This window comes from Molothrus ater, chromosome 5 (genome assembly GCF_012460135.2).
Source record: "Molothrus ater isolate BHLD 08-10-18 breed brown headed cowbird chromosome 5, BPBGC_Mater_1.1, whole genome shotgun sequence".
NCBI classification, from domain to species: domain Eukaryota; kingdom Metazoa; phylum Chordata; class Aves; order Passeriformes; family Icteridae; genus Molothrus; species Molothrus ater.
In genome coordinates this window covers 49,312,445-49,384,533 of record NC_050482.2, presented here as the reverse complement: position 1 = coordinate 49,384,533, position 72,089 = coordinate 49,312,445, and the positions used below count along the sequence as shown (strand labels likewise).

The window sequence follows — 72,089 nt, the reverse complement described above, 5'->3', positions numbered from 1 at the left end:
TTAAACAGCTATCAAATTGTATGTCTAACGTTTATCCAGCAGTGCTGAACCTTGAAACCTCAAAGGCAAACTGAAGTCAGAGAAACTAGAAAGGAAAAACAGAAGGGAGAGTAATATTATGAGCTAGTGATTGTAGAAGGGTGTTAGTCTTGTTACCTTGATAAGGAATAAAAATTTTTTTGAGAGCTAACTTGTTAAAGTCACTCCTTTAAAGCTGCCTTTGGCATTATTCTTTCCAGCTCAACTATTGCCCCATCACTATTTAAAAGTTTGTTTAAAATATTTCAAGGAAATTACCCCTTCCCAGTTGTTTGGTAGCTCCCATCAGTAACAGGCCAGTCATTTCTGTCATGCTCTGGATCTCATAGCTCTATCAGAAACTTTCAGACAGCATGCTAAATTTATAGTCTCCTGGGAACACAAAGTCTCATAACACAAATCTAGCCAAGACAGACTGGTTGTTTTTGTTCTAACAACCATTCCCCTTACTCTCACACAAGAGAAAACAGCAAGTCTCACTGGAATGTGTGTGAAGGACAGATCAGAGAAAGCTATATATTTCCTGTCTTGGTCCTTTTGCTACAATACAGACTAATCTTCTTCACATCTAAGTTCTGGATGAGGCAGTAACCACCACTTGGTAATTAAAGCTAACTGTGAGTCTCCAGAAGGCAGATATACACTAGGGAAAAAAACCCAACAAACAAAAAACTCCACTAGGACTCAAAAACTGAGAAAATTTCAGAATACTCTCATCTCTTTAAAGCCCTTTCTCGGGAAAAAAATACCATCCTTGTTTATCAGTAATCATGCCTAGCTTCTCAAATGAGTTCATAAGTCACATAATTTACTTTTTTAAATGACAGTTTATGACATGATTTTAAGAAAACATTATTTTTGTGTTTAAAGTCAGAATAACAGGAAGACAGTAATAAAATTTGCAAACCCCTTATAAAAAGTTATATTTGAAATATTTGAATCTAACTGTATTCAGTATAATGACAATTCAAAATGGGAAGGAGATAGCAGAGTTGGGAGAGAGGAATGTATAGTCTTATAAAAGATTATAGGAGAAAATCACCTACACAATTATTTAAAATAAAATAAGGTGCCTTAATACTCATGTATTTTAATAGCAAATGGGCATAAGAACAAAGACACTAAATTAGGTCTTTAGAACCATTTAAAAAGTTAAACTCTGCAATTTCTGAGTATAATCACCAACAGCTTACACAGCAACTATTTATCCCATGCTTTGTACAGCACTAACAGGAGTACCTTCCCATACCTAAAGCACATGCTTTTTATATGGCCTGAGTCATACTGAAATTCCACACATTCCAACAAGAATCTCTTCCCCTAACACATATGGTACTTTGTAGAAGGCAAGCATCCCAGATCAAGTAAACCCCAAATACCGGCAAGCTGGTGCAAGTTCCCTCCAAACCAGTAATCATAAAATGCAACAGTTCATTGGAAAGAATGTTACCTCATCTTTAACAACCCCACAGGGAGAAGAAACCAGGAGTGTCCAAGGATTCTAACACAATGCTTTTCATAACCCCTGGACCAAGATAACTATGAATTCATCTGGGGAAAACAGGTCAAGAGAGAGGGTCAATAAGTTAGTGGAGCAATTATTGTAATTTCAAAAGAAAGTTAAGGAGAAGAGGACTTTTTTTAAGAAAATATCGAACTACCTAAGATATATATATATTTATCACCTGGAGTTTTTCTTTTTTTTTTTTCTTTTTTTTTTTTTCTCTTTTTTTAAATGCATTCATGGGGACCTGCTCTAACCCTGCCCTAAGGGCTGGGATAAGTTATCTTAGCATCTTAGTACAGGTGACTGACAAAAATCAAGATGTACTGAAGAGCTTCAGATGACTCCATAATGGCCTTTTTCTGGCTTGTGTGGCAACAAATGAGTCAGTCACAGGTAATCTCTCATAGTTAAAGAAAGTTGATGCCTTGATGAACATGGGTAGAAAAGCAGAAGGAATGCAAATCTGGGTAGAAAACTCACTCTGAAGCACAAATTAAATAACTATACCTTAAATGTCACATTAAGCTTGATGCCTGAACAGAACATAATAATTGTGTCAAAATAGTTTACTAAAACCTTACCACATAAGGTTTCCTTCCACCAAAGTGACAAAAAATTGTTTCCTAGTCATCTGTTCAAATGCTTCATACTGGAATTTTATATCCTTAATATCTTTTACTGTGCTTTAATTGTGTAACTTAACAGCGGCTTTTCAGTCAAGTTGTTCATGGTCTTTACACCCATGTGTCCAGGTGTATCTATCCTTCCAGAACATGTAGCTGTGATAAGGGAGAATATGAAGAGAAGTCTGGATCTGAAACAAACCAAAACCAACAAGAAAACTCCCAGAAACTGCATCTGGCTGCTCTTCAATTCTAAGAGAAGGAAAAAAAAAATTTAAAGGAATCTGCTGTCCTAGGGCATATGGCAACATGTGCATACAGGACTGCCCTCCCAGTTTTCCCATGGGATACATAATTCCATGATGCTTCACAAGCCAAAGACATTTCTATTTTAACTCAGCTGATAGTTTATGTTCCAGAACTACAGTCTGTCGCAACAAACACGGTACAAACCCATGTAATACTTTTCTACAGATACCTACAGATAAGCCAAGTCTGTTTAGCAAAAGCTACAGAAAGAGTTAATCTGCTAGAAACTCTCAGCATAAGTAGTTAGTTCAGCTGTGAGTCAGCAGTGCCTGTCCAGAACTGCAAACAGGAGACCCTTTGACACAGATAGGCAGCTTCCAGCAAGTCTCTTACTTACCATCTCCTCCCCTCCCACTGCCACTCAGTTTGAATCTTCCTCATACCTGGAATTTGGCAAGTTGTCACAGAAGCAGTTTCACTGCACGAGATACATTCTACAACCACTTTGGATTGCTCAAAAGTTTAAGCAAACTTTTTTAACATGTTTGAAACTGAGGACAACAACAACAAAGATACACCATATTTAAGAAAGGAGATTTAACAAGCTCAACAGCTTTCAACAGCTGTGCAACCTCCACCCCAAGATAACTGAGAAGTTCCCATTTGAAGGAAGACATTTATTAACTCAAAATGCATGAGCTAAATTTCTTAACAGCTCACTAAATTTCTTAGCAGCCCACTAAACCAAGTTTTCTTTTATTCCATGACAGTTTGCACATAACTGTATTTCAACAGCACTTTTCATTCGCATAATACTTTAATGAATGTACACACAAACAACACATAACAAAATATTGCAGCCTAGGACAAGAGAGCATTGTGTACCTCCTGTGTACCTCCAAAGATAAGGAATATTCAGATAATCTAGCTCAGGGACTTTGGACTTTATGCCTCGCCTGAAAAACTGCCCCTCCAGCAGTAAAATTCCCACTATTGTGCTAAGCCCTGATAAAGAATCAGCTCTGAAGAGGCCCACCTAATGAGTCATTTCCGGGAACATCCTAATTTTCTTTGGCAAATGATATGGGCAGAGGTGTTCCTTTTCAAATACTTTGAAAGTACAACTCTATTTTACCTGTTCCAGTCAAGTAGATTTGCAGCCCACAATGATACCACTTCAAAGCTCAGTCCATAAAAATAACATTACTCAGATAGAGGAAAAATATCTATTTCTGTTAAATATTCCTGAAATACCAATTTTTAAACTTATCCAAACAACTGAATCCTGTAAAGACTTTCATTCCTCTGCCAGAATATCCTTTCCTCTGACCATAATACCATTCAAAGTGCTGCCACAAGTTTCATTTTTCTTATCTGTTCCCAGCACTAGTATCCTTTTCCCAGTGGCATCAAAAATAAACTGCTTCCTCCCACTTCAGGATCCTTGATCATGCCTTATTGGTTAAGAAGAACCCTGTCCACACAAATCACAATGTCACCTTCATGTCACCAGCTGTCAGGTGCTGGAAACAAAGGCTCATACACTTTTCCCATGTTCCAGCTCTCTATCAGTTTGACTGCTATCTCGATTAAATACCATTTGAAATCTCTCCTTGCTTTCATAAACATAAAATGCCCAAGTCTACCACTAGTTGAGATTTGCTGAGATCACAGTCTACCTTGTTGACCGACATTCCAATTTTCTTCTATTTACCATCACCACCTTTATCTCCATCTGTTGTATTTTATCTTAGAAGACTGCAAACATTAAGGATGAAACGTTTTTTCTTCAGTTATTGTAATTTCTATCTTCTCCATTTTTTTGTAAATATAATTGTAATCATATAATGATGGTATAACATATATGAATGAGGAAACTCTTTTCAACCTCCTAAAAACCCAACATTTTCGGTTTAAGTTAATCAATTCTTCCAAATTGCAAAACATTGATACACCATTCAGAAAAAGACATGGTCATTTTCTAGATATAAAGATCCAGCCATGTTAAGTGAGCTACCCCTTCAATCCAGATTACTGTCCTTCAATGCACATATTCTAAATCACTTAACCATAAGCATTATGTTCTGGCTATAAAGCCACTCTGAAGCTTCCCAGCATTTCTCATATGATGTGTCACGTAACTCCATAATGTCCAACACTAAAGCACACAGGACTTGACTGCGCCCAAATCCACAGTACCCTTCAGGTGACATGAATTCAGACTGCAGCAAGGCACTCATATTGCCAAGAGTTACCAAAGAAGATGGAGTGAAGGGATTTCACCAAAAAGAATTCACAAACAGAAGCCATCACTTATCAAATGGTTTCATCCCCCTCTCACAAGGATGAGGCTGAACATGCAAAGGCTTTCATGGCAGCCTGGTGATCCTGAGCTTCAGACAGTTAACAGCCTTTCAAAGCCAAGAATTCTGGTCACTGAGTAAGTAGCCTTGCATTTTGCCACTATATTGTAACCCATTATATAGTTGCCCCTAAGACACCATCAAGTTGATAAATGGGCACAGGCCATTCTCACTCTAGGATCAGAAGGCCTACTGGGACACTTCATTTTTAACTCTAGGTCTTCTTCTTCCAGGAAGTGTGAAAGAACCTTTGAGACATTTGCAGTGAGAAAGTTACTCATCCTTGGCAAGTGCAGACCAAGGTGACAAAGAAAAATCTACAGATGGCTACAGTCTGAAGGTGAGCTAACACTTCCTTTGACTGTCTCAGTTTTGCATAACCCAGTCACCACAAAGTACAGGGAAGCTTTTTCTGGTATTCACCTGTAGCCATGATATTTTATGAAAAATCATTTTGCTAGGATTTTTTCTCTTGAGAAGCTGAGAGGCCTCAGAGGGAAAAAAAACCCATAATTATCTGCTGCTGTGGAATGCAACAAGTGCATCTTTGATTAGTCCATGTTGGTTGTTTCTAATTAATAGCCAATCACAGTCAGTGGGTCGGACTCTCTGAGAGTCACAAGCTTTTGTTATCATTCCGCTCCTTCCTTTCCTTTCAAGCCTTCTGATGAAATCCTTTCTTCTATTCTTTTAGTATAGTTTTAATATAATATACATCATAAAATAATAAATCAGCCTTCTGAAACATGGAGTCGAGATTCTTGTCTCTTCCCTCGTCCTGGGACCCCTGCAAACGACCACGTTCACCTAAATAATATAAAGCATCTATCACTGGAGCTCTGTGGAACTTCCACAGGCACTAACATCAATCCTTCCAACTGAACAGTGTAAATACATTTTGTGAACTCTGGGTCATTAGGTTTTCTTACAAAAAAGCCATAGTAAAAAGCAGAGCTGTGTTCAGAACATCTACCATGACACCACCACGTGGTGAGGACACACTAGAAGAGACATGAGGATGCTCTACCACTCACCATTCTTCCTTTCACTGAGCGGGGGGAGGTTGGGGTTCCGGCCATGATGGAGGCTGAGGGTCAGCTCGGGCTGCAGGGAGAGCTCCTGCAGCTCATTGGCCACAGCCTCGCTCTGCGGGCTGGGGGCCGCCGAAAGGGACACCAGCACCGGCTCGTCGTCATTGTCGCCAGCCCCTCCTCCGTCCAGCCCATTCCCAGCAATGACGGAAGGGGGCAGGCACACCACCCCGGAGAAATCCACTTTGGCTTTCGTGATGGCAACCTGCAAAACAAAACAGCAAAAAATAGACCATAAATCTCACATGTGAGTCTTAGCCATATGTCCAGTTCATCATGGTGTCCCTCCATGGTACAGAGAAACAAGCTGAGTTTGTGTGACCATCGTCAGTTGAAATCCAATGAAACTTGCTCAACTCAGCAGTTCAAAAACTTGAAAAAACCTCCAACAGCATCACCACAGAAACCAATGATGAAACTACAGATTATTATAATTTTCTTAGAAAGTATGAGAACATTCTAAATTTTTGGTATTTTAGGAACCCAGTCTTGAGAAGAACAGATTGATTCACTCCAGTGAAGTCAGCCTATTTGGAACCTTGCTGAACTCCTGAGTACTGTCCTTTATATCAACAATAATGTTTTAACAACAGTCTATTTGAAATCCAGTCAGGGTAATCCTTCATAATAAACCTGGAAGGACAGATGAGTACAACAAATGAGGATTTTCAGATAAAAATCAACTGCATGTCAAAATATAATTCTCCGGTTCCATCTTGTCCTCCCCATTCACAATCAGTGAAAGTGAATAAAAGAAAAATATTCCACATACACAAAAAGCTTTTCTGCCTTAAACCTCAGCTACAGTAACCAAAATGTGCAACATATAAAGGGCTTTAAGAAAATAAGTAATTTTAAAATGTTTTATTATATTTCCATAATTCTTTAAATAAGTATTCAAAAGCTACTTCTATGTTCAAATTAAAATTCTTTTCTGTTCAGTAATTTAAACAGAAACAAACCAGCTGTAAGGCTCCAGTGAAATGGTTACTGTGTCAACATTTAAACAATAATGGACATTATACAAGGGCAATCATATTTCGTTTTGATTAATGGGGACGGAAGTCTCCTGCTCCTTAGCATTCTGCTGTTTCAGCTCAGAAGACTCGGCTGCACTGTTGGAATTTAGCAAGTAAAAAGTACTTGCAGATGCTAACCTTCAACTTTAAAAACATGCAGGTGAAGCAAAGTCAAAACCATCAGGATAATCCTCCAGAAACCAATCAAAAAGCATCAACTGGTAACAAGGATTTTAGCAATATAGATTTTATTAAGTATTCCCAACTTAGCACTCATAATTAACCTGGATGAGTGTGACAACATCAACACATCAATAGCTGACAAAGGAGCTCAAATAGTCATTCTCCCCACTTGCATACTTCAGTTGATAAGCACAGTTGATTTGTTCTGTAATATCCACAACAAAGTTATAAGTGGTACAAATGCAAATTTTTTTTCAGTGTATATTTAAGACAACAACATGAATTCACTGGTAATGAAGACATGTTATTTCATCCATGTTGTCATACATGCATTCCCAGGACCCTATGTCATGATCTGAAGAGAAGCAAAGAAAAGAAGGGTGGAGGAAAAAAATAGAAAACAACAAAAACCACCAACTGAAGCTGGTGCTTGTTAAAACAAAACAAATGAGACTGAGCCAAACCTTACTGCCATATGAAGTATTTGCTTTTACTTCAGTTAACATCTGGCTAGAGAAAGTGCCTACTCCTTCCTTGATATTTTTCCTGTCCAAAGCAAACATGAAATCATATCTATTTGAAAGCAAATTGTAACGGTAATCTGAAAAGAGAAAAAGTTGGTATCATGCCCTTCTCTTAATAATGGATAGAGAAAACCTGAAAACACACACCTCTAAACCACAGACTTAATAGAAGAGAGTTTGGTACAGCACAACAACCTTTGCAAAGCCTGGAAAGAGTTAAACCCCAACCAACTGGCCTCAGGCCCTGTCCCTGTAGGATGGGAGACGTGTGGAAAGGGGCTAAATGCAGAGTAATTGCCCAGTCAGGAGGCTGGCAGGTAAGGGCTGCTGTCACCAGTCAGAGCAGCCAAAGCCAATGTGCTCTACAGAAGGAGATGTACTGGAGACATTCCACCTTGCCTGGCTCCACATGGTGGTCAGCTCATGTGGAAGCACAAGTGCAGCCAGGCCTGAAATCACAAACAGGTGACAGACATATCTAACAATTACCCCACAAAGATAGGGAATGGCAGAATTCTCAACCTTCCCTCCTCAATCTACCCTGGAAAAGAAAGACTTCCTTCCTCTTCTCAAAAGTGAAGAAAAACCTGAGAAACATGTCTCAAATATGCAAGATCTGCTGCAATTAGGTAAACAGTAAAAGTCCTTAGGAACTTCGAACATACTCAATTTTCTTTTCAAGGGGAATTTATAAACTGCACGATGAACTAGGAAAATCCCATTTCAAACACCACTTTAACAACAGTGTTGTAAAATAGAATTTATTTCCCTAATCAGTATATTGACATTAGCCAGGCTACTAGAACTGTATCATTTATGGAAAAGCAGGGTACCAAGCCACAGTAAAAGCAGTCCAGCAGAGCCAGCTACAGCCCAACAAGGAGCAAGAGACCCATGCTCACACACCCTTTTGCTATGTGTCCTTGAGCAACACTACACCAAAGGGTGTTAATTGGTATTGAGATTATAAACCAGAGTTTCTCCATTAAATTGTCCATTGAAACTTCATCACAGCAGCTGGACTATCTAGAATTGCACCTGGACCTGCACATTTCCTAACTCATGCAGAAAAAGACACAGATGGAAGGTATCTTAATCCTAGCTGGCATGTCAGTCAGTGTTTGTCACCCATCAAAGGAACACAGCTTAAGCAAACCTTGGCTTGACACTCACTCTGCCACTATGTCCTGAATTGTGCTGAAAGTGCTGCTTGTAGAGCCATATTGCAAACTGTATCAGAAAGCTGATTCAGCTGAAATGGAATTTTTCATCTGGATCAATTCCTCTATACAAGGCACAGTTGAACCAGCAAATAAAAAATAAAAAAATCAACAATTTGGACAACAATTCTGTTAGTCCAAGTAGAGCTGCAGCTCAAAGGAAACAAAACTGGGATGAGCCATTATGAACAATTAAAATGCATTTGGTAAGCCTGTCTTCTCCTTCCTCCACATCACCTCCACTTCAGGCCAGCACAAGACTCTGCAATGACACACAACAAACCAGGTGTAAAAGCCAGTCTTCTGGTTCACACTCCAGCTAAGTTGGTGCAGTTCCCCATACAGCATCACCAGTCTTTGTGCCAGGGCTTCACAAGGACAGAACCAGCTGATACCATCAGTACATCCAAACATCCAGCCTCTTCCAAGAGAACTCTTTCTCAGATCAGAGTCAAGTTTTGGTATGGAACACATCCCCACAATTAAAAAAAGAAAAAAAGGCATCCAGTCCTCAAGACTACAATAAAAGCTATAATTGGATGAGTTTGATATAAGTTATGTTCAATTAAAAGTCTGATGAGGGCAGAGAGGGATTTGAAAGATGCTTTGAGGATTTATAAACATTTATGCTACAGTATTTGGAAGTCCTGTGAAAGACATGGAATCCTTTTGGCCAACCAACATAAGTCTGTTTCTAGACTTCCCAGACAGTTATACCACTCTATAACTGTCACTGTAGAATGATCAATCAGATAGTTACACACTATTGATATCTAGAACCTAATTAAAATTTTACAATGTTTGTTTTCCTGTCATTTCCAACCAGACTAGAAATTTTCCCATAAAGAAATGTGCCATGCCATGATCTTTAAGTGAGTCATCCAGAAGCTGATGGACAGTATTAAGAGCTAGTATTTCTTATGCTCTATAAGGATTTCAGATTAAGTACCTTCAAGGATTTGTATTTGTTGCCTTACCAGGCAAAAGCTTTCTATCATGGCATTTTTCTACTTTTAGGCCAGCTGCTTCTGGGACAACAGTGGCTGTGATACCACAGATGTTCTACAGCAGCAAAATCATCTTAAGCAAGGCCCTTAAGTCCTCCACTGTCCAGCTGTTCACTTCTGTCCCTACACTACCCCTTCTTTGACTGGGCAATCTATTTAGCTGAAAACTAGACTTTAGTTCCTGAGTATTCAATAAAATCAGTTCCCCAGTCCATTGCCAACTACACACCTAGCTGTGTCACCATAGTGCATGTGTCCATATCCAACATAAATGTTGGACAGATTAAATCATTTAATAATATCTTAAGATGACTGCTACCGAAGGTAGCCATCCTGATTTCTTTTTTACTTCCTTGTGCCTTATTCTCCCTCAGGATAACAAAGTTTTTGTGTGGCTGGCTGGCAAGCCAGATCAGCAACAGATGCAGATTAAAACTAGTAGCGTACATGTACGACCAGGTTGAATTGAGCAGAGAGCAGTTCCTTGATCTGGTTCAGCCTGTGCTGGCTGCCAGGAGGTGAGGAATGAGCAGGCTGGACTGCTCCTTTTGTTGGCAGTGCCAGTTTAGTGTCTAACCAGAGGATGTGGTTGTATGATACAGCTAAATTGGTCTAAGCTGGCTCTTGCCAAAAGGGAAGGTCTTGGATTCATGCCTTTGTTGCTTCCCTGTGCCAACATTGGTGCTTGTCTGCCCTTATGATGGGATGATTAATGGAGCTAAAATGACAGCAAACTAATCCTAATCCCATCTCCCACTCCCAGTTTACTTTTCACTAGTTTACTGTTGGTCAGAGAGGTTTCCATACTGTCTGTGTCTGTTTTGTTTCCCTCTCACCTCACGGGCTTTGAGCTATCCTTCAGTGATCGTGGATGAGCAGCTTTAACAGAAATTTCTCTAAGTAATTTTGTCATATGGTAAATATGTAAAGCAGAATATGTTTTTACCAATGACTAAGCTAATCAGGTTTCCTGTATGTTTACTGTGATATGGTGCTGCAATGGCAAGAGGATGCACTTAAATAGCTACTATGTAAAACAAGTTTCAGAGCAGTATAGTCTTTGTAGTTTGCAGGTTTGATAAAGGGAATAATTTTCAGAAAATTCTTTATGGCTGTGGTGCTTAATCTTATACCTTGTGCAAAACTGACTGTCTTGTTTGTCTATCTGAAACTGAAGTATTTAAACACCTTTAGAAGTTAGAAATGGACAAAGATTAGTCACTTACAAGCAATACCACTGTTTATCTTCAGCAGACCTGTTTCCTCCCAGGTGTCATGGTTCATGCTTGTATTGTTGTGACAGTGGTTTGTACTTTATAGCAACATAACTTAAAAACTTCTGGCTCATGAGAGAATGCTATTGCCCCTGCATGACTTTGGAAATATTCACATACTCATGGTATAATTAAGATCTTGACAGTCAGTATTTAAATGAAGCAAGGACTATCACCCTTTCCGTACATGAAAACTGAATAACCAGAGTAAAACATAGATGAATTTTAACTTAAAATTAAAACATAAAAGAAATTTTAAAATGAGTGAGTAAAATCAGAGAAGTACAGGAAAAAGAACACAAAGCAAAGCAATTCCCAAATCAAGAAAGGACACCTCTCTGAACACTTTCCCTTGTTTGCATTATAGGACCAAGTTGCCAGGGCAATAGAAATTTCCTACTGATTTAAGAATTGCTAAGCAACCTCCAGCACCTAACAGCAACAGCATGTGTGTGCAGCTGGGCTATTTTGAGTAGACAGGGCGTTTTTTTATTTTAAACTTATGAGCAGTCTTCTGTTAAATTATCATGCCAGCTGAGATCAGCCAGCCAAGAGGCAATCTTGGGGCAAAGTGGCTTCTAGTGGACAAATCTTTGAAATGAGTGAGAAGACTGGAAGAGAATGCCATGACATGCCCAAAATCAACTATATCCCCCAGGTCATCACAAACTAAAAGAATAACCCAGGAGAAGGGAAGTTTACAGCAGGTGGAAGCAGAGGCACATTAGCTTGAGAAGTTACAACAATCAGACTGAGAGGTATCTTTAGATATCAAAGTCACCAACAGGAAGACCTACAAAGGTGTATTAAAAAAATTATTTCATTTCCTGTCAATCAGCTTAACTTGGGCACACAACTGTTGGCAGAATTATTTCTCCATTTAATTGAGAGCCAGCATGATGACACTGGCCATAAAGAATACAAAATAGAGTCAGCAGTGAGGCAAACATGACAAGGACTGTATCCTGGAAGAAGTACAGTTTTGAGGACTTCTTCTTCAGGAACCACCTTAAGTTAAGAAACTAAACTATGCAGACCACTAAAAAGAGGCCACCTTAGATTATGAAGTTTTATTTTAACACACACATTCCACATGCATTTGACTTCTGCAAAATGAATCTGACATCAGCTTCCTTCACTTGCACAGTAATTGGGAGCAGTGATGCACAGAGGGGCAGAAGCAGCCAAAAGGTAACCAAATTCATTCTGGATTAGAAGCAGTGATTTGGAGGTGTAAATTGTCCATTTTGCCATGATCACAAGCCACTGCACTGCAAAGCCTGTATTATAAAGGCAAAGACTGCAACACATGGGAATGAAGACACTGGTAAAACACAGATGAATACAACTTTATTTGAGCTAAAGAACTGAATCCATATGTACGCTTGCCGACAGCACTGCAGTAACAGAGGATGTCTTTGAATCTTCACTCTCTCTGCTACCACCTCCAGCAAATCCAGCAGTACAAGAGTCAAAATATGCTTGGGCCAGCAAGAAACGTTATCAGACAAAAGGCATAAACAGCTGTATAGAGATGTGAGGACTTAAGGGAGAAAAGATGCACATCTAGTGCAAAGCAATCAACTGCATCATTTGTGCTGTAGGCAAACACAGCCTTGCACATGATTTTAACAATCACTCATCAATTATGGTATTTCTCAAGCCCTAAATATTTCCTTCATAAAATATTAACATTTGCTTCACTCCATCCAGCAGTGATAGAAAGTTTTTAAGAGGTCTTGGAAAATCATCAATAAACATTAATTTCTCAAAGCCACAAATAGCAAGCTAAGAAAGGCAGTTCGACATTCCAGCTATTTTTTAAGAAATATTTTTCATTCTTCAATATGTATTTGGAGGAACTTTGTGGCTTTCAAGCCCATGGAACTTTGGGTACACAGAGAACTGATAATACCAAAGCTAGTTTTGAGATTAGCAATTATATTTAGAACAAACAATCCTTGCTGGAAAATAAAAATGAACTCTCCACCAATTTCTGGCGTTCTTACTTTAGTTCAAAGCATGAATGAGGACAACATCCTTCTAATTTCAGAGGATGTTAAGCCTCAAACTGGTAAAGTTCTTTATAGACACCTAATTCTCTCATACCTCTCAGAGTGTTGAATGAATGATCTAGTTTGTGAGACTGAAGATGATAGCTACTGAAGAAATAACAGTTTATGATGAAGTTCAAAGAACAAAAGAGAAAAAACAAAAGTCATGTTCAGGTGTCATGTGTCAGTGGGTACACTAATGTATTTTAGGCCTTGGTCATGATAGAGTTCAACATCCTAACTGAAAGAAGAATTCAGCCTACTGCTATCAAGCTGTTGGTTCCTGCTGCTTTTCTTTTGTCTGATCTAATGACTGTGCCCCCACAGGGTGATTCAGGTCAGCCGAGCCAGCAGACGATTCACTCAGCGAAACATCAGAAGCCATTTTTTCCCGGATCAGTCGGCTGGCTGCACAATCACCAGCTCTGATGCAAAGGAAGAAGCAGGAGTGCTAAGCTGTGCAGAGGTTTGACCTGCCTTTGCAAGAGCAGCACACTGAAAGTTCAACTTAACTGTAATGTCAAAGAGCACACTGAAATATCTAGCAGTGGTGCCAACTTAGGCAGCCTGCTGCACATTCCCACTCTCATACCTTCCTCATTGTGAGACCAGCATAAATCTTACAGAGACAAAATGTACTGGACCAGATGAAAAATAATCTAGAGAAAAACACTTCTTTCCAGCAGGATGTGTTCCCCAGAGTGGCTCACCATGGCCACAAAAACAGCTATGCCAGCAAAACAGAGGGAGCTGAGAAAGGGAGCAAGCTGTTTGAGCCTGCACTGCTGCCAAAGAAATGCATGATGAACTGCAGTGTGTTTAGAACAGGATTGCCTGCTTTCCACTACCTTCTGACTGGCGGCTCCCTTGCAATCGCTGTCTGATGCATCTTTTAAAATTTCCTTCATGTTAAAGGCAAGGCATTCCTCCTCACCCCATAGGAGCAAGTAGTGGCAGCAATGGAATCAGCCAGCAGCAAAGGCATGTGGCAGTGGGTGCCAACAACCAACAGAACCAGGGAGGCTACAGCAAACTAGAAAAGGGAGTGCTGATGATCTGCAGCCAGATGTGAGCTTTGACTTGGAAATTCACAGCTGAAGAAGTATGAAGGAACTCTTGCTGAATATGGATTTAGAGCAGACTGGGATGAGAAAGTCATTGGACAAGAAAAGCATAGGAAGTAAGGCCTCAGACGAAAAAATACACTTTCAGACAGAAGAATTGAAATTTGGGTCTAGAACTGAATGACACAGGGCATAATAAAGTGGTGACTTAGGCAAGGCAGGAAAGACAGCTCAGAGAACAAATCTAGACTAGAATAAAAGAAAATAAATTTTTTAAATGTATAAACTTTTAACAGGAAAGGAAGAATTAAAACAAAGATAAAGTAGTTACATTTCAGTCAGTTCAGTTCCTGGCACAAGCACTCACTGCAGCACAAAGCAGCAGGCAAAACTGAAAACTTTAGAATCTTAAGGATTTTTTGGCAAGGTTTTTTGGCAACTTACTTTTGTGTGTCTGAGGAAGTAGTTTTACAATTTATCTAACTAAGTCTGATCACAGGCTGTGACTGAGATTGTATGTCCATATTGTATCACCACACCACAATTTGAAATTCTCACCTTCTCTCGCCCAAGCAGTGACTCTGCAGCCATAGAGCAAGTCAATTCAGCCTGCTGTTCTGATTGAAAGCTACACCTTGATACATGCTTGTTTTCTCATTGTGATAGCAATCTGAACCCTGCAACCATAGATTCCTCAGATCTCATTAAAAACAAACAAAAAAAAAAAAAACAAATAAAAAATCCCTAAACCAACAAAGAAAGAAAAAAAAAAGAAACAGGGAGCAAGACCCACTGAAAAATGACAGCTTTCAGTTACCTCATGTGCAGTACAGTGTGAAACCAAAGCCTGAAACAGTCTACAAGAAGTTTTCTGTCTCCAGTGACATTCTTTGACAGTATGAAACTGTCTACAAAAATTCAACCAATCTGAATTGGTTTTGTCTCTCCTCCCCGTCAATGGCTACTGGGTGTGGAATTCAAACTTCTTTGCATTTATTGGCATCTTCTAATGCAGCTACCCAGCATGACATTCATTAAGTGGAAGGCCCAGCAAGTGATTTACTAGATATTCTGTTCCCTTTTCCCCTTACATCAGCTGACTTTCCACCCTTGGAGTTCCCCACTACTGAAAACAGGTAAGAATTTTCTTCAGTGATTAATAGAGAAGCTAAAACCAATATTACTGCCTTAAGCTAACCAGTTTATTGAAAAGAAGTAGCAAGTACTCCATAACATGGAAAGCTAAACAATGTGAGTAAAGAACATGGTGTAGGCATGGGGTAATCAGAATTGGTATAGGGATGGGGCAATCAGGATTGCTGCTGCTCTTTGCCAATTCAAAGGATACCAAATTCAACTGCTTCTTTCTCTGAAAGAAGCCTTACTAATTGCTCAGCAGCATAGAAAAGTGCACGTGTGCTGTTTATACCCTTGACACTATAAAGTCCTTGCTGCACAGCTGTTACACTAACACACATTCAAAATATTTTATCTCTAAACAATACTATCCCTCCCTTTTAGTGACTACAAGCAATTTTCATGTCAAAACCTAAGAACAACAGGTGCAGACTAAAGACAGAAAAAAGGACACAACACATACCTTACTCACAGTTCCCACGGACAAACCCAGCTCACTTCCATGCCAGCAGCTCTCTCCCCAGTCACTGAAAGAGAAAACAGGACACAAATAATCAGAGATTTCAAAACAAACAACCAAACACAGCCCATTTTCTCCTTTAAGAGTAAGGTGCAAAGTCCTTTATCCATGATTCTTTTTAAATAGAATCCTTAATTCATTTGGTACACACTACAGAAGCTGGATTGAAATACCATCAAGACTGCCACGCTGGTATACACACACCATGCTACTTGCAGAACAGAACTTTTATTTTAGGACTGCTGCTTTGTCAGTTCTGAAGAATGCATTGTTTGAGATTTACTAAGGCAGAATATTCACCAAATCATATACTCAACTTTCTAGTCCCTCTACTGAAATGCTTCTTAAACATTTGGTAGTAGAACTTGGGAACTGTTTTAACTAGTTTATGACACAAGGTTATACATTCACACAAAAACAGGGAAAAGATACAAATATATTACAGATATCTGTCAAGACAGCAACTGGAATCCCATTTTGGAGGAGGGGGAAAAGAATCATCCCATGCACCTGAAAAACTCATAAATGTACTCAAGTAATACTCCATTTTCTTTGGCAATACAGTTCTAAAAGGCATACACAGCAGCACCTTACTTGAAAATAATTATTTTGGGGCTGTGGAAGACTGTTGTTTCAAATGGCAATAAAAACGGTCAGAAGTTGCCATACATTTACTCCTACTTCCTTAGCCACCTTAAAAAAAAAAAAAAAAACACATCATAAAAGTTTCTATTCCATTTCCTCCTCCGAGTTTTTTCAGACTTTAGGGCTTCCTAGACATCAGAACTACAGTCAGGATGCCATGGTATTTTGTTAAGAAGATATAATAAAAAAGAAACAGGCACCTCCCTAAATACGAACTTCAGACCAGATGGACTTTGGACATAAGTATTAACATAGTTCCACTGAAAAAGAAAAAAAACTGTTAAAAAGTAGTATAAGCTATCTTCTACTTCAACATCAGAAGGAGGAAGATCAGTTAGACTGATTAGTCTCGATGCTTGAACAATAAGCACAACACAAAGTGTGAGTTTTCTGACCCCCAACAAATAATTTTGTTCTGTTTACACTGTTTTTTTCTGTTTACACTGTTTAGAAGGAGATACAAGTAATGAATTGCGCACCTGCTTGGTCCACTCTCCTCCACTTAATTCCTCTAATTTGAAGGAGAAGAGATTTACAATAATGTTACCAAAGGAAAAAAAAATACAACAAGTAAGGACACCATTACTTCAGAAAATTCTCTTACAGAGAACGTTCCTATTTTTCCCTCAAAAAAGTGTGCCAGCACACATTAATCATGGCTCTATCACAGAATCAAGGAGTCATTCTGCCACCTCTCACAGTATTTGTCATCAAGTCAATATTTAAAATTACTTACAACTACTTAATTAATTTAATGTGAGAACTCATAATAAGTAATTATTTTTCTTTAATAAAGCAGTCAAACTGATACAACTGTAATTATAACATAATAATGATGCAAGACTACACAAAGAAGGATGTACTTACAATGTACTTTTTACAGAAGTGCAGATCCTAGATTTCCTAACAGGCAAGGCAAAAAGGCCTCAAGAAGTCAAGGAAAGTCTTCCACAAAGATAGCAAACAATTAACCACTGTTAAGAGTTTGCTATTCCAACATGATGAACAAGGTACCTGAGGATTTAACAAAACAATTTTGCTGGAACATTCTTCTTGACAGCATTAAGCACATAACATCACAATTTAGTTGTGATGATATTGGTTCTTAAATCATAAATTATAAGTGAGTGAAATTTATCCATCTATTAAATCTTGACTTGAAGATTTAATATAGGGATAAGTTTTTGGCATAGTTTGGTTTTGAGTGGGATTTTTTAGTTTGCTGTTGTTTTGGGATTTTTCTTTTTTTTTGGAGACTCAGGTATCCCTGAAACCACTTTTCACAACAGGGAAGTGTGGAAAAGTTAGAGATGCATTTCATTTGAAGACTTCTGCTGGCCAATCACTAATTTCCAGTAATCTTGGTTTGCTGAATATCATCTTCCAATTTAGGATTGCAACAGCACTGATAAAGCTGAACAATCACCATGTCGCTCCATTTAGTTTCCAGCACTTAAGATCCATGCTCTCCAGAGCCTCAGTTGAGTCAAGACAAGTCCAACAGTGAATTTTCTCTTGATCTGCCTGTCCTGGAATAGGGAATCTGCTAATTTTCTACAGAAGTGAAACCCCATAACCAGTCAAAATAATCTCTGTATTTTGACTGGTTATATATCAGTATATAATGATATATAACCAGTCAAAATACAGACTGGTTATATATCAGTTATATACTGTATATCAGTTATATATATCAGTTATATAACTGTATATCTTCAGTGCATTTTTTTCCTTGCCTTAGCTTATTTACCTCTCCTGACTTTCCAACACTTTCATTAGCCTTCTCAGGAGCTTAGAGATCCTTGTTCTCCCATTCAAATCTCATCCTCCCAGATATCAGACATTTTTCTTACTTTCTCTACTAAGAACTAAAGTTTTATTCCAGATACTCTGGCCAATAAAAGGTCAACTTTAAAACTTTTAGTTCCATCTGCCAACAAAGTTCCTGCTCAGCCTGAGACAGTTAAAGTATTGCATCCTGCAATTTACTGCTTGGTAACATGAACCTCAAACAGGAGATAACTGGCTTGCAATAGGCACAAACAGTCATCAATTTTTTTTCCAATATGTATGTGCTATTGAGGTAAGAGATGCTGCAGGTATAACATATTCCTGTCGTTATTCTGATTCACTTCATGGAATTTCAATCCAGCTTCAAGAGGAAAAAACAGAAAACCCAGACACACCCTGCCTTCAAAATTAACAAGCCAAACTTCACAAATATTTAGCAGAACAGCCTTACAACTGTAATGAAAGACAAACTCTTTACTGTTCCTTCTATGCTGCAGTGAGTGAGCAAAGATTAATCTGATAACTGAAACATTTTCTGGCAAAATTCCACAGTTAAACTGCTTTTGCTATTCTTTGCCCACAGCACAATCAAAACATTCCTCCAACACTCCTTTTTCCTCTCACTGCAGTCAATGCAGGCAGAACTCTACTGTCCTAGATTTTCTGAAGAAAAAACAGAGTCATCTCTAAGAAATGAAGAAGTTTCATCTTGCTGATAAACTCCTCCATCCAATGGAAAAGTTTGTATGTCAGTGTTTACATGTTCAAGCCAAATGGCTGCTATTCCAGTGATTACAATGGCTTATTGCCTTCACTGGTGACTTGGAGTTTCAGCATGCCTGAACAACACAGAAACTCACTGACATGACTCGTAACTCTGATCAGAACACAGCAATGCAGAATTCATATCCCACCCTTCCAACACCCAGACTGTCTCTCAGATGGAGGCATTAAAAAGATTCAGACTCAAGTGATCTGCTCCTGTAAATCCTATCCAACAAGACACATGAGAGCGAATTTAGAGACAGTTATATTAGGCCTAACATTAACATAGCCCTAATGGTCACTCAGAGAAAGCTCTCATCTGGATGCAGGTCCATCTTGCACAGTGCAATAGAAATTAAGTTACCATGTGGACTGTAATCACATAATTCTGCTGGGAAACTTCTTATCTTGCTATAAAAATCACAAGGGAGGGCAAAAATGGTATTTTTTTTAAGTCATTCAAATAGAGTCTTTCAATGGTTTTCTCCAGAAGTGTCTGCCTGAAGGAGGAGAAGCTTCCCTGTAATTGACAGAAAGTGAATCCTGTCTCATCTTTGCTCAGAGCTGTACCATCACACATATAAACAACTGCAGAGCGAAGGAGTTCGTAATAACATGGCTATGGTTGTGTGTAAAGGATGATCTCATCTGAGTCAGCCTAAACAGGGTGTCAGCCATATGGATCAGTTGTGCAATGAAGATATATCCTCAGTGCTCCACTAAACCACAGGAAGGGGAGGACTCAAGGAACCACACATCCCCTCCCTGGTGTGTCTATAGCTAGTTGTAATTGCCATATATTACAGGAAACATTCATTTGAGGTTGAAACAATCTGTGATGTAGACTGTCCCAGACCAAAATTAATTTCACAGAACTAGAATATCATTTCAGTCTCCTCTTCCCCTAACATGAAGATACTCAGAAGATGATGTATAGTCAGCACATTGATTTGCCTCACCGGAAGATGGCAAAATAGGGAAGTTTCTGCACTGCTTTATGCCAGGACCGCCTGCACTGAGGTACAAACACATTTCAATATGCATCCATGGCAAGCAGAGACAACAGCAGCAGCAACTTCTGACCCTGTCCAGGAGAAAGTTTTTCTTTCAATGCCAAAAAGGCAGCCCCCAGTGATAAGCTGTGAACAAATAACATCCTGGCACATGCAGCAGCAGCTACCATGCTTCCTTTGCTGTACTCCACAAAAACTCTGCTTTTCTGGATCAGCAGGGCTCAAACAAGCTGAAAAGGGGAGCACCAGTTAATTAAGAAGGATAAGCAGAAGTAGTCGACACTAGTTTGCAGCAGGAGAGCAAAAGCAGATGGATGGCATGAGGTTAAGGTGCAGAAAACTCCAATTAGAAGCACGGCCTTTAGTTTTCAAGATTTAAAAAGACTTGTGACTCTATGTTAAATCTCACCTTCTTGAAGAGATGTTATCAATATGGCTATGTGCCTAAATCCAAAATATTTCTTCACACAAGAATAATGATGCTGCAGACACACACACAAGAAAATGGGGGAAGGAAATGGAAAGGAATGCTGCACAAACTAAATTCATTACATCAATCTCTGAAATACAAACCAAACTAATTTAAACAATTACATTACCTCACTAAGTGACAAATTCTAAGATTTATCTGCGTGGAAAATAAGTCTTGTGAATAAGAAATAGGAAAGGATCAAAGGAAGTGAAATACTGTTAGCAGCTTTGTTTCTTCACATCTGAAAACAGAGGATGAGACTGAGGGCAGATTCCTGTACAAGCTGCATGCACTGCTCGCCCTCTGCAAGGACAACCCACATTTAACTATCTGAAGGCTCTGACTGACCAGTGTGGCACACCTGAGTCTGGTAATGAAAATTGTCCTCAGCCCAATGCCATTTGTTTCCCCTGAAGAAGCCACTCAACAGTGTTTGGACCCCAGAAAGCATTCAGAGGTTGGGAGGTAAAACATACATATTAACCACACACACAGCATCCCTGAAAAACTGAACAGAGTATCTGACAAAGAAATTCATTTCTGAATTCACACAAACTCATCCATTTCATCTAACACCCACACATAAAAGAATAATCATAGGAACAATTTTAAACTATAGTTCCTTTTAGCTGTAGCTCTTACTAATGCACTCCTCCACTCCAGCTATGCATTCCTGCAGCTCTCCCCCGTTTTTTATTTGGGAGGTCTGAGGGGGAGAGGAATAGAACACACCCAGATTAAAAACCAGGTCTCTAACCTGGCCTAGCACGCAGCTCCACAGACTCCATATCACTGCTGAGAGAGGTGACAGCACATGGTGGGGAGGGGGAAAAAAGGCAAATGGGAATAGGAGCTGTTTAAGACAGCCCCACCACTAAAAGAAATGTCTGTGTAACCACATCCTCTGTTTGCAGTCTCAGTTCAGTTCAGCAAATATGTCCAACAGGAAATAATTAAATTTGGCTTTCCCAGAGTAGGTGTCTGACAGTTTGAAACTGCTGAACAATTGCTTTTTCTGCTTCCTCTCCAACAGTTTCTCAGGAAAAGACATTGACCCTCAGGACACAACTGATAAAAAAAAAAAAAAAAAAAAAAAAAAACAAACCAAAAACACCCAACTTTTAGGGAAGAGCTTTGTATAACTGCAATATGATTTGTTAATTATTACCACTTTTTACATGGAGGAAGTAAACTGTACTCCTCAAAAGGAATCTTAATCAAATACTGAGTTATCAGTAAGTAAACAGATATTGAGATAGTCCAACTGTATTATCTACAACGCAGGAAGGACAGCTGAGTATAGAGAGGAAAGGCAGAAGAGTGTTGGAGTGGCCATAAATTGAGCTTTTGAGGTAAAAAGCATATAAGGAGACACCCTGCACATTCCAAATAAGTGCAACAATTATTCTTGTGATAATGTTTTGATACATCATAAGAATTCATCTGCTTTCTGCTCCATCATCCAAACCTTTTTTGTTCTGATATTTCTCTATCTAGTACAGCTGCTGTTTTCACCACCAAATACCATACAGGAATTTATTCACGGCCCAATAGTGAAGGAAATTCAGTAGGGATTGCTATTATTATTATTACTATTATCATCATATTAAATTAAGGGGTACTTTTATTGCCTGAATGTACATTTCACCTGGAGGTTCAAGGATGAAAGTCTGTGAAAAATGCTGCTGTTTTGCCATGCCAGTAGAAGTCAGCATTACAAAAAACAAAAACACAAGCAAGCACTCCTCCTCAAAACTAAGAGTTTCCCATTATTTCATATCCAAGAGGAGGAAAAATTAAAGACTGCTTTTGGAAAAATGCCACATTCTCTTAGTTCTATGTCAAAATGTCTTCTGTACTCCCTTTTATTTCATGATCTGCTTCTTGCCTGAAGATCTGGAAGCCTTCTCCCACATGATGATAGGAGTGGATGGCCTCAATAAAGAGAAATTAAAGCTCCTTCCACAACTGTTAGAATCAGTGAACACAGCACTGCTCACATTTTGTACAGAACAGTGTGATGCTCAAGAAGCTGTAACTGGCAATATTTCACTCTTTTCCAGAAATCACATTTAGTTTCTAAATTATAAGTGAGGAAGGAAAGGAAAGGGCTCAGCAAGCCAATATCTGGCAATAAAGAAGGGCAAATCTGCCTACTTGGGGAAAGCTTAAGGCATTTGCTTTTAGCCCCAAGTCTTTTTCTCCTTTCAGCAGAAAGCACGAATCTGAAGAACAGCAAAGGAGTTCACAGTCAGCTTCAGATCATACTCTTATTTTAAATTCTATTATTAGATCCTATTTAATCACAATTATTAGATCACTCATTAAATCACTGCAGCAAATGGGAACAAACTGGTGTCCCTGTCATTTCATATTCAGTAATGACTGAAATATTTTTGGAAATACTTCTGAAGATCTAAAAGCATTACACTTCTATCAGTTCAACAGTATGGATCTTACAGAAACCTAGTGAGGAGTTTTGTGCAAGCAGCAGATGTATTTTAAAATCAGTGGTGGAAGTTCATTTGTATTTTTATCTGAAAACCAACACACAAATAAAAAACATACTTCCAATAAGTCAGCTATGCCACAACTAGCTCTGATGTCAAATACAAATTTAAAATAAAGACAGAATGTTGGGATATACACATCCAGCCCAGAATAGCTACATTTTCATATTTTGCAAATATTCAGAGCTGTGTCTTCAGATCCTACCAAGAAACAAAAAGCACATTTTGGGTTCCAAGACACAGAAAAGAAGCGACAGACTTAAACAGAAGCATTTTTAATGTCTTCAAAATGCATTTTCTATGGATAGTAGATGAAAATGCACTTTCACAGCACAGGCCCTGATGCTGTCTGGACAAAAGATACCAGAAGGGGACTGCTATAAGCAGCAGCAAACTTGCAACCCTTTATTCAGCTCACTCAAGGCTCCTTTTGTAAAACAGAGCCACACAGAACCTATGAACCCAAAGTTTGCATGGTGCAGAGTAAGTCTACGCAGATCCAGACCATAAAGGTCTCAGAAGGATTATATCCACTAGCACACATAGAACTGTCAGTTTTCACCCGTGATCAGGGGAGACGTGAAATTACAGAATTCCAGTCCTCTTACATACAAGAATTTACGGTCACAGAGAGGAAGACAAACGGCTGGGACACGCGGCTGTTACCTCAAACAAGCACCCAGCCACAGCACGGCCAAGCATCTTCCCCGCGGGGAACTCGCCCGGCTCAAGGCAGCCCGGTGCGGGCGGCAGGACACGGCGGCGGCGGCCGCCCAAACCCTGCGAGCCCCTGTCAGCGCTGCCCGGCCCCGAACGCCGGAGAGAGCCCCCAGAACCGCCCCCACCGACCCGCTGAGCTCCCCGGACCCTTCTGAGGGGGAAGGGCGGGAGGGGCGCAGAGCGCTCCGGGGCAGCGGGGACAGCGCGGGGGCTCCGGAGGGGGAGCGGCCGTGCCCCGGCGCGGGGAGGCCCCTCGGGGCAGGCCCGCGCCCACCCTCCCTGTGTCTGCCGCTGGCGCTCCCCAAGGCCGTCCCGCAGGTCCCGGCCGAGCCGGAGCTCCGCGCTCACCTGGTCACGGCTCCATCTCGCCTGAACCCGCCCGTGCCCGTCCCCGGCGGAGAAGGCGCCGCCCCCGCTCCCGCAGCCCGGCCGCGCCACCGCCGGCCGGCGCCTCGCAACCGCGGAAGCGCCCGCCCCCCGCCAGCCCCGCCAATCAAAGCGCAGAGCTGCCCGTGAGCGGCACGAGAAGCGACCAATAGTCCGCGAGCACCTGGGGAAGCTAACGGGAGAGAGGGGCGTGCGCCGCCTGACTGACGGGACTCTCAGCCAATGGAAAGGCAGAGGTGAGGTCATCGCGGGCGGGGCAGAGGGGGAGGGTGCCTGCTGGGCGGGGAGGGGCGGGGCTTCGCCCTTAAAGGCGCAGCGCCGCCCTCGTGGCGCCGTGTGGTGTGAGGGTGGGTTAGTAACTGGGGGCGGGTCACAGCCATGGGACAGCCTCTGGGAGCTTCGGGTTCCATGGCGAGTCAGGAATATTTTCCTTTCCTTCTCCCATATTTTCGCCCAGCACCGCCCTCCCCTGATCCTTGGGATGGGAGTGGGGAGTTCCCGGCAGAGGCTGGATCGTAAGTGCTGCAAACTAAAAGCAGCAGCTTGGTGATTGTTCGGCTTCATCATCGGCCTGTCGCAGTCGGAAATCAGGAGATAACATTCAGTGAAGCAAGTTTACTGGAAATTAGAGATTGTCCAGCAGAAATCTTCAAATGAAATGCATTTCTAACTTGTCCACACGGTCATGTGTGAAAAGTAATTTCAGGGGTACCCGAGTGTCAATCCCAGAGCAGCCAGCAGTGTGCCAGGAGTGTGCTGCTCCCACTGCTCGACCTGGGACTGACCGGGAGCCTGCCTGCCAGGGTGCTCTGCTCCTTCTCTTGGAGACCACGAAGCTTCCAGATGTGCTACAAAGCCAAGAAAATAAATGGTGCAAGTGGGTGAAACGTCCATAAGGAAAACTTTGGTTAACCGCGGTGGGGTTGTGCAGAAAATAGAGGAATGATGGCATCCCTGAGGAGCAGGGCAGGGGACCATAGCTGGAGTGTTACAATATCATTATAAATAGTCAGCGCACTTCACCTGCAGCGATGTTCTCACCCCTGCCCAGTGAGTCATGACACTGGCTAACAATGCTCTGTGAAGGATTGGCTCACTCTGTGAAGCTGAAAAAGTTAGGATCACCTTTCAAAACAAAGAAAAAAGCGAGGTATACAATAACAAGTGATATAAAAAAGGCATCCATGGGCCTTGCTTTCTTTCCTACAGTCTGAGAACTGGAGGACATGATATAACTGCAAAGCAATGTATGTGAAGTAGTTAGGAAAAAATGTTTGTGCCGTGTACAATTAATCTGTGAACTTCATGATAAGAAGCTTGATGGCACAAGTCATGTTAAGAAGAACCAAATTCTTAGCCAGTTACTGCCAGTCAGCCCCTATCTTGCCCTGGTTTTCAATCCTGACATTTACAGCTTTTTGCTTTTCCTTCCCAGGGATCCAGTTCAGCTCTGGCTACACACATAAATCTTTGAAGTAACATAATTCTTCTTCCTGCTGTTTGACAGGGTTAGCCCTCCAGAGGTAGTTTAGTGGAAGAATAGTCAAAAACACAAAACATTCCCATGCATGATGATATTTCTGGGAGTTTCAGGTTTAATGACAAGTCAGGAATATTTACCTTCCTTTCTGCCATGTTTTCTAACAGCTTTTTAGGGTTCTGAGACAAATACTCCAAGTGAACGAGAAAGCAAGGATGTCTCCCTGTTCTACATTGCCAGTTTTAGCAACAATGGTGCATGGCTGATTCTTGAAATCATTTGTTTAGGAGACTGGTTAGTAGATCTGTTTACAGAACAGGGGAGTATGGATGATGTGTGCAAGGGCTTATCACAAAGTGATGGCAAAACTCACAGCTCTGCCCCTATTTCCAGTTCACAAGCTGAAGACCTAATCACTGTATCTTCCTTCAAACAAATGAACATTTAAGAGATGGAGCTGATTTACAAACTCTGCCTGTTACAGATTGTTTTCAGTAGGTACTACTATGCTTTTCTAAGTTTTCAAAGGTATTTACAGGCATTGATAAATATACAGTAGGGGAAACCATAAAGAAATAATTCTGTTTGTACATTAAATCCTTCTGTCTTCACCAGGAACAGGGACAAGTGAAGAACTCATATTACATGTGAGCTATATTTTTTTTGTTTAGTTTTGAAGGCCTCATTATTTTCAGTAGCTTTTAGTTTCCTTAAGACTCTTAATGAATTAATTAAATTCACATTTTATTAACAAATGCATAAGAACATCTGCAGCATTAGCAAAGGCAGCAAATCAAGTCTATTAAATGACTTCCATTGGATTTAATGTTGGATGAAAGTTTGCACTGAACAAAGACGGCACCAGTGCAGTATGACAGAATACAACAGAATTCAATACAGTTACAGTGAGACTGTGTATGTGCAGTTCTGAACTCTATTGCATAATTACAATATCAAGTTATTTCTGGGTGCCTACCATGAACAAGCTTGGGATCTTATGTAGAAATATTTGATTTTCTTGACCTGATGTCTTAGTCATCCTTGACTTAGCATTAGATTCACTTTTTCCTTTCTCTTTAAAGAAAAGCAAGTAAGAATGGAGGGAGAAAAAAATCAAAAGAGAACAAAGCAAAAGGTGTACCTAAGAGTGTTTCTAAAGATAAAGTTCATAAAATGGCTCAATGTGGTGCTTAACACTAAAGCCTGGATGGCCTTCAGCCATTTAAAGATGACTCTGCTTAAAACCACAAACTATTACAGAAACCTTAATGACCCAACAGCTCAGAACATGCCTAACACTGTGCCTTGGCATTAGGCTGATGGACAAATCATCTCCTGATGGAGAAAGAACCTTGCTGGCACAGATGACTGGTCCAGCTTCATTTCTGGGGGAGTAATGAATTCTGCCATCTTGGCTTCTGACTGGTAACATGCATTTTAGCAGCTCAGCAAGATCCCAGGTTTTGCAGTGCTTTGCACAGAGCCCAGCAGCAGGTGCTCACGTGTGTGTGTACCCACAAGCCAGAGCGTGCAGGGACTTCCCAGGGCGCTGGGGAAGATCCTTCCAGAGGCAGCTGGCCAAACAGGGATGATTGCCAGCCCTGGGCTCAGCAGAGCCTGCACAGCAGCTGCTGTGGCCAGGCTCCTGCAAGACCTGTGCTCAAGGGAAGGCAGCCCTGCGGCACCTCTGCCCAATGAGCACTTGCATGTACACAGATTCTGCTGAGCCATAATTGCATGGATCAGGGCTGCAGCAGCCCTTACAGCAGACCAAGCACTGTCCATCCCTTGATCAGCTCAGCTTCCCTGTCTGATCTCGAGTCAGAGCCTACAATTCCCTCACAGGTTTCAGGGCAGAGGTTGAGGAGGAGGGTGTGCCAGACAACATTGGGCAGGGAAGGAATAGGAGGATGCAGGAGTACTGGAGTTCAGGCATGTGTCTGGCACACAGGAGGAGGAGGAGTAGGCTGTGGACACTGAGCATTGGGCCCCTAATGGAAAGCAGAGGGCTGTGAATGGTCCAGCTCTGAGCAGGCAGCTGCTGCAACCCCCCACGGTGGTGCCACAGTCCTGCTGCGTTGGGAGCTCTTGGGAGAGCTTTAAATGGAGCAGTTGACTTCAGGGTTGCTTTGTAAAACTTGGAGGAAATGGTGTGTTCTCAGCCTTATTTAATCAAGCCCTAACAAGCAAGAGACAATTGGAAAAACTGCCCAACAAGATTCCTTGCCTTCAGTGAGGCCAGTAACTTTCACTTTTTAAATTCAACCCTGCTCTTTACATGGTTTCATTATTTGTTTCCATGACCTGAACATCAGTGGTTGATTTCTGTCCTAAAATCCCTACATTTTAAGTGTCTCTTGAGAAAGGAGTTGGGCAAGGACTTAAACCTCTTAGAGAGGCAGTTCAATGACTGTTTAAAATGCTAGAGACACTCATTTTCCTGTCTTACTAAGGATTTTCTGTTTTGAAATGGGTCAGCCGTTTCAGTTTGGTAAACACCAATGTATTTCTATTAATCTAAGTTTTGTTGGGTGAGGAATCTGCCTTCCTGTGTGCCCTTTACACAAAAAGAGGACTTTGCCTGCTCAGCTGCTCAAAGAAAGAGTAACATATGGGAAAAATACAGCAAAGGAAACTGAAATCCTTTTAAAATGTTCTTTAGACAAATATCAAGCACGAGAAATTGCAATAAAGAAACTGTTTGGGGAAGTGAAGTGCTCATTTAAAAGTGTGTGGATTAGTATCAGAGTCCAGGGTTAATAATTATTGTCTTCTATCAAAGAATACACTAATCATTAACTTCAGGCTGTGACTTCCAAGTTGTGACCCACATAGATGGAAAAGCATTTACCATAGTAAATAACACAGTTTACAAACTCATTGGTTCAAAAGTGCAGGGACAAAGCTACATTGTGGTTTATGAGAAGAGGTGAAGGTTGGCCATTGTCTTTTGGCTCCAAATGACTGGAACAGACACCGACTCGTTTCTGGGGCTTTGTAGTATTCCCTGCTTCCCTTAGATGGAGCCAAACTCACGTCGTCAGGCTGCCTGTGACTCACCAGTAGTGCATGCAATTTGCCCCAAATCAGAGGAGAGCTATGTAGCAGGAGAGTTTGTCATGGGTCCCTAAGCCCCATTTCCTGCCCGTTCCCCTAGACTGACCTCCCAATGCTGGTTCATTGCCTCCCAGGTCTGTTCCCACAGTGCCACGGTGACAGCCAGTGACACACAAATGCACTGACACTCACCTTCCCTTTCAGCTTGAGGGGAAATGTTTTTTCAGATGTAACAAATATTGCCTTTCTAACCACACATGATATCACAGCTTTTGCAACTGATCTATTAAGCTGCACATTGAATGGATAAGGCATTAGAAAGCATCTTTTGGAGGCTTTTCCATTCCATGTCACACTGTGATCTTGGGCAAAATTCTGGTCTACCAGTTCTTGTGACTCTGGCCTCCCACTGCGAAATGTTTGGGATCTATATGATTGCAGTGCAATGACTTGAAATAGAATTAGGAACTTCAGAGAACAGAGAGGAGGAGTCTAGAGTCTCTGCCACCTGTGAAGTGATGGCTAAATTACAGCAATTTAATCAAAAAGCTGCATAAGGAAGACAGACACAGCTATCAGCAGAACAAGGCTAAGAGAGTTACAGGGTAAGGAGTGAGCATTTCCAGTCTTTGGGAGTAAGAAACCATAGTTACTCTCCTGACAGCAACTTAATGTTCTTTCCTCAATTCAAGAGCCAAGAAAGGCATCTTCACATCTGTGTTTAGAAGACTGCAAAGCCACTCATGTCCCAGTAAGGGGCAAGAGTAAATATTTCCACACTGATTTTACTTACCTGGCAACAGATGTCACTACATTGGATTTGAAAGTGCTGTGGAAACATCTGAGGCAACTTAGACAGAGTGCCCTTTTTCTAGCCTTCTGTTTTTAAGCAAAACCACAGAACACATAATTTTCTCAAAAGACTATTACATTTAAAGTTTCTGTCTTGCTATCCTGCCACTCAGTCTTCAGACTAAATCATGATGAATCCAAACACAGAGTCTGTGTGTTGGTAATATCCCAGTCATATAATTGTGCAACTAACTGGAGAAAAGAGCTGCATGCAGTTTTATATCCCTGTCATCCTACACCTATCATGGCATTCGCAGAGGTCATTTTGTCCCTTTCACAGAGGCATATGGAGTGCAGCAAGAGGCTGTGACAACCAAACAGTTGAGAAACCTGGGAAAGGTTTTCTGGTGCCAGACCAGTCTTTGGGATGGAGCCTCCTTTTCCAGAGGCTTGCTGGAAGGAGGAGATGCTGGAGCCCACTCTGGTTTGGCACATCCTCATCAGGGCTGTATAACTTCCCAGCTGCTGTTCTGACTCCAAGGTCTGCTCTCCAAGGAGTTGTGTTCTCCATCTTTCATTGCCAGAGAAGGTGCAGCTGGAGGATTTGGAAAGATGAGATTTGATCCCTGCACAACCCTGGGGGTTCCCCAGAGTGGTGAGTAATCAGCATGGGGAGAGGAAGTGTGTGACACTCTCATCTTTACTTCGTTTCGATGTTTCCCATGAAGCAACAAGAGGATCTTCGGATTTCTCTTTGCAAAGCCCGGCTCTGATTTCAGCTGTGATGTCACCCTGCAAGAGCTGACTCATCCAGCAGGGCTGCAGTTCCAAGGAACGCATGCAGAGGCTGGGAAAGTTCAGGGCTATTTTCAGAGCTTGGGGAGTTGCACTGTGGGGTCCCACTCTCTGGAAGAAGAGCTGGACAGAGAGTCTGCTGTCCAAAAGGCTCAGTCTGTAAAACTGGACACTGCCATGACCTCACAGGCTTCACAGCAAACAGACTGCAAAGGCAGAAAATAGTAGAGGAAAATAATCACCATCCACTGGGAAAGAGTTCCTTTGGCATTTTGACCTGACCAATCACCTTCATATGGCTTAGCTTGCATTAAATGGTCTTGGGAGCGGGATTTTGGCAGTGCCCAGACAAAGATGGACCATAGGGAAATTGTGCAATACAATGCCAGAGTATGCTGATATTCCTCAAAATGAGTGCAGCCTCATCTTCTGCCTCCATTTACTATCTTCATCTGTTTACTTCAACCCAAGTAACATGCCTGGTATTTCCAAAATTCTCCCTAGTCTGGGTAAGGCTTGTCAACAGAGCATTCAGCCTTCCAGCCTTAATAACAAGATTTATAATTGTGATAAGAAACATTTTAAATGTGATTTAATATATAGATTAAAAACAGTGGGGGGGAAGCTCTGGAGAGAAATTATGGTATTCGATTTATGCTTGAGAAAAGAGGGATCAAATGGAAGGGGGAAAAAAAAGAAAGCATGTAATGCTGTCTGGGGAACACAGCAGCAGCCTCTCTCACACAGGCCTGATGCTCCTACAAAATAGCCAATCCAGGAACGAGTGTTCCTGATAAACAAAGAGACACAAACATAGGAAGTAAGAATGAAATTCAAGTGGAGCTGCTTTCCACTTTCCCCTGCCTCTGCTGCAGCACAACGCTGAAAGTGGGCAGATGAATTTTGCTCCCAAAGAAAGATACCCTTGTGTGGCAGAGCTGCCTGTCAGACACCAAAAGCTCCTCCAGCTGCTGGCAACACAGCAGGAGTGCCGGGCTCCTGGCCAGGGCTCTCTGATGGAGCCCAGGGGCTCCTGGCCAGGGCTCTCTGATGGAGCCCACGCAAAGCAGGGAAGTGCCCGGGGGCGGTTTGTTAGCACCGGGACTGCTCAGTATCTTGGATACCAGCACTCCTCTACTCCTCCTGCTCCCAGGGAGCCATTTGTCAGAGCTAAATGTCTGGTTAAAGGGGCTGATGAGAAAGTATTCTCACAGAGCTGATTTCTCCAGAAACGTGTGTGATGCCGGTATGTAATGTTAGGAGGCAGCTTTGCCTGAAATATCAGGAACATCTCATTTGATAAAAAAGGATACTGGAGAAAGGGTGTTGGTTGGAATTGAAGGACAGATATGATTAAAAGGAGGAGGATATTGCTATGCTGAAGCCCCCTGTGATTATTTAGTTTACAGGGAGACATTCAGAAAAGGGAACATAATGGAAAAGCAAAAACTACCAAAGTCTGTAAAGGTGTTTTACAGTGCCCTGATTGCTCCTATACTGAATGAGGACTCAGTGAACCCAAAAAGGATGCCTTTTGAAGTGGGTAATGGGAGACGTGTTTATTACAGAATAAAGTTGGGTGTGTACAGGAAATGTATTATTTACTACTGAATAATGTTATTTGTGAGACTTTTGCAGACCATCATTGAGAGCAAGAGTCAGTTTAAGTCTTAAGTAAGATTAGAGAGGGGAAAAAGAGGATAATCAGAGGTTGTTACTTTTGTTCTCTCATTCATGTTTGACAGATAAAATCCTATTAGCTTCAGGGCATAGAGCAACCTCAGAAAGCCCATGACTAGAAGTAACTTCTACTGTAAGCAAATTATCCTATTCTTCTCTTGAACTTTTCTGGCTGGTTTCTGTCACAGATGAGATAGTAGCCTGCAGGGGTAATTTTTTCAGTATGTTTTTTACTGCTGGGGTGTGTTAATAAAGGTATGAGCTGGAATTTCAAAGACTGTTTTCAGGCTACTTTCATTAGCAGAAGAGTACCATGTGACAGATGAAGATACAGGTAAAAGTGACTGACACATTTTTTCAACCCCTTGATTCTCTCCCAAACGTAAGAAAAAATATATTAAATCTGTATTTTGTGACTATGCTTCTTTTTTTCATAGTAACCTAGTCTTCAGAGAATCTCCTAGGTTAATATTGTCCTGCTTTGTATCTTGAGCACCATCTATTTCCTGGACATTGTCTGCAACTCTATTACTGTTTCTGCTGTAGAGAAGGAATCCAACCTTCTCTGCTGCCACCATGTTCCAGACACCTAAATCTTTGAAATCCATCAACGTGTGGACATTGGGCTCTGGCATGTTGAGAGACCCTGTGTTTGCTCTCCCTGCTGTGGATGTCAGCAGTTCTCCAGCACCCCTGTTCTCAGTGCTGCATACACAGACCGAGGTTTAGCCACCATTTACCAATTTTCTCCTTGAGATGTTGCAAGTCCCTTCTTGCTGACTTGATAATTTGCCTTCTGTGAGCACATTACCTTGGTTTGGCTCCATGGCAGGCTTATCCTGATGATGCCACAGGCTGTGACAGTCACTGTCCCTATTCTGGCTGAGTCTTGCAGTGACCTGCACTTATCACATGCAAATATTCTGAAAGATCAAGTCTCTTCTGCCGCAGCAAAGTGCCCAGTAGAGGGTGAAGTGAGCTACACGACTGCCCTAAGTCTGCCCTCCTCTGTCTGCTGGGCATGGGTACACACACCCTCTGATCCTGATCTGCTCTTGCACCTGAAATGTGCACTTCATCCTGCGCTGTGCACTGAGCTGGCTGGTTCCTCTCTGTACTTGGTGGGTTGTGAGAGCTGTCACTGGGTCTCTCTCAGGTCAGCTCCCCAAGACAGGCAGGGACTGACCACATACTTGCCAAGAGGCAGATAGCAAACCAAAAAGTACAAGTATTTGATCTAAAGGGGATATAAAGGGACCTAAAGAGGTGCCTAGAGTCCAGAAAGACTTCAAAAGAATGCTTGATTTTCCCTGGTGATTCCATGCTTTAAAATGTTTAAACAAAACCAATGTATAATTTGGTCGAATGACAAGAATATATAGAGAAGAGAGTGATGATAATAACTCACAAAGCTTTGGAGGATATAAATGTCAAGGAAGGAGGAGCAGTTATGGTGGTACTACTGTGATAGCCAGGAGGACCTAATTGAATTTGAGAAAAGGAAAATTTTGGCTCACTACAAGGAACAAAAATATAAACTAAATAAAGCAACCTAAAATAAGTAACTGTACAAAGCCTAAGAAACCAAACAAACCCTTTACTTGAAGCAGTTATTTTGGAAGAGGAAAAGTACCAGATACTACATTGAGTTCTTAGCAAGCTTCACTCTTGTTGTGGGTTTTTGTATGAAAGCACTTAAAGAAGCTATGGTGATGGTGGCTGCCTAAAATGGAAAGAGCCAACAATAATCACTGTTTGATTTGAACAATACCCAAAAGGGAGAGGATGAAATCCCTCAGAAGCAGTAAATTAAAACTGAGCAGAAACCTGGCACGTGAGTAAATGACGCATACGGTGAATGGCACAATCTTCTGTTGGGCACTGCACATAGAGGACAGACACATCATGATTTTCCGTGTCCAAAATAAAAAGCCTATAAAAAGTACTTCTTCCCATTACGGAGAGAAAAATACATTTGACAAGAGTGATTTGTCTTCTTATTACAGAATTGATACTTTTTTTGTGTGTGTGTGTGTGAGTGTCTGTCCTCCTTTCCCTGGTAAGCTTTAAGTGCAGAAGAGAAAACAGAGGTGTCTGATCTGGGTAAGAGTCTGGCACAGATGAGGGGTCTGAAACTGGGACAACATGCCTGCTTTTCACATTGACAGTGCTCTCTCTTCACTGGAGTGTCCCTGGGGTTTAGAGGATGTGATAAAGCACGTTCAGTCCAAGTGGAGGAAATGTTAAAACCTCAGACATAAATAGACATGGTCTTTAAATTTAGGCACTGTGTTAGAAAATTGTAGCAGGAGCTAAACCAAATGTTTGAAGATGTGGAAATTTAAAGTCAGGCTAATGGTCAAAAACCAGAGATCAAAGCTGATCTACCCAGACCGGCTTTTCTATTTTATTCACGAAGGTTTTTTGTTTTTTTTTTTTAATGAAGGCTAGAAATATCTGTATATTGATGGCTGTGCTTTGATGGATGAGTAGTAAAACCAGGCTGGTCACTAGATGAGTGGGACAGATGCTACAAAGGAGAGCATCCTCTTCACCTTCATGAAGCACAGACTCCTGTGCCAGAAGGGAGGCAAAGAGCTGCTGCACCATGTTCACAGTCCATTAACCACTGGCATTTTCAGTGCATACCAAACCCCAGATCAAATAACTCTGCTGTTAGATCACGCTAAAGTGCTCCTCTGCTTATTTCTCTCTGTCACATCCCAGTTACCAGGCTGCAGGGGCATCGGTGAAAGGTGAAAGTGGCATGTGGAAGCTTCAACTATATAAACTTTGGTTCTTGAAACAAACAATCGTGCAATGAATGAGCACTCGTTGTTCCCTTGTTCTGTGTTTATGCTTTGGTGAGGAAGGCAGAGGGTTCTTGCTGTGAAGTGGGATGACAAGTTTAAAAGAACATGGGCACAGTGCCAGGCAGCGAGTTCCTGCATCATTCAGGGGCCAGACTGTGCAGAGCCACCACTCTTCTCCTTCCTGCCACCCTGGTTCCTGGGATGAAGGCATCCAGCTCAGTGCTCACCTCTCTGCTGGCTCCTGGCCCGGGATGGCTGATGGTCGCTGGCAGGAAGGAGACAGGAACGTGCTGCCATCATGGCACTCTCCATTCCCCTCCATGGCTTTGAGCTCTTGGGCATTTTGTTTCGAGGGCAGTGCTCTCCGGATGTTTTCATTCTCGTGTACGTGCAGATGTGACTCTCTGCCAAGTGATGTGCCTTTTTTTATCTGGGAAAATCCTCGGTGTGTTTTACAAGAGGGACATACGAGGCCCAGGAACTACCAGCACATACAAACGCCCGCAATCTTTCTTCAGACGAAGCCTGCGGGCCGGATTTTTGCCATCCCGCCGAGACAGCAGAGATCGGGGCTCGCAGGGGCGCCCGGGCGCTTTTGCGGCCCCGGCTGGCCCCGGGCCAGAGCCCGAGCCCGGGCGGCGAGGGAGACGTGGGAGAGCCGGGGCTGGGACGTGCCGGGGCTGCCCTGCTCTGTCCCTGCTCGGCACAGCAGCCCGGGGCCGGCAGCTCGGCTGCTCTGCTGGAGAGGCTCTGCGCTGCTCCGCTGCTCTGGGGCGGGGGAATGAACTGCCCTGACCCTCCGATGGTACAGCACGCAGAGACAGCTTAAATCCCAGCTTAAACCTCAGTTTAAATCCCAGCTTAAACCTCAGCTTGTTTTGCTGCCTAATCATTCCGTGCTGACCCTCCCAAGCCCCATCCTTCTCTCTTTTCAGATCCTGTTTATTAACCTCTTCTCCCGGGGATCTACCAATGACTTTTTCCCTATGGGTCCTGACTTTTGTTTTAAGCCTTTCACCTGCTCTGCTAATGTGCACCCAAATCCCACACTGGAACACAAATTCCAGAACCCCTGAGCACACTAGAGACAATGTCTCTCTAACATTATTGTCATTACTAATATAACAGCCTGTAATAATTACACTAAGATATAAAACAAATAAAATAATGACAGTTACACTCTAGTATCCTACAGCTGGGAGGAACAATTCCCAGGAATGCTCTATTCTGTTCAAGAATGGCACAAACTTTGGGGACATGGCATGCCTGTGCTGAAGGAAATGTAGGAACCAAAACGGCATCACTCTTTGTTTTTATTTAATGGCTTCTAATCTCAACAGGCTTGGAGCAGAGGGTAATAGAAAGAATAACTTAATGTCTGAAGTCAGGGCATAGCTGTGTTAGAAAATCTTAATCAAAGAGGATGTGGTTTTCTTGTTATGCTAATAAAGGTTGTTTCTCTTAGGTATGGAGAAATGACTGTTTAGGCTGGAATTTTCCTGAGGCAGTACAGGGCACGCACAGACACCCAACATAGAAACATTCTGCCCACATCACTTATCAACATCTTGAAATCGGACTCGGTAAGAGGAAGGGTCAGGTAAACTCAGCCATTAGCATTTTCCTCCCTGTGCCTCTCAGAATCAGATGTGGCCTTGTCTGTCTTGCTGGGTCAGCAGTTTTACAGCTAGGTGAGGCACTGGAGGAGCTACATACATGTACCTTCAGAAAGCTGCAATATTCAGCTATTGTTTTTGTTTTATGGCAGATGAAGCAATGTGAAAGGACAAGGGATATCCAGCAGGATGTTGTGCAGTGTGGAAGAACACCTGCATCCTCTCTCAGCACCCATCTCCTTTATTGCTGCTAGTGATGTGTCCATAACACCAATGAATCAATAGTGGTATTTGTGCTTGCCACTGAAAATATGATCATGGAACTAGCTGGACAAAGCCTAGGTCAGAATCAGCAGGAACAAATGTGTCTGTGTCTTTTCTTGCTGTTCAGACATCCACATCCTGAGACAACCCTGCACTGTCCAAAATAATGGAAGTGTTCTTATATTTGCCAGCTCAAGAAGGAAAACACAGGTGTTAATGAGGTCAGACTATCTAAGTCCCTGCTTATTTGTGTTTTGGAATGCTGTGAGCAGAACTCCATAACTCAGTGATGCAAACAGGGGGGTGTCCCTGGCAGCAGAGCCCCTGTTGAGGAAGAGCATGGCACTGGGGGTCATCAGAGGAAAAGACCAAGCACTGTGGCTTTATTCCTACAGCCTGTGCAGTTTAACTCTGGACACAGGTCTGAGGCCACCATCTCCTGACTCAGGTTTCTCTCTAGCAATGCCTGTGCTCATGGAGCCATTGCTCTCCCCTTGCATCTCCAGCCATTCCTTCCTTCAGCTGCACCTCAGCACAGCCACCTCCTCCACAGTGCCAGGGGTCACAGAGCCACATGCTGAACCCCAGCAGAGAACTGACCAGGCTAAAACCCCAATGGGGTAGGATAAGACAGACAGATCTCTTTAAATGGGAATTGCCACAAAAAGCCCCTTCAGGAAAACACAGCCCCTGGGTTCAGATGGCAGCCATGAGCAGGACCAGCCCTCCCTGGGCATGGATATGTGAGCCATGGAGAAACGTGTCTGGGTTTTTGCCCCACTTGGATCCACTGATTGAGTCTGCTCCTGTGTTCAGAGATAATTTTCACATGGAAAAATGAAGGCAGGTACCTTTCCTTTCTGACCCTACTTTTCTCACTACTCAAAGTTAAAAAAAAAAAAAAAAAAAAGTGGTTCCTACCTTCAAATTTTTTCTCCTCTGTCAGAAATCCAGGTCTCAGCAAGCTGGCTTCCTTGAAAGCTTCTGATGATAAAGCAGAAGCAGTTGTGTGAACCACCAGCTGCAGCAACTTTCAGGGGAAATCTGAGGGAGGGGAAATGAGTTCATTGAGACCACCTGGAGCTCTGCATGCCACCAAAGAGGACCAACGGGGCAGAAAGCAGCAGTGAAAGGTCAGGTTTTCAAGATAAATATGGAAACAGTCATTGCACAGGATTTCTGGGGTAAATTCACTTTGCAAATACAAAAACTCCCAGAAGTGAGTGTTATCCACAGTGCTACAACCTAATTAAACCTCTCCAGCAAATTACAGCCACAGACCCCAATTCTACTTGCAGTTCAGCTTCCTCTTACACAGCTTCTGGGCTTCCCAGGGCTCCCATAGCTGAGAGCTACCCCACCCTTCAGAGCCTCCTTCTGCCCAAGCTCTGCTCACTCACTCGGTGAAACGAGGTTGTCCTTTTGAAGTTCACCACTCACTTCAACCACAGCCCTGAAAGAGCTGCTCCCATGTGGACGTGGCTGAACCCCAGGCAGATAGTGTTGCTAAATAGCTGGTGATAGTCAGAGCTCAGTTAAAAAGCAAGAGGCATAGGAAAAGCATGAGTGCAAGGTCTCGTGGTGAAAAGAAACAGTTAATTGAGCCTTAGGCACAACGTGTCTCTCTTACACTTCATTTAACATTCATTCTGACAGCACCTGGTGATGCAAACCTTTTATCTGCTGGCTACAGCCTCTCCCACAGCAGTAACTCAGCCAACCTTGTCCTACAAGCCTTGTTTGAGTGGGAATTTGTCTAAGTGGTGCTGGAAAAGTTCAGTCCCCTTAGACACAGAAATTTCTTACCTCTCTAGGAATGATTGCATCAAGCAAAGCTCAGGAAGAGCTGGTCCCAGTCACTTCTTGTTTGGGAAGAGGAGAAGCACTGCTTCAGGCCTAAGCTTGCTTCCTCATGGACAGGAAAACACCTCCATGCTATTCTTGCCTCTCCTCCCAGTCCTGTGTCCCTGTCCTTGCTGTTTTATTACATTAGCAGTACTTGAGGAATTGCATTTGCTACTCTGTTTCTGTTGGATGGGGGTAGGGGAAACCAGAGCTGCAAAGGCTTTGTGATGTTGTTGTTCATCAGGCTGTTCATGCAAGTAGGAAGTTTGGTTGGTGGTTTTGAAAATATTAATGTTACCTTCATAAACTGGCTTTCCACTTGGCGTTATGGTCCCCAGGCCTCTCCCTCCTGCCAGGAGGGCTCTGCCACCGAGAGAAGCCACCTCCATGGTGCCACCCATGGTGACATTGCTGTCTGCTCCCTCAGAGAACCAATCTGAGTAGGTAGCATTTAGGAAAATATGAAACTGAGCAGAGCTTTAAAAAAACGAATAGGAAATCTTTTTCATCAGATCTGCTCTCTGCCAGTGCATTAAATGCTACAACAAAGATTAAGCCAGGGTGAGGGATCAATTTATTCCCATCCTTGCATTGCCCCTACCCAGAGTCTGCCTGGCTTCTGGCCAGCTGACACAAAGCACTGAGGCAGGGGTTTGCTGGGGAGACAAGGAGACTTCACTGGAAAAACTGAGGTGCACAAGGGCTCAGAGGGAGAAAGGGGCTCTGGAGGGCTGGCTGGAAGTGGTGCTCCCAGGACTGGCCAGCTGCCAGCAGCGGCTGAAGCTACACAGAGCATTTCAGGCTTAAGATGTCTGGGGAAAACTGTCAGGGAGCCCAAGAGAGGGATGACCAGTGACTATCCACAGCCCAGTCTGAAGCTCACAGGAAGGTGAGTTTAGGAGCAGAGGGAATTGAGGTGACCCTGAGCAGCTACTCCAAGTCACAAAGTCCCCATTTTCACCCTGAGCAGGCACGCAGGGCTGATTTTGGTCCTGACTCAGCCACTTTGCTCCAAACAGGAAACTAAGAAATGTGTTTATGTCTTTCTCAAGAGGAAAATAAAACAAAATCAGAGCAAAAGCCTCCACTTGGGATTACAGGAATGAAAGATGGGCAACAGGAAACACTATTTCCAGTGCTGGGAAATGCAGTTATGTCAACCAGCTGCTGTTGGCAGTCCTACATGGCATGATAAATGGAACTGGGCTTGGTGTGGAAGCCAGCTGGCCTGCACCTTAAGGGAAGAGATGAAAGCTTGAGGAAGAGTTTGTCCACACCCAAATGTGGGTGGCTTTGGAGAATCTCAGCTATCAGTGACCCACATTTGCTGTGGGTTGGATGTTGTGAGCCACCAGCGCTCCGAACCCACCCACGTGGTTTGCCCTTGAGGACAGCAAGAGATTTCAAGGGAAACCTTTTCCTTTCAAGGGTGACCTCTTCCTTCCACACAATGCAAAACCAACTCAGCTCAGTCTGTGATACAATCAGGGAGCAGAAAAAAGGAAGTAAATGAGCTGGCAGAGCTGAGTGTCCCAAAAACACTGGGTGTGCTCTTGTACTTACTGGGAATTTCCCCTCACCTGATGCAAATGAAGAAAAGCCACAGAGAAACCCCATGGACCCCTTGAAGCACATCTGAGCCAGCCACATGCCTGGTGGAACCAACACCTCACTGACCACTTCCAGTGACAGAGGGCTGAAAATCCCAGTGGGCAGCTTTGCTCAGAAATAGGCATCATAAACACATTGATTGTGACATTTTGTACCAGAAATGGTGTGGCCAGCAGGACCAGTGTGTGATTATCCCCCCATCCTCAGCACTGGTGAGGCTACACCTTGAATCCTGTGTTCAGTTTTGGGCCCCTCACTACAGCAAAGGCATTGAGGTGCTGGAGAATGTCCAGAGAAGAGCAGTGGTGAAGGGTCAGGAACACAAATCTTATGGAGACCAGCTGAAGGAGCTGGATTTGTTCACCCTGAAGGGAGCTCAGGGGAGACCTTGGCACTCTCTAAACTATCTGACAGGAGATCCAGCAAGGTGAGAGTCAGCCTCTTCTCCCACGTGACACAGGACAGGACAAGTCGTGCCAGAGGAGGTTTTGATTGAATATTCATAAAAATTTCTTCACCAAAATGGTGTCTAGACGTTGGACAGGCAGTCCAGGGAAGTAGTGAAGTCACCATCCCTGGATGTATTTAAAAGATGTGTAGATATGGCACTTAAGGACATGGTTTAGTGATGGACTTGGCAGTGCTGTGTTAAAAATTGGACTCAATAATCCCAATATCTTTTCCAACATCAATTATTCTATGATTCCATTTTTGTTCTATTTTTGTAGCCCAGAGAATATGTAGATTGTGACTCCCCTGTTGCAGCCCTGGCAGTTCTGCGGGACAAAGTGCTGATTTCTGTATCCCAAAGGACATTTGAAGAAGCCAAAAGTAACCTTAAAAAGTAACATTCTTGCAGGGACCTCACACACTGTCCGAGGGGAGGCTTACATCCTTGTTTTAGAAAAGCAGTCTTTTCAGACAGGTGGACAACCACCTTTCCCTTCAGTTATAAATAGATTTTCTTAATAAAATTAAGAGCTTGTCCCTATTTTGGGGACTAGTCAGACCATTTGATTGCTCAAAATTGGATGAGAAGAACTCTCTGATGCACTGGAAGCAAATATGTCAATCAGAGTGGCTTGAGAGTTAAAACAGCAGCTTAGCCCCTTTCTAAAGGTTGGTGACAGTATCTGATGCAGTGGTGACAATGTGCCTTTAAAATACAGAGGACAATTATTGTGTCCTGTCCACACCTGTGTTTGCCAGCCTTCCAACCCAGCCCTTTCCAGGAGACAGGGGAAAGGCAAAGCCCACAGCAATTGATTTAATTGCCCGCACTGCCCTGTAATTTTTATCCTCTGCTGTACAGCTGGCATTTTGTTTACATGCTCCTGTATTCAATACAAATTAACAATGTTTAAAAGGGACAGGAATATTGCTCTCAGATGTACTAGATCTTGGCCCTCCCCATAAACTCTAATTTCCACAGATTATGTTGTTTAGAAATCCATGGGTGCAATTAATAACAGCCAAAGGGCAGGAGTATTTAAGCAAAGAACAAAAGGGAAATTCTGTGTGAAATAAGCTTAAATTTTATTGTTAAAAAGATGATTTAAGCAAATGTATTCAACTTCATCAGTGAAGTAATGGCTAAAATTACCAATAAATAAAATAAAGGACCCTGAAACTCTCTGCTATTCTTTAGCTCCTCCAAGGAGGTTTTGTTGTCCCATGGCAGCTTCCCCAGTGCAGCAGAAAAAACAAACTGGTTCTGGCCAGCAGGTCCCCTCCAGCATGCTGGTTCCTAGCTGCTCCCAGGGGAGCTGAGAGAGCAGAGGGGAGGCAAAGGAGCAGCAGCTTAGCTCCTGGAGCACTTCAACCACCCCAGTCCTGGAGAAAAGGTGGCTCTGGGGAAACCTTATCCCAGCCTTTCAGTACATGCAGTAAGCCTCAAAGTAAGATGAGGACAAACTTTTTATCAGGGCCTGTTGAGATAGAACAAGGGATGAACTGGAGGAGGATCAACTTCAATCAGCTATAAGGCAGAAGTTTTTTACAATGAGAGTGGTGAAACACTGGAACAGGTTGCCCAGAGATGGTAGATGGTGGTAGATGCCCCATCCCTGGAAGCATTCAAGGTCAAACCGGATGGGACTGAGCAGACTGGTGTAGTTGAAGGTGTCTCTGCACATTGCAGGAAGTTGAACTAGATCATTTTTAAAGGTCCCTTCCAACCCAAAACTTTCTGTGATTCTATGATTTGAGCATCCCAGAGATTTGGGGAACTCACAGAGAAATCAAAGTGCAGTACTCACTTCCTGCAGGGACCCCTAAAGCAGGAAAGGGTCCCAACACAGAGGCAGTCACAGCTCAGGCATTGCAGCCTGAGCTCCTGACAAGGATAGCTGAATCAGCACAAAATTATCTGAGTGAGAGAAAGTGAGGGAGTGGAAAAACAGAGGGGAGATGAACGAGAAGAGCAGGAGAGAAGAAATCCCAGCCATAGGTCCTCACAGCACCTCCTCTGAAGGCTCTCACCCACCTGCCCTCAGGTGTGTACTTACAATGAAAAGTGATATGTTATACAAAAACATGATTTAGTTCCCTTCTTTCCTGTCACTAACTCTTGGCCTGGTGCCTTCCTCACCAACAGCTTTTGTGCACAAAGGATGTCTGACACCTGCTGAAATGGAGCTGGACTTTTCTTTAGGCACATCCCTCTCGCTGGCTGCAAGGCTGCTGGCACACTGAGGGGGTGAAGCTGCCAATTGCCCAAGAGATCAGAATTTCAGCACAAAGCAGATTTAGCAGGAAGGTGGGCTGGGATGGAGGCAGGAGGAAGCAAAGCCATATGGGCGTGAAATGCTGGGGGCGGTGAATGATGGTGAGGATGGGTGAAGAGAGCTTTTGTTATTAGCACAGCTGAAAGAGAGAGGGGCACCTGTCCCTGAACTTCAGAGCCCAGAACAAGGAGCCCATCCAGTGGCACCTGTGACCCATCTGTGCTGCTCTGGGCCATGGGTGCATGGCCCTGGGGTCAGACTCCAGACCTGAGAGTCACTGGAGCCCCTTGGGTGGCTGTGGGAGGCACCAGCCAGGGAGAGGCACCTTGGGGAGGGCACGGGGCTGAGGAGGAGCACAGAGGAGCTGGGAGCTGCTGGCAGCCACACAGGCGTGGGGTGGATGGACAGACCACCAGGAGCAAGGTCAGGAAGGGAAGAATATTCAGGTTCCAGCGCAGTTTTTCTGGGGGCTGATCACAAAGCCAGTTTAGGAGGCTGGGATGCTACTGGAGCAGTGCACAGGAAGAAAATGATGATGATGATGATGATGATGGTGATGACAATAATGCCACCCTCCAAGCCTCTGCAGGGCCTCTGGGGTAACAGGCAGGAAGGAGCTGGCAGGTGATAGCAGCAGGCAGGCTGGGGTACAAGCAGGGGGACAGAATGGCAGCAGGTTTGGCCACAGATTAGCTGCCTGCTCCCCTTCAAGGCAACCCAGTGTGCCACTCCTACCCAGGCCTTCCCTTCTGGGAGGTTCCCAGCTCAGCCTGGCACTCATCCCTACCTGTGCAGGACAGGGGTGGGGGGTGTCACTGCTGATTTTTTGATGGTGGCATTAGAAATCAGTCTCCAGAAAGGCTGCTTTAGTTTCCTTCCACTTCTTTTATTTTTCTGCGTGTTTGAATGTTTCCAAGAAGATTTAGGTTAGTTTAGTTTGTTTTGGCTTTTGGGATTTTTTTTTGTCTTTTTTTTTTTGTTTGTTTGTTTTTAAACACTTGGGTAAAGAAATTATGAGCTGTGAAAAGAAAGACCCTGAAAAAAGGCAAATGTATCAGCAGCAGAAGATCCTTTGGCTCTCCCTGCTGTGGAGTTTTCAGCCCCTCACGGACACATCTGCCTTTGAGAGAGCTGACAAGAAGTAAAGAATAACATGACTTAACCTGAACACCACACGTGGGCTTGCCTGTTCCTGCAATTACACACTCAGGAAATTAATTTTGATAACTGCTCCTGAATACCTTCCTGTGCAAACAAAACCTGGCTGAATTTCTTTCCTCTTCTATCACTGGGGAATCCCAGAGGGGATACTGAGAGGCCCTGAAAGTGTTATGAAACTACCATGAGACAGGATCGTTCACACAAGGAAGAGCTGGATCCTTGCCCATCCCAGCCAGGAACACCAAAACTGCTCTGTCTGGATGTGCTTTGGCTCACAGGGGTGTAGTGACAGCTTCTCCCACTCTGCCTCAGTCAAGTGGTCTGGATTGTGAAGGGAGGTGGAAATTGTACGTGTGTGACTTGCCACAGAAATCCTACATTTCAAAACTGCTTAGACTACTCAGCATGGATTTTGTATCAGTGGTCTATACACACTTCTCAATATGAGGATTTTTTTGTATCAGTTACCTAAATATTTAATATGACATGTGTAGCTGCTGTCTGATTTCAAGTCAGACCTGCCTGAGAATTAAATCACAACAAGAGGTAATTGCTTTGAAAAATCAAGCCCGATCCTACTTTTCACAATCAGCATCACAAATTGGAGCCATCCAATACTTTTCACCAAACAGCTCAAATTTCACAAGACTAGCTCTCACTCCAGACAAGAACCCCAAGCTCATTTGAGTATTACAGAAGAAATCACAGATTTATTTTTCTTTTGTTTCCTGATGCACATATGAAGTTTTAGAATTCAACCACTGACCCATGCTAAGGGTTTCAGATGTTTCTGGCTGTGGCCCACCTTAGGCTTGCCTGACAGCAGTGGAAGGGGGCAGAGAGGTGATGGTTCCCTTCCCTTCAGGACAGGGAGCCACTCAACTCCCAGCTGCAGGCAAGCTGCTCCTGTTGTAGCACAGACTGCCCAGATCACCCACCCCTGCTTAGTCTGGGAGGAAGGGAAATACATTCAGTGTGGGACATGAAACCTTGGTAGAGAGCACAGCGAGGTGGCAAATGAAAACTGTCCCTCAGCTGCTCGTGTGAGTGCTCAGAAGCCTGAACTTGTTCCCTGGCTGCACACAGGGGGGTCTTCCCTTTGCTACCCTGGGCCAGATGCTCTTGCCTTGGGAAAAGCAGTAGGGAACACTCTGCTGAGCACTCCTGGGCCAAAGTCATCCTTTGATTCATCCCACTTGACTTATAAAAGATCCATCTAAATGATGCAGCTCCCTTGAATGCTGTGACAGTCCAGATAAGGACAACCACAGGAAAAATGCCCAAATATTTTAGCTCCTGTTTTTTGTTTTTTTTTTAATGAATCCAGTATGAAAAAGAACAAAGGAAAAGATTGCTCATTTTCTGTAAGACTATTAATTCTCTCCTGAAGAGACTTAGTTCATCCAGTTGACTCCCCTTCATCCCAACCTCATATCCTATGACTGAAAAGCAGAAAGAAAAATTGTACCCCTGTTTTGCATACACAATTCCAGCCATGAACGAACCTGTTTTCCCACTTTCTGTGGTTTCTCTCTTTTTCTGCCTAGTATCAGTCCTAGCAAAGTGACACATGGGAAAGCAAACCAGAACTTCACAACTGCTCTCCCTAGTAAAGTATTTAAAGTTTAAGGTTCCCACCTATTACGATGAGAGGAAGGCATTTGTACAGTGAAAGTGGAAAGAGGAAAGGAAGCCCTTCCTTCCTTTTCTGTTTGCAGGTTTTTAATGATCAATACTAGAGAGAAGTATAAAATAATGGCTTGGTAGAGACTGTCCTCATTCCTGCCAGATCTTTTCTCTGTAAAAGAGCTAAGAGGATGATCTCTAAAGTCTTCTGTGTGACTAGTGTGCCAAACTCACCTTTCCAGGATTCCTCTACTGAAACAATTGTGAGTTTAAACCATACTTGCATTTCTTGCATTTTTTAACCTATATTTCATAGTAGTGATGACAGACAGAATGACAGACACAAAATACAAACTCACCATAAGATGCAACACCACACAAAGGACAATCAGGAGGAGCCCAGGAGGAAGGCAGCTTTTGTATTCCCACACTTTTTGGCTTCTCTTACCAGCCTCCTTGCAAGACAGGGCAGGAATAAATCATTATCAGTGACAGCAGTGCTGGTACATTGCAGCTTCCTGTCCAGAAGCAGCTGATTGCATCAAACAACTCATCCTGGCTAATCAAGGCAGAAGTCAGAGGGGGAATTCCTGTGCTTACCACGTCTGTGGGCAGAGTTGTTGAGGTTCAGGAGGTCTCCAAAAACATCCCCCTCCAGCTGAGAGGTCTCAGCACACTTCCCCAGCCACAAGCTGCATCATGGCCAAGAGAAGAAAGATGTTAAACTTCTGTCCTGGGTTATTCTAAGCCTCTCCTGGTGACAACCCAGGGCTTTTTTAAGCACCTCCACCTGTGGTGAGAAGAAAGAGGAGATGTGCTGGCTTCACATCTCTCACTGTGTGCTTAGTGAACAATGGCACTTTCTGCAGCTGTGTCTAGATGGAAGAATGGAATCATGGAATTGTTTAGGTTGGAAAAGGCCTCTAAGATCATTGAGTCCAAACATTAACTCAGCATTGCCAAGGCCCCCAATAAGCAAGGTCCCTAAGCACCACATCTACACATTTTTTTAAATCTTCCAGGGTTAATAATTTCAACACTTCCATGGGGAGTCTGTTCCAATACTTGACCACTCTTTCAGTGAAGAAGTTTTTCCAATATCAAATCTAAACATGCCCTGGTGCAACTTGACACCATTCCCTCTTGTCAATTTTTACCTGGGAGAAGAGATGGATGCCCACCTGTACACAACCTCCTTTCAGGTATTGTATTGTCAGTAGGGACCACAAGGGCAGACAGACTGCTGAAAGCAAACCTGAGCTGTAAGCTCTCAGAGACAGACCTTGTTTGCCTTATGACCTGCCCTGAACTTGATCTGGCCACATCTCTGCAAGATGATGGTGCTGGGTCAGCAGTGATCACTCCAGAAGTCAGCATTGAGCCAGTTTACTTTTCCAGCTCAAAACCAGGTCACATTCCCATGGCATTTGCATTAACCCCAAAGCACTGAACAAGGGAATTACTTTCATAAAAGTCTCTCCTCACAAGAAGGAGGCTCAGATGTTACCCCATTTTACAGATGAAACAAACAGAAAGACCACAGTTTGCTGTAAAATCAAGCACACATTCCCTTTTCTACATCATGAGACACCTGAGAAAGGTTTACAACATCATCTGAGCCCCACTAAGACAGCTGGAAGATCCCAGAGCCCACACTGTTGAGTTTGCTGGCCCCCAGACATTCTTGAGGAGCTACTCACGGTCTCTTCACATGGAGCAAACTGCACTGTATGCCCTGTGCTGCATTTTGTAGAGGGTGGATGTTGGACAATGCCTGCACCCTGTAAACCACATGGCCCAGCTCACACACAGCCACCAGTCACTTACTGGGACCCATCATCCGCACACCACAGGCCACAGCTCCTGCCATCCCCTGCCAAGGGCAGTTGGATGTCATTTTGTGTGGCAATAGAAAGATGAGCTTCATGCTCAGGTGTCACATCATACATCACATTAGCTCCTCCAGCAGCTGGGAAGGGACAGTCAAGATTCATTAATGCTGGTTTAACATTAATTATGTTTGTAGAACAGTGCTGCAAAGGAGCCTTTTGACTCCTAAGCATGTCCTTCCTCAGCTACATCATTTTCCCCTTCCTTTGCCTTCCAGAACCGCACACTTCTTTCCATTAAGAGAAAATGACAGAGCATTATGGTCTGTCAGGACAGAAAAAAGCAGTCCAAGGTCATTGTGTTGCTCACTTTGACTTTTTTTCCCCATTTCTTCGAGTGTATAGCATATTCAATCACTGCCCTATGGAAACTAACCTGAATTCCTCTCTGAAAGCAATTGCAGAGGTGGCTGCCAGGAACAGCTCTTGTTGCAGAGTCTTTCCTTAACACAATGCTTTGAAGTTTTTGTACCTCAAACAGAGGAAGTCAGCTACTATAGCCACTCTATAAACCATACAGGCTTTCACAACTGGAAAAGTGTGTTTTCCACAGAGATCTGGCCACATTCTCTCATTTACCTTTGATCTTCTAATGCAACTGGAAAGTTACTCCTCAGGAGAAAAGGAGGACTATATACAGGCAGGAGGAGAGCTGGGGGAAGTTGTAGCTGGGCAGACGAAGGATGACTCAAGGCTCAGGTCATTGGCAGGGACTCAATTGCACGAACCAGAAAGCAGAGACTGAAATCATGGATGTTGGAGGCACTGTGAAATTATTTGGTGATATGTTTAAGCCAAGTGCTAGTAAGAAGCACAGGCAAAATGTCAACAATCACACATAGCAACATCTACATTTGTCAGCCTAAGTAATTCACTTTGTCTCACAGAATCATGTCAAATATATGAAATAAACATGACAATGGCAGGTTTTAGTGTTGGTGGCAGCAATGCGGAAATACCATCCCACCACATCCCTGGGGTGGCCTGAATTCAGACAACCTTTTGTGACAATCACATTATAAATTCTTCCTTCTTGCAACTTAATTTTTCCATTTCCTGTAACTCCATGAGTTTCACTCTCCCCTCTGAAATGTCTTGTACTGAAACCCACCACTTAGCTGGTTTTTTCTTCCCACCAAACAGTCTCTCACTTTAATTCAACATATATTTTTCAAACTAGAATTTTTTATTTTTTTCCAGCAGCATTCAAGGCAATAGGCAGCACATACAATTCATTATTGTTCTGACATGGCAACAAACAAAAAATTTGCCTGTATTGAAACAATGGCCTGAGATTCACCCAAGGTTTTAATTTACTGTAATGCTATAATGACACCAAGGAAAAAAATTAACCTCAATAATGTGTACCAGCAGCATTGGACACACACAGCATAGGCCAAGTGCAAGCACCCACCACCACCCAGCAAGGAAATACAATTTTGCTACACAGAATGGCATTGACCCTCTCCTCCTTCCCAGCTTCTGGTGTGCTCTCTCTCCAGGCAAAAGTTACAAATCTTCCGATTGTAATTTGATTTCTTTTGGCTCACAGAAAATCCCTCTGCTTGGGCTCCCGGCAGCAGGGAGAGCAGGCAGGGCAGCGGGGCTTGGCTGCCACCTCCTGGTCTCTGCCCCGGCCACACACCAAACCCCGCCGAAAACATCCCAAAAATGCAAATAATTACCGGCACTGTCCTGCGGCTCCACGGGGAGAGCCCCTTCTAACTCTGCAGGAATAAAACAGACTTAGCATGGAGAAGGGAAATGAGATAGGTTGCTGAGCTTCAGGGTGTTGAGCTTCACAAATTAATATCGGTTTTATGTATATGAATATTCATAGATTTTAAAAATATGAAAGCTTGTGACACACTACAGGAGCAGTTAGCATCTTGCACACAGGAGCTACAAGGCTTCCATGAATGTTTCTCCTTCAGCTTTAGAAAAAACTTATACATATTTGTTCTAGAGAAAAAGCAATGAAGAAATAAATCTTACTAATTCTTTCTCCATTTTTTGTCCTCTTCTCTGCTTATGAAGAAAATAGGAATTTTTCCCATTTTATCCTCCAAACACTAAGTATATCCACTAAACACAATATTTCAGTGTTCTTGGAACACTGCTTTATTCTTGATAAATACTTTGAGAGTTTTGAAAGCATCATATGAAATCTCCAACTTGCATCTTTCAAAATATTATGGGAAAACTAAGATAAAAGGTTGCCATGTGAAAAAAATACAAAACCCTCGTAACACTACCTTCTGTAATCCTGGAAATTTCAAAACTAGAAAACAGTGGTGTCAAAGTATTCTTGATTCATGGCCACAAAGCAAGCCCAGGAGAAATAATTCAAAAGAAATGAAGACATTTGTTTTGTATGCAGCAGGTGACTCTGAGGCTTGGGACTGCATGGACATGTGCATGAGGAAAGATAATGAGAAAAATCCATCAAATTAGTTTTCTCACATCAGTATTCATGAAAGACAGTGCTTCATAAAACCTTCACATCAACAAGTCACCATGACTCCTCAAGGACATTAAAAGAACAATGAACTTCCCAAAACAACAGGACAAAGGAAATATTTTTTTGTTCAAAATAGCAGCTCTGGGCCTTGATGTTCCATCATTCAGCTGAGACAATGAAACAATTAGGGGAGGACCTATCACATTTTGAATCCACACTGACAAGCTGAAATCTTCTGCCCATCACAGATGAAGGTCAGAAAGGCTAAGCCAAGAATTGTAAACTGACAATTTTCAGCAAGGAATCCACAGCGAAGCCAGCTAAAGCCTGGCCAGTGTTTGTCTCTAATTCAAAATAAATCCTACTGGGGAAAAACCCCCAACCTCAGCCTCCATATGTGGATGTGAGAGTACAGCAGAGATTAGCTGTTACTAATTTTAAGACTGACGTGTGCTGTGACGACAACCGGATCACAGGCACCAACAATTGTAGCCCCCCTGAGCACTGGCTGCAGTCAGAAAAATGGGTTTTCTATGGATGACCCTGGGCTGATCCCAGGCACCTTCTGCATAGAGATCCCTGAGCCCAGCACATGTGAGTCAATCTGGCCTTTGGCATTAGAGATAAAGCTACAAATACAACATTGTTAAGAGGCTTTCCCTGTAGTTAAAATCTGCTTCTGTGAGGTGCTGTTCCCAGTGTGAGCAGTAACTGTCTGTGCCTTTAAAGTCCCTTTCATCTTCAGTCTGGCATATTGCCACGTTTGGGGGACTTTCTAAACACCTTATGCAATTTTGGCAGCAAATCCAAATGCAAATACCAGCAATCTAGACACACCTATTATTTTCTTCAGCTGGTTTGAAAAGTCATAGAAAGCAACACAGCAAATGAAAAGTGCTGAGTAAAGGGGTATTCAAGGAAACCCACTGACTATCCAGACCATTCCAGCTCCAGAAGAATATACACCCAAAATTTTCGTCAGGGATTGTTAAAATGAAGCCTCTCACCACTGGTACAGCTGTGAACTGTTTGGTTGATTGCTGCTGCAATAGCACCCCCATGAGCTGGGCTCCACTGTGCAAGTGCTACACCCAGATCTGGAAATGTGCTGGAGAATCTCTCACAGATAGATTCTGGCCTTGTTATCACTTCACATTTCCATTGCTGCAAGTTATGGGGACTGTTGTCTTGTGGGCTTTCTCATCTGGACCACCACCAAATTCCCGCTCTTCCCTCTCCTCCAGCTGCAGTAACTGGAGGATAATTTCCCCAACTACAGAGGACAGAAAAAAATCCATCTTTGCACAAGCTTCTGCCCCTTACCTTATAGTGGCTGTGCTGTGCTCCAGGCTGCTCTGACAAATGTACTACATTGCTACAGACAGCAGAAAAAAATGTTGTCAGCCAAATAGAAAGGTGATCTCTTTTTAGTTATCATTTTCTAGAAAGTTCTGGCGTCCATTTCTTTTAAACACGAAACAAAGGAAGAATCAGAAGTTAAAATATGCCAGTTCATAGAAGCTCTTTTGCTGTTGCTCATTGAATCCTAAAGCTATGCTCTTTTATCTAGTGCTATCAAAACCTGTAAGCTATGAATATTATGTAAGTTATAGATGATGTTACACACTAGTCAAGTTTTACACTAGGTCAGCTTCAACAGCCCTGTACAGATCATGCAGTCATGCACAGAGATGGACCTTGCCCCTCTCTGTACCAGGAAAACTTGCTTTGAAGAGGGCTCTTTAGCCCATATAGACCATCAAACCATGCCCTAAAACCTCTCTGTTTCTGCTGTGAAGAGGCAGAGAGAGGTTTATAATGCCCACAAAGTAGCGTTTGCAGACACAGAATTCAGCTTTTTAGATTAGGTGAATAAACAATTACACATAAAAATAACTGTTTTAATACTCATGTTCCTCATCATGTCATCCTCATTCTTCTTTGCTTTAAATCATATTGATAAAAAAAGAAAAAGAAAAAAAAGAGACATAGACCCCAATAGGCATAAACACTATGGGCCTCCTATACAGCTTCCTCTCACCCACAGCCCCGTGCTGTCCTGCCCCATGCTCACCAGCTAAGAAATGTTTTTGACATATGGTGTAAAAATAACTCCACTGATGGCAAGGAATACCTTTTTCAACTGATGCCTGTGCAAGGAATATCCCAGTTTGAAAGCTCATCTGTTTTTTCCTCTGAATGGATGGTGTTTACCTGTCTTAGCTACAAAAGTCCAGCAAGGAGCAGGGTCAGCACAGCCCCTTTTTCCTTCCTCAGCAGGTGAGCAGTAAGACATGTAAAGAAGGATTAATCTGGACAAGAAGCTTTGCAGTGCAGCGAGCTCTATTCCTTTTGTTTAGACTGGAGGTAAATCCTGTTTTTCCTCCCCCAAAGGGTATGCACCAGCTTTCAGGTTTTAATAACTTTCTTCAGTGCAGCCAGAAAATCATTTGATGGAGAGACTCTTCCAGCAAAGTACAGCCAGCTTTGGCAGCAGACACTCAGCAATTCAACATTACGTAAGACAAAAAGAACACGTTATACCCTATCAGTTGTCATCCTCGTGAGTCTTAATGAATAGCATTTCTATTATATGATACATTGAGAGATATATATACACAGAAAAGATATATATATATACACACACAAATAACATTAGTGAATAAGCCAAAATGTGTTAAATACTGCCCTACCATACAGGCAACCTGTAATTGCAAGAAACATGCTTTGGAATACAAATTGGAGCAGAATTCCTGAAGCCACTTGCTTTGCAATCTCTAAGATGCCACAGGGGCTTCCTACCTTCATTCAAAGTGTGGGGTGGGAAAGAGAAAGAAGAGCACAGGATTAAATTTAAATCTCCTAAACTGAGCCAAGGATAGAATTACCCATGACAGAACTCAGCTAAGACAGACGATCCTCTCTGCTGCTCTCCTTTGTAATCATCATTCCTTTCTCTCGTCTCTGAAAAATAGGATTTAAAATATAGGGAGAAGATCTGTTTTTCATCTGAAGATGAAAATATTTTCTGTTAAATTCTCTAGAAATGAATTGACACAATTTTTGGATGGAATACAGTTACTACTGCTGCACAGCAGAAGTGCAGAGCACTGGCAGCCAAGGCTGTCACTGCAGGTGCCTAGAGTGCCAAACCACCTCATACTCTCCCTCCATGTTCCATCTCCAGCTTCCACTGCCACAGCCACGTCCATTGGGAGCCACCTGTGTCTAAAGGAACACTTGTAGGTTTTGTGCTGTTTGATGGCAACTATGTCAATAGTTTGCCAACTATTTTTCTCTAGCAAAATGACAAATCCACAGAGCCAGATTAGCTGGATTATGTCTTTACACCACCCCTAAATAAACTGTTATTTGCTTGTGAGAGAGACAGCAGGAAATGGCAATTTATGTAAATGTATTTTAAAATAGAATTATTTTATTTAGTTTTCATTTCTGGACAGTATTTATCCACCAAGGATGAATTACAACTCCAGTACCAAGATTAAAAATAGTCTCTCATAGTTTGCTTTGATAAATTATGATTTTTTTAATGTCAAAAATACCAATGCTGAAATAGTTTTAGGCAGTCTAACAGAAATGTCATCATCTGTTCAAACTACATCTGAGAAAACTTAGGTAGAGGTACCAGCTGCAACATGAACATTTGCCTGCCAATTGAATAAATGACTTAACAATTCCTCAACCATCTGCATTTTGGCTCAGTCACGCAAGGGTTTGGTGTTTTTCAGTTATTTCAGTTTAATATCTGAATCAACACCGGATAATGCAGAAGCAAAAAAGTTTTAAATACCACAGGTCAATATCAAAAGACCTGAGATGCTCCCAGCTTCAGTAACTTTTGCTTTCATTCCTTTATGAAACTGTTTCACTATAATTGGTCAGCAGAGCCAAGTAGAGAGATTAGGGCAGAATGTCTGTTCCAGGCTTAATGGTCTGTCCAGGTAACGCAGACACAGCTAAGACCAGCACACTTTCACACAGGGCTTCTGTATTCTGCTTTTTTGCAAAAAGGAAATACTGTATCCCTTTGAATCCACACTGGCAGGTAGACAGGTATTTTTTGGCTAGTAAATGGTAGCAAGCATTTGGTTTCTTCTTACAGGTAGAGCAACCAGAAAAATACATCTGCAGGAATTGCTCCCTCATGCCACAGAGCAGAAAGGTTCAATGTGCTGAACTCCAGCTTCTGGCAGCCATGCAGATTTCAGCCAGACTGGCACGAGAACCACTCTGCTTCCCCACAACAATTCTGACAGCAGGAATTCCAAGGTGAGGTAGCTTATCAAGAGCCATACTACCAATTCCAAATTTCTGATTAAAAACACCCAAATGACAGCAGACTACCTTTCCACATGGCACCTCATTTCAGTAAAAAAAAAAGTATTTTCACTGAAATTTTCAGAATTGTGATTCATTCTTTTCCAGTGGTGAGGTCTCCAGTCTTTCACTTTCATCCTTTAACAAAGTATAATTACAGCTCATTGCACTTTTTTATTCTTACTTGTCTATGTAAATCCTACTTGGACTGAAAGTCAACCAGCATTGAATTAAGAGTATTCTTCTTCTATAGATACTCTCAACACTCTTAAAAGAAGGCACTTGTTCAAAAGACATTATCTGTAGAATTATTTTACGATTTTATTTTTAAAATGGACTCAATTCAGACTCCAGGAAAAGGTGCCATTTTGCAATTTGGAATCCTGCAGCATTCAAGTCTTCTCCCCCTTCTAGACATTCTTGGTGTTAAAACTGTCATGAAATTTTTCAATACTTCAAATAGAAAACTGTTCTTCAGAACAATTCTATTGCCAACTTAACAATTGACAGAGCACAATTTAATTTGCATTTTAGAGTCTAGGAATACTGACCAAAACTATGCAAAAAGAACATAGACATGTTAGAACATACACATTTTAGGCTTTATGGTCTGGGAATATCAGTGGAAAAATAAACAAAGCACATTTTTGAGCAGGCATAGCACTTCTGAAGCAGTGCCCCCTGTCTACATAAGAACATGGTGTGAATTCACATATTCTCACAAAGAATAGGGTGATAAAACTTCGTGTATTTCTGTAGCAAGGCCATTTTCTTGAGGCAGCTTGAGGGACTCCCTTTCTTGAGGGACTCAGCTTGAAAAAGCAAGAGGTTATCTTCCTCCAATCTAGCCAGTATCTGCATTCAAAATTTTCAAGATTTAAAATAGCTGGATTCAAGAAGACAGATTGTACACTCACTTCTAATATCCATTCCAGCAGTTCAGAGACCTCATCACCAGGTATTTGGGGCAACATCAGATCCTGTGCCACAAACATACTTGCAGGTAAAAGAAAACCATGCCAAAAATGTTATTCTTTATGAATTATTTTAATGAACCAAATATGAAGTGACAAACACAGGTCAAGGAAAATAACACAAAACCAGCCCCACCAGCTGCTGACAGAAGATAAAGATCCAAGAATAGTTGAGGACAATTTGAGGGCAAAGAAGAAAGTATAGTGAGAGATAGTCATTCTTGCCAAGAATATCAACCAAATAACCAAATCACATAATAGTTTAAATTTCAGGTCAAGTGCTTAAATAAGGTCTCTGGTTTTTTCTTAACACAGTGAGTACACAGAACAATAGGGAATGGGCTATCCCTGAATTTGTGGCAACAGGTCCTATAGAGCATATTCCAGATTTCTCCAAATACTGGAGGTAAAGGTGGCTAAAAAGAGAAGCAGAGAAAGTGAGGACCCTTTGTTTACCCAGCCAGGTCTCAGAAATGGAATGTGTTTTCTAGACCCCAGAATCTTTGGCATAGGCTCCTCCTCAATGTCTGCGCGAGTGCTTTAATCCCATGACTGTGAAGGTTGCTGCAGTCAGTTTCTCATACACCAGAAACATTAGAGCAGCAGTAAGGACTGTCTGCAGGAGCTTTGCTTCAAGGCCTTTGTAAAGTCCCACTAACCCAAAACGCCTAAGGAGGAGAAAAAAAAAACAAACCAGAAAACAAGCATGAATAGCTTTCTGTAAGTAAATCAGTACACTACAGAGAAGAATCAATATTACAAGCTGATGACCAACTGTAGGAATCTTAAACTCATTCTTGACCTTAAGCCAGCTATGTTTAGTAATATTTTAAAGAAAAAATTCTGCAGAAATTTAAGGTCCTTTGTGCAAGAAACCTGTTTCTTTTCAAGTTGAAAGCTGAAATGAATTAGTATCCGTATGTATCCTTGATGTCACTTACTGTACAGACATTTAGGAGAATCTGGGTTTGTGGGCCTACCCTACAATATATTACAAAAACCAGGTTGACTCAAATGTCAAGTTTAAGGGAGGCAAAAGGAAACAAAATCCAGACCCAGCAACATTTCACAATATTAGTGAAATCGTAGGAGAAATAAAATGGGAAAGCTCACCTCACTCTCTGTTGAAGAAGGTAAAGAACATTTCTAAGACTGCCCAGTGTTCGGTTCTCTGGGTTCAGCCTGTGACGTCCAAACTGAAAAAAAGGAAGAGGATTTTGCTGTACTACTTCCCCACTGTGCTTGGCAGAGAACATCATACATGCATGAAATCTGGAGAGCCTACCCTAAACCCCTATAAACATTTTTCACATTACATAACTACCAGCAGAGAACAGAGGCCAAAGCTCACACTGCAAACATTAAAACTATACATACTACTGTAATTTGGTTTTAAAATGGATTCTAACAAATATTTCCTCTCTTTCAGTTGCTCTGGAGGAAGCAGTTTTCAAGATCTCAAAAGCATAATTTGCAGAGTCTTAGTAGGGTTATGACACAAAGCAAGTTCTTTCTGGCTTTCTCAGCCTTTACTTCATAAAGATTCAGACCCTCACACACCTGCAAGTCATTACTACATCGAGATTGCACAGTCAAACACACAATTTATCTGCCCAGCAATGGTCCTGGAGCATTTATGCATGAGCTGCTGTGAAAGAATTCAAAATTGTTTCATCTACCTACCTGGCCTAAATAATATTTCTTTTTTACTCACTACACTTGCTTATGCCCAAGCTGGTTTTCAGTAGGCATGACTGCTGCTGCTGCTGTAGAGTTAAACTAGCAATTTCAGCAAGTCCTTTTCAAGCATTCATTGATACTTTTATCTGATACAGGTTGATAGTACCGCCAGCAAGCTGTAACTTATGAATTATTAATATACAAGAGTTGGTACACTTGTATTTGTAGCAGCACAGCCTAATAGCTTTTGAAGACTGTGTTAAGCTTCTGTGTACAGAAGAACGGTGAACTTGAGTAACTGCATGTTGGATGAGTTTTTCCCCAGAACATGTTGAGGCAACTGCTATTTCTCATGTGTAAGAAATTACCATTGACAGTAGGTAAAGTATGCCAGCTGATTTAGGCAGCTCAGAAATTTTAAGAAAATGCTAGGATGATAGAGGCTTTACTATGTGTTTTAATAACTTGGGAGGAAACAGCAGCAACAGAATGCTAGTGGAAATCTCCTGTTATTAGGTAAATATATATTCAAAACCCACAATCTTTTCATCAGCAACTACCCATTTGATATTGACAAATCAGTGTTAAGAACTATAGTCACAGACTCAGACACACCCCCCAAAAATTGCTAACTAGGTTCCAAGTTACAGTGTCAGTCACTGCCCAGATTACACATAGGCTTTCACACTACACCACCATTAGGTGCCTCACTCTCCTCTTTTCTCCACCACTGGACAATTTTTGTACTACAAAGGGTCATTAAGAGAGAAGAAAATAATTAATTTTTCACTAGAATGTTAACACTTCAGTGTTTACTGCAGAAGACTTCCCAAAAGGATTAGCATTCTCTATGACAGAGAAAAAAAGACTTCCATTTTAAAGAGAACTTTTTCTTCTGGGATCACTGAGAACTTGAATGGTATTGCTGTACCTCCAGAGGCAAATTTAATTTATCTGCTCTTTACTGACACATAGGCCAAAGAACAGTTTCACTGCATAATGAGTAACACCAGTGTCACGTAATTTTAATGACTGGGAGAAGGAATACCAAATGGCAAAGCTGCTACCACTGTCAATTACACAGGATAACTGTTCGTTATGCAACAGTAAGAGTGCCAAAGAGTTGAAAGCAAAGGTGTAAAGACTTTATTACAAAGATCCCTAATAAGTTCTAAAAAAGAGTAAGTTTCTAAAGGTTTAAGATTAAAAAGGAAAAAAAATGTTCTGTACTAGTTTGATGAGAGAACTTAGTTACGATGTGTAAGTTTATATGAATTATACTGAGCTTATATTAGTTTGTGTGCAAATCTGCTAAAATTATTTTTTAAAAACACCTGCAACTTTTTTTTCATGCAGAATATTAGTTCTGAAAATACTAAACCTTTACTCATAACCTTTTTTAACATTACTTAGTGTGAGTGACAAAAACTTCATCAACCAGAACAATGCCAACTTTAGATTAGAAAACACATCACAAAATATAGCAAGTCTGAACTGGACAGCACAGATGTCACAGACACACATTTTTGCTGTCCTCAACAGATGTGTTCAATAGCTCCTGGCTATTCTTTCATAGAGCAAAGAGACAGAAGTCACCCCTAGTGCCTGCAGAACTAGAGACAGGGTCCTTGTGCTCTCCATCATCACAGGGAGAGGACGGACTGGCACTGGATTTTTTTTTCTTCTTTTTACACTGTCATTAAGAGTCAGAAGAATTTTGTTCAAAAAGCTAAATGGAGACAAAAAAAAGATGAAGCCTCAAGACTGTAACCACTTCTGTAGGAACCATGGAAAGGAATGAGGGCTGAAGCTGTTCTGCGGCTGCAGCCCCATGAAAGCTGCACTGCTGTGCAATGCTCAGGCTAAAACAGAGCACTCCAACTTTCCTTCCAGCTCTCCTTCACATCAGGAGGAAACAGGAGCATCACAAATTAAAAACAGACTGATGTTGCAACTTATCCAAACAGAGCTATTTTTATTTAAATGTTTTTCTCTATCTGCCATTCCAGTAACAGAAGTCTGTGTTGTTAGTTTAGCTACTACTGAGATGTGTCCAGGCTGTTAAAACAGGATAGGCATTGAAAGGCAGCTGATCAAAAATTATGAAAACTTCAGAAAATATGACTGCTGATAAAAATTACACAGTAAGTATATTCAAATCCTCTTGCTTTGAAATATAGCATCCTAACTACCTTTTCACAGGTTACCAAAATTCAAGATACATTTATTACACTCTAATTAGAGAGTTACAAATTATTACAAAACTTTCTTGAAAATTACTTTTTCCAGATGAACAATTAACATGAAAATTTCCTTATTAGAGAGGTCTGAAAAGTGATACCCTTAGCATGGAAGGCTTGTTTTCAGTAATTCAACTCATTCTCCAAATTTGTCCAAGTTTTAGAACATACACAATGGCTTTACTGTAGAGGCAAGTTAAGGCTCCTCCTTACTTAGGAAAATGTATTTCATGTGGAAACACTTACTAACATTTAACTGCTACAGAGTTTAAAACACACAAATTAAAGTACAATATGCTTACACATGGCCAGGTCTCCTTCCCTCCAACTCCCCAGTTTTGTCTTGTGTCAATATTACAACAATATTGGTACACTCTGAACGCAGCAGCATTATCCAGCCTATGTACAAATTGCAAGTCAGAATAAATGCAAGTGTTTCCATTACCACTACAATTAGCCAACATGGCCAGGCAAATGGCTAAAGGTATTATTTATGAGGGAGCTCAGCTTCCTCTGATCAATCACATTCTGGACACTGACAAGGTCAGACCATCATCTGAACAACAAAACCTATGAATAGAACTTTTTTTTTTTTTAATTACCATAGGTCATCTGGAAACAGACTGGTTTTAGAAGATTTAATTTTAACTTCCCACTTGACACATTTTCCATTTATATTCCAATAAGTAAATGTACATTTTTGCAGCACCTAAAAGCAGTACAATGCATCAGCTTCTCTGGGACACTACCAATACAATACACTGGCAATCCTACCAGCAACTTGAAACAAATGTGCACCAGTATATCAAGCTCTGTCAAAACCAAAGAGGAAAGCCATTCTAATCAGTGACCTGCATTGGGAAAAATGCCTCCCAAAACAATGGGTCCATTAACACGAATAAAAACAAGGCTTGCATGATATAGACCAAGTCAGAGGCAGAGTTGCCATGAAATGAAATTACTTACCCGCAGAATTGACTGTACTGTCTGCAGAGGATAAGTGAGGGTGGTGGCAACTGCTTTGGCTATTGCACCAATGACAAAAGCATCCAAAGATGTGAGCTGTTCAATAGATAAAGAACAAATTTACTGCACATAGTACCAAAATAGCCAATTACCCATTTGTATTTGTATTTGGATTCTGTACTGCTACCGGCTCCAGATTATCTAAGGATCTTTGGCATAAAGATTTCATGAAATGTCACGGTCTTATCATTTTAAAGAGGTGGTTATGGTTCAACTAACTTACTTTGCCACCTCTTATTTGTAAATTCCACCTGGTTTTGCATTTCTCAATACAACTAGATTACTGTTGCTATAAGGCCATACAATTAGACCCCTTCAAAGCACCAAGAGTAGACAAAAGATAAGGAAGTATCATTTAAACATACCATCAATCAATAAGCATCTCAGTTTTTGCAACAGTGAAACCAAAAAGTCATACAGTGCTTGTGAAAAGGTGACAGTGAAAGATTCCTTGAACATCACTCTGTATTCCTGAGACATAACCACTACACTCCCAGACAGAATTTTAGTCTTGATGCCATAGGCTAAAAATCCCATCCCCTTTTAGTTAAGAACCCCTGCTGAAGCCCACGCTCAGCTCCAAAGCTCACACTTCTCCAGGATGTACCAAATACATTGTTACAGCCTATGCTGATTACAGTGCATTTCAGTCTAACAGTGAGAATTAATCACTGAACATAAGTAGATGCCCATATCAAACATGCTCAAAATATATTCTAAAATATATTGATTGCAATCAAAAATACACTTACACATGCACATTTTTAAAAAGGTCAACCTGCTATATTTAGGACAACCAGAAAATGACCAAATAGGAAGAAAAATGTTTTTCAAAATAAAAATTACCATTCCGAGCTGGAAAAAAATTTATATCCCCTCTTCACTGATCATGGACAAAGAAATGTCCTAATTTAAGGTGGAACTAAGTAATTTAAAAGAAACACAAGAAATAAATACATAAATAAGTATGTTATTAGCCAACAAGAAAATAACAATGCAGATGGAAGCTAAGCTCATCATTCAAAAATGGATCTACTCCATTACATTATGCACATCAGGTACAAATAGGCTGCTACAGCTGCAGTATTAACTAAAGAAAGTAAAAAACCCAAGCCTCATTGATGATGTAAAAATCTCATGTAAAAATAATCTCGCCATGTCTTGGGGAAAAACAAGATGGCTTGGTAACATACTGGTATGGCCTAACATTCTAAAATCATTAATTAACAGCAAAGCATCTTAAAGATATATTATGTTATGACATTATCTGAAAATGTAATACAAATGCTTTCCAGTTTGCTGGAACATAAAAGGAACATGAGTTCAGCTGAGATTCTATATCTGATATAGACAAGGAAAAAGAATAAGGAAAAAGAAGAGCAGTATAAAGCAGGACAGAAAAGCAATTGCACTTCTATTTAGAAAATCAGGAAGGAATGGTTGCAATGCTACGTTTAATTCTAGTGTCCATACCTAGAAAAATTACATTGAAAATTTGAGGTCTTCAAGAAAAAAAAAGTCATTATTTACTGCAAAAAGTGTTAAAAGCTGACTTCAAAACAGTCAGTATGTAAATACTTATAAAAGATACATTAGAATTGAAATCTCTACTCTTAATCAAGATCTGTGAATGTATGCAAAGAAATGTGGAGAAGAGGTTCAGTTCTATTTTACAGGTAGAAGAACTAATTACAGGAATCTCTTCCCTAAGGACATGAAAGATTCCCATATAATTTCATTATGCTGAACTCTTTTCAGACAAACTAATTCAAAAAACCACTTGAAAATACTAGAACCAAAACCAAACCCATATTCTGAATTTGTTCAAATGATGCATATCAAAAACCTGTCTTGTAACAGAGCACCTTCATCACCTGGCCTCAAAACATACTCACTTGCAGCTGCTTTTTCAAAAGCTTTCGTTTAAAGCCTTCATAAAACATAAACTGTATGGCAGGATTGAAGACCAGCAGCAAGGAGGGGAAAGTACCATTCCACAGAGCTAACACTCCTTCATCTCGGACTATTTGATGAAAGGCATCTGAGATAAAAGGTGAGGAAAAAATTATTAATATTTTGAGTACAAAACTCTGAATATAAAAGATATGAGAAGTTACTCTTAAAGCCTAATATTCGAAGCGCAGTCCTTTATGCAAGCATTTTAAACTAAACTTAAAATGGCATAAAAATCCACTGCAGTCCTTTATGCAAGCATTTTTAACTAAACTTCCATTTTAATCCAGAAGTTAAGAGAAAGGTAGTGACAAAGGAGGTTCTTGTTTGCACCACCATTAACATACACAAAACTAATCATCTGCTCAGGCAGGCCCCTCTTTTTTTTACAAGTGTGGAATCCACATTAAGGTCTTCCAAACCTTCTTCTAAATAACAGTAATGTTATTTGGTTGGTTGGTTTTAAAAGAAGGACAGCCTGAACATGTGAGTAATTAAGAGATTAAGGTGAGCAAAGTTTAATTTTCAGACTGTCTGTCCAAACTCAGACTCCCAGCTACCACTTCATGGGGCTCACTACTGCTCCATTATCTGTATGATAACAATATCTGCCCCTGCAAAAGGTCTTTCAGTTACAGGAGTGCACACTGCATACTCTTAATTACCATCACAAACAGCCAAGTCTGGTTTCCTGTAAAACGCAATGACTGCAAAGTGACAGAGCAGCACAGAGATTACAGGGTGAAATCGTTCATGATGAACAGAAGTCTTCAAAGTCCTTGATACATTTTACTTCATGAACTTCTCTTTGGTTGAAGACAACAACAGGTGCTTACCAATTATGCCTCTGTAATTGGTTGGTACAATGTCTTCATTTCTGAATTTTGCTCCCTGCAGCTTCAGGCGTGTGTTCACTACCCAGAGAGGGGTGGTCAGGAGTACATTCACTACTCCTAATGCAAAACACAGCACAAAGAAAATCAGCATGAAAAAGAACATTTCAAATCTTTTTTATCCCCTTTTCTTCCCCTGATTCACATGCTACTGAAATTTCTGGTAGGAAGAGGGAATAAAACCAACACAACATATGGGAAAAGTAAATGGTAATTCGTACCCTAATTCCTGTAGCCTTCGTTCCAAAATATATGGAATTTTACCACAGACATACAGCCAGCTTAAGAATTTCCTTCCTTACTTCCAGCAGCTATTCAGACAGTCATTATACCTACACTGAAAGTATAAGAAACTACCAACTCCTCCTCAACCCCCAAAAAAACCCCAAACCCAGGGGTCATTTTTACAGGTTGGTTTTTTTTTTTTTTTTTAATCAGCTTGATTCTATGTATTTGCATGAGCAATAGTCCCTGAAGAATATCACTGGCAAACACAAAGCCCACAGTGGTTAACTTTCCACACTGGGTGTGCTAGAAAAGTCACAAATGTTATCATCCCTTCAAAGAAGGCACTGCAGCATCCACATAAGAGGATAGAATAAAAGAGCATATGGTCCCACTGGACCTGTATATATCTAGGAACTTCCTGTCACTTTCAGGTGACAACCCAAAACCAAGTCTGAAAACTGACACCCAAATTCTTACATTAGAATTTCTTACTGTAATTGAAATTAATTCAGAATTGGCATATATCTTTTCCTCTGGAAAAAACCCAACTATCACTTCTCCATTTTCTTTTCTTCAGCATCTTAGTGCTGAAGCTTAGATACCTGTAAGCACCCCATCAGACACAAATATCATGCTAAGCCACAAGAGCACTGTGCTTTGTGCCAGAATTCACAACAGGAATGGTTTATGCAATTCCTTAGGAGGCAGGGATGACACAGAGTAGCAATCACAAAGAAGCAGGTCTGCATACAGTGGGCGGGTGAGCACTCAGTGTGGCCTCCAAAGGACTTCATAAAGAAAATCATTAGATAGAATATACCAAAAATACATTCCTGACAAAATGGAGATTTTAAAGTATTACCTGCAACAACTCCAAGAACCAAGTCTTTTCCAGTGGTTGAATGCTGACCTTTGACCCAAAGGGCTTTAAGACTATTAAATGTATAAAAATAAACAAAATTGGAGCAGCAAAGGCTGGAGATAACAGGAAACCATCCTCGATATGGTGCCAACCTAACGGAGAGCAAAAAGTCACAGTAAGAATCAGCGAAGTATTTATGTGGCTGATCTGGCTGATTTTATGTGTTGGTGGAGGATCCCAGAGATACAATGCTGCGTACTACAGGAAGTACTACCTAGATATGTCTTTATCAGCAATGGTAAAAAGCCATACTTAACTCCTGAGTAAGGAAAAAAAGTATCTGGATTCTCACATAAAATTTAAAAATTGAAGACTAGTTACTGAAATTCATATACTCCTCCTAGGAGAGTCTGGCAAAGGATGCAACCTGGGGACAGAAGATACACAGGTGGAAAGAATTTCTAACAAATGCCTTACTGTAAAATCTAGGGCAAATCAGTCAGGTAAGTAAGAAAAAGACATTACCTAGTTAAATTTAACTAGATTAATCACAGACAGAAAACTGAATTATCATCTAAAGCTGTCTTGATTTAGGAATGATTTCGTAAGATCTGCCTAACAAAGCTCCCTTCTCTGACAGGCCTGATGATCCTGAAAAACAGGGACACTTCAACAGCTGTCCTACATTCCCAACATGTTCTACAACACATCCAAAAAAGATATGGATACACACCTTCACTGGAGTTGCACAGAACAGGTGGAGAGCTGGTATCATGTTAAAAGCATAAAAAAAATCACCCCAACAGCAGAAACTATGGAGGCTCTTCAGAATTCATTAAATACTGGGAGTATATAGAATTTAAGGATCTCCAATAAGACTGTAAAAGATGCAAGCCTGGTAAACACCACATCTGACTTGGCTTACAATGTAAATGCTACTTTTTCATCTCAAATCCATGAGTGCTTCTCCCTCCCATGTAGCTGGGAATACATCTTATTGTTACAACTGCTTCTGAAGTTACAGGCTTAGCTAACCTCACGGTTACAAATTTACTGACTATGCAGTTATTCATTAGCCAAATTACAACAATTCTTACATTACCTATCTCTTCTGTGCCAGAAAAGAAAGAGAGAAACATCCTCTAGGGTTTATGCCCTCTAACTGAGTGTTAGTTTGGGCTTGATTGATTTATTAAGAATGACTTCTGATGATTTTCAAATGAAACATCTTGTAGTACAAAACACGAAACTAAAACAAACCCCATGAGTTTATTTTAATTACTTAAGTTGTCAGTAGCAGCATCCATGATTCACTGCAATCTTGAGAAAAACTTAGTGTACACTAGTGAACACCTTTCAGATCACTTAGAAGAGGATGGAAGTGCAGGGAAGAAAGCTGTCTGATAAACTTCTGCAGCTCAACCTATTTGCTTTATCTAGATGAGAAAAGCAGTCTCACAAAAGTATGGTAATGAGACATGACTCTACAAGCTAATGTGAACAAGATGTTTATGATCTCACATCGTATTTCAGATTTGTTGCTGTTTGGACTTTTTTTTGTAACTTCAGACACTTCTCTAAATTAGAACCATTGCTTTGCCAGGCCTTCCCAATACCTTTGGAAGAAGCAATGTTCCTCTCTTGCCAGAGCTCCTGATTTTTCTCTTTCACAGGCAAAGTAGGATGATCACTTTTGCAGTCTTTCCACCTTGGTTAATTACTTCATTTTTATTTTTTACTTTTTTCTTTCTTTTTTTTTTTTTAATTGAAGTTTACTTGCCACCCTCATGTGACAGAGGTAATGTGGGAATGTGAACAAGAGAGATCAGCTGGCAGAGAACTCCTCATGCATACATCTGCCCAAGTTCAAAGGTGACACAGCATTATGGGCCAAGTTAAACTTTCATTGGCTTTAATGTCCTGGAAGCACCAGTCTACTTAGGAGTTCCAGGGATTCCGTTAGGAAAATACTTCTAACAAGGACAGGCATAAAACTGTTTTTCCCAGCCAACTCAGCTCAGACTATGACAAATACTAAAGCACAGCACAGCTGAAAGTTAACTGTTTTTAGACAGATGTTAAATCCCACCAGCATAAAGTGTCATGTGTTGTTTACTTCTACATGCTTAGGAGAAAATGAAAACCTTCCAACTGGGAAACATGTCCGAGTTCTCTTGAAAGTGGCTCAGTTATCCAGGAGTTTCATCTTGGTTATTGAGAAATTGACACACCCAAGAATCCAGGCAGACAAAGCTGGTTGATCAGGTATATGAAGGTACATTTGCATTTCTGAGGAGGCACAGCTACCTCACTAATGAAGGCACAGTTACATCACTGAACAGATCAATTGCATAAGGTGCTCAAGAAAGTTAATCCTAGTTAGCTAAAGATGAACACATAAGATTATGCAAGTCATATCACACTTGTGTGGAGACATTTCAATTTGGAATAAAAATCTGTCCACACAGATACAGGCTAATTGTTCCACTTTAAAAGCATATTCAAATTAGTTTTAGAGCTTATCTCTACGAAGACAAACAGAAAAATCAGTATCTACTCACAGGCCTTCCTCTTTGATTATTTCCAAAAGGACGGCCGGTGTTGTCTTTGACTTCCGTTTCTCATCAACTGGAAAGCAAAACAATCAAACTTTTAGATTATTCAAAATTTTAGCACTCTTTTTCAAGTCCTTATCCTTGCAATTCTGAATATTCCCTACAAGCACATGTTTCTTCTTCCTCATAAAGGATAGAAATACCCTATTTCTCCTTATTTTCATTTGCTAGGTAAGGGTACTTCCTTTTTTTTATTCTTCCTCAGACTGACAGGTTCTGTTGTGCTCCAGAGTATCTCTAATCACCAGTTCCAGTAGTTGCAACATGAACTGAAAGAAGGTTCCCCTTAGGGAGAGGGCTAGAATTGGGCCTGCCTAACTGCTCTCAAAATTATTCCTTGGACATCAGACCAGCACCAGTAGCAGAGCTATCTCCTACAGCTCATCTGCAAGCAGCTAAGCCTTAGCAAAGCAGGCTCTTCCTGCACTGAAAGCTATTCATTTCTCAACCCATACTTCTGACAACCTAGCTGATAATCTGCCTCCAGTTCTTAACAGAGCTTTAGTCATAGCTCTAAAATGCTTGCTGAGTCTGAGACTTTAGATTAGAAGATAGAGTTTCAGAACACAGTTCATATTCTAGATGCATTTCTGTAAACATTAGATATTCCTAATCCCAATTCTAACCCTGGATTTTCCCTTTAAATCATCCTCTCAATAATTCTGTTTGTCATTATATTGCCCCTGCATTTCAAAGTGTTCTCAGCAGCCAAAACCAGCAACACACAAATATAATCCTATGCAATCTTGCATCTTTTTTTTGTCTTTGGTCTTAGATAATCATTTAAAAGCCACAGAGCACACAGCCTTTTCAGCTAATTAAAATGTTGCCCAACTTTCAACAGGAAGAATTACCTTTACCTGGAAAAACAGTGTTAATGTGACACAAGTAAGACTCCTGTTCATGTAGACCACCCCCACTACAACCACCCTTACAAGTGCCCAGGCCAAGATGAACAGAAATGCTGTTGTATACAAAGAAACTAGATTTTGACACTTACCCTGAAGTCTAAGTCTAGCTGTATCCAAAGGAAAAAATACAGTCATTGCAGTCATACTGCCCTGAAAAACAAAATAAACTGGCTGCATAGTGTATCAGTTGCTTATACAGAGCCTGCTAGACTTTTGTAACTCTTCACTTCTTGCCCACAAATCAGTCTGCTGAGTAAGTTTAAAAAGGGGATAAACTCCACATATAACACATTTTTGTCCCTATACTTACAAAAGAGGGTTATTTTTCTCTTGCATTAGATCAAGCTAAAATTAAAACCATTAAAAGCTTTTTGCCAAAAGAGAAAGTTTTTGAAGCCTGAAAGTTGATCTAGTGGCATCAGAAAATAAACATTGAACTTACTCTACGTCCTATTAGCCTCAAAAAGGCCCTGGCTTGGTGTAAACCTGTTTCCCATGCATCAGGTGGCTGCTAAAGCTGTGGAACCTCTTCTATTAGCAGCCATGCAAACTGTTTAAATGGTGGGAAGGTCTGGGATACAGCAAGTCACTCAATGCTGTGTTTAAACTACAGTGCACAGTGTGACTTGAGCTTTTCTACAGCTGTCTTATGCCATACATTTAAGTGAGCTTTGCCTCTGGAAATGCCAGCTCCTCAGCCGGCTGCTTGGACCTACTCTACAACCAGCAACAGAGGATTTTTTTTTCTGGTGATATTTCCACACTAAAACAATTCTGGGTTGACTTAAGTTTCTCCAGTTTTTTTTTAACACTAGGTAGCATATGTTAAGACTTGGCCACAATTACCTGGTTATTTTAACCCATTTAGTTTGGGCTCTTGCCAAAACAGTTCTTTCTGCTCTCCATGTACTTCTCCTGTGTTGTATCATTCTCACCTACCATGTACCCAGCTGGACAGCAAGTGGATTAATGAACCCATCTGACTGAATATTTCTAAAAAACATATCTTAGTTAGAAGGTTAGTGCCAGCACAAAAAAAAAAGTGCCAGAAAGAGCCATAATGCTGTTCCTAATGGGAGCTGCATTACTGCAACTTTGAAGACAGCCTCAGAATGCAGTTACACCTACGCACAGAGCAAGACTGCACAGTCACTACAACTTGCAGCCCTCCTCTGCTTCCATCCTCCCAAAGTGAGATTCATCCTGGATCTCAGTCTCAATGCAATGCACCACGCAGCAGCAACACACACACACACACTTGCACAGAATTAGAAACTGGAAATGAGGAAATAGTCAGGTAGTGTCACACAGGAGACACAATGGATGTGTGGCCACAAGAAACAGAACAGTCTGTTTCAGCTGGGAAGGATCTGCAATGATCACCTAGGCCTGCTGCCCCCACCCCACTTCAGGGCTGACCAACAGCTAAAGCACCTTAAGTGCATTTCCCAAATGCCTCAAACACTGACAAGCATGGGGCACTGACCAACTCTCTCAGCAGCCTGTTCCAGTGCTTGACTGCCAAACTGGCTTAAAACTTATATGGAACTATAGTTCAAGGGAATGTAATGAGACAACTAAACTGACTTAACTGACTTAACAGATCATTGCACATAAAAAACAATTTGTACCCTCTCCCCTTCTTTTCCTAAATTGAGGGAAATAGAAAAGCCAAGTTACTTTTCTCTTGGGTTTACAAATGGAACAACTCAACTACGTGATGAGGAGGCTGCCTGAAGCATCACAGGGAAGAGACAGGATTTCATGGCTAGAAGAAAGGAAAAGAGGGATAAACAATCCTTTCCCCAACAACAAAAGCCCTCAAGAGGGACTCAGATTCCTCACTAAACTGCACTGAGACCAGCAGGTAAAATTATACTAGTGAGTGCAGAACAGATGCTGCCATGTATTACCCTGCACTGCTGGAAGGGTGAGGCCTCACTGTCAGCCTTCCCCCCACGCCCTGTCGGCGCTGGATCTCGGTGCTTTGCCAAGTCACATTACCACTGAATAATCACAGGGACAGGTACAGGCTGGTCCCTGTAATCCCAGGCTCTTGGTCAACTGTATTTGCACCCCTGCCTCCTCCAATCTGGTGGCATAACTTTCTGGGCACTACACAATGATGCAGACACAGAAACTAATCTGGCTGAAAAACTATTTTTTCCACTGAGCTACTTCTTCAGCCACATCAGTTCACTGACCAGCCACAGCACCCAATAAACAACTGCGCAGTAGCCAAGAAGTGGCCAGAATAAATGGCCTGAGGTGACTGCTGCCAAAAAGATATGTGCAGGACCACAGACTGAAGCTTGGATTTATAAAAAATAGTAACAACAAAAAAATGTGAAACATATAAAAAAGTTTCATTGCTATTTTTCAGCCACCATTTAGCTAATGAAGCAGCCTGACTGCTCTATAATACTCCCATGAAATTCTCATCCCTATAGCTTTGCAACAGGAAGATTATGTTGCAGCTACATGCAGAGTTAAAGAATACTTATGTAATTCAATTAAAGTTCACAGGAAATCAAGCACTTTTTTGTGCTGGTTATTTTTTTACTGTTCACAAAAATATTCCTTCATCTCAAATTTGACTAGGTTGCCTAGAAGGTATATCAGCTTTCAGTATATTAGAGTACAAACAAAAGTTATCATGTTGTGGTCTGACATGTGCTCCTGATGCATTAGCTCAACACAGTTCTGAGTCTATGGCTGGATGTATAAGCTTGGTTCACACTACAAACTTTGTTCAGGGGCACAGCCTGACTACAGCAATATGTTTTTGAAGGGAGAAGCTAACAGCAATGTCTAGAAAGTATCACTGACTTCTGCAGAAGCCAGCAAGAGGAAAATGGGTAGTATTTCAATAATGAGATCATTTTAGAAAGCTCCAGTTTTTGAAAGTGGAAACAAAATCCCCACTGCCTTTGATGTTTAAGTAAGCAGACTTAAAACAATTTAAAGAGCAGACAAAAATCTTGTATTTATTTATAATAAAACAAAAACATCCCTTAAAGCCTTGTTTTTCCTTTTAGAATCAGCCTTTATAACAGAATCACTGAATTGTCACGGTTGGGAGGAGCCCCTGGAGATGACCCAGTCTAACCCCACCACATCAAAGCAGTGTCACCCAGAGCAGGTGACATAGGAATGCCTCCATTCCAGGTGGGTTCTGAATGTCCCCAGAGAGGGAGACTCCATGACCTCCCTGGGCAGCCTGTTCCAGTGTTTATCGTTCAATAACATTTAGCAACTTTCATCCTATAGGAGACACGAGGAGTTCTTCCTATCCATCAGTATGCCCAATCCAACATGCTACATGCACTAAAATTCTTCATCTGTTAGAAGCAGAAGGCTGATTTACTTTTTAGAGCTAGCACTCTGAAAAGAAAAATTCAAGGGCTGGGCACACTAGGAAATCTACATAAATTAAATGCGACTTTTTAATTTACAAGCACCACATGAAAAATTAAGTTCAGTGATCGACAGTACCTCCTCCGGCTGCTCTGTGCCCGCTTTACATTTTGATGAGCACCCAAGAGCTGCCTCACCCTCCTCAGCTCCTGAGCTCGTTGTGAGGCCGCGGCAGGAGGGCGATGCTTGGTGCAGCTCTGGGATCGCAGAGCTGAGGTGCTGCCCCTCTGCCTGAGCTTACTGAAGGGATGCCCAGCTCCGGGTGCGCCAGCCCGGCTTTCTGAGGGGCAGCTCCCGCTGCCTCAGAGGTGGCTCCGGCTGCTCAGGCCCGGCCTCCAGCCTGGCTAAGCCCCGGCCGGTTCCGCGGCCCGTCCCGGCCGAACAAAGGCTGCGAGCGGCCCGCGCCCCCCGCCAGGCCGGCACGGCCGCCCCGCCCGCCGGGCCCCGCGCCCCCCGCCCGCTCGCTCACCACGGCGCCGGACACGGCGTGCACCAGGCTCTCGTAGGAGGCCACGGACGACATCGCGGCGGCTCTCGGCTGCTGTGGCGGCGGCTGCTGCTGCTGGTGCTCGGCCCGGCCCGGCGGCCCCGCGGCCCCGGCCAGCTCTGGGCTGCCGCGCGCCGCCCCCGCGCCCGCCATGGCACCCGCCCTGTCACGTGCGCCCGCGGCCCCGCCCCGCGCCGGGGGAGCGGCGGGGGAGACCGGGATCGTTCGTGGGGATTTTCAGGAAAATACAGCACCGGGGCACCCGGAAAATGCGCTCCTGTTCCTTCCTCAGTGACTACAATAGCGCCTTTTCTCTCCACGAGCAGCTTCGCTTCTCTTCGAGAAGAGGCCACCGAGAAGGGATCCCATCAGTGGCTGTCAGCATCTGAAGGGAGGGCGGGGAGAGGAGGGATCCAGGCTCTTCTCTTCTCTAGCAATAGGACAACGGGCAGAAGCTGATGCACATGAAGTT

The 72,089-nt window shown here is 42.0% G+C and overlaps 1 protein-coding gene across 1 annotated transcript; it reads right to left on the bottom strand.

Moving 5' to 3' along the window:
• Nucleotides 1–48,697: 48,697 nt before the first annotated feature.
• SLC25A17 (solute carrier family 25 member 17) lies at nt 48,698–71,787 on the bottom strand. Its single transcript, XM_036401074.2, has 9 exons — nt 71,600–71,787; nt 67,803–67,863; nt 66,749–66,815; nt 64,188–64,339; nt 63,041–63,157; nt 62,147–62,292; nt 60,192–60,287; nt 56,419–56,501; nt 48,698–55,973 (listed from the first exon to the last, which is right to left on the bottom strand). Exons 1-9 carry the CDS (start codon nt 71,768–71,770, stop codon nt 55,826–55,828), a joined length of 1,041 nt encoding a protein of 346 aa, XP_036256967.1. The 5' UTR covers nt 71,771–71,787; the 3' UTR covers nt 48,698–55,825.
• Between the last annotated feature and the right edge of the window lie 302 nt (nt 71,788–72,089).

Excerpts from the sequence above, each read along its gene's own strand:
- SLC25A17 (XM_036401074.2), bottom strand. The coding sequence starts at position 71,770 with ATGGCGGGCGCGGGGGCGGCGCGCGGCAGCCCAGAGCTGGCCGGGGCC. Across the intron at positions 63,158-64,187 it reads GGTTCTTGGAGTTGTTGCAG|GAGTAGTGAATGTACTCCTG; the intron begins GTAATACTTTAA and ends GTTTTGCATTAG. Across the intron at positions 55,974-56,418 it reads CTTCTTCAACAGAGAGTGAG|GCGTTTTGGGTTAGTGGGAC; the intron begins GTGAGCTTTCCC and ends TCTCCTCCTTAG.